Raw genomic sequence first — 72,089 nt, forward strand, 5'->3', positions numbered from 1 at the left:
ATGATAAAACCCTGTAGAAAGTAGGCATAGAGGGAACTTTCCTCAACATAATAAAGGCCATATATGACAAGCCCACAGCAAACATCATCCTCAATGGTGAAAAACTGAAAGCATTTGCACTAAGATCAGGAACAAGACAAGGTTGCCCACTCTCACCACTCTTATTCAACATAGTTTTGGAAGTTTTAGCCACAGCAATCAGAGAAGAAAAGGAAATAAAAGGAATCCAAATTGGAAAAGAAGTAAAGCTGTCACTGTTTGCAGATGACATGGTACTATACATAGAGAATCCTAAAGATTCTACCAGGAAACTACTAGAGCTAATCAATGAATTTGGTAAAGTAGCACGATACAAAATTAATGCACAGAAATCGCTGGCATTCCTATACACTAATAATGAAAAACCTGAAAGTGAAATCAAGAAAACACTCCCATTTACCATTGCAACAAAAAGAATAAAATATCTAGGAATAAACCTACCTAAGGAGACAAAACACCTGTATGCAGAAAATTATGACACAGATGAAAGGAATTAAAGATGATACAAATAGATGGAGAGATATACCATGTTCTTGGATTGGAAGAATCAACATCATGAAAATGACTCTACTACCCAAAGCAATCTACAGATTCAATGCAATCCCTATCAAACTACCACTGGCATTTTTCACAGAACTAGAACAAAGAATTTCACAATTTGTGTGGAAACACAAAAGACCCCGAATAGCCAAAGCAATCTTGAGAACAATAAACGGACCTGGAGGAATCAGGCTCCCTGAATTCAGACTATTCTACAAAGCTACAGTAATCAAAACAGTATGGTACTGGCACAAAAATGGAAAGATATATCAATGGAACAGGATAGAAAGCCCAGAGATAAACCCACGCACATATGGTCACCTTATCTTTGATAAAGGAGGCAGGAATGTACAGCGGAGAAGGGACAGCCTCTTCAATAAGTGGTGCTGGGAAAACTGGACAGGTACATGTAAAAGTATGAGATTAGATCACTCCCTAACACCATACACAAAAATAAGCTCAAAATGGATTAAAGACCTAAATGTAAAGCCAGAAACTATCAATCTCCTAGAGGAAAACATAGGCAGAACACTCTATGACATAAATCACAGCAAGATCCTTTTTGACCCACCTCCTAGAGAAATGGAAATAAAAACAAAAATAAACAAATGGGACCTAATGAAACGTAAAAGCTTTTGCACAGCAAAGGAAACCATAAACAAGACCAAAAGACAACCCTCAGAATGGGAGAAAATAGTTGCAAATGAAGCAACTGACAAACGATTAATCTCCAAAATTTATAAGCAGCTCATGCAGCTCAATAACAAGAAAACAAAAAACCCAATCCAAAAATGGGCCGAAGACCTAAATAGACATTTCTCCAAAGAAGATATACAGAATGCCAACAAACACATGAAAGAATGCTCAACATCATTAATCATTAGAGAAATGCAAATCAAAACTACAGTGAGATATCATCTCACACCAGTCAGAATGGCCATCATGAAAAAATCTAGAAACAATAAATGCTGGAGAGGGTGTGGAGAAAAGGGAACACTCTGGCACTGCTGGTGGGAATGTGAATTGGTACAGCCACTATGGAGAAAAGTATGGAGGTTCCTTAAAAATCGACAAATAGAACTACCATATGACCCAGCAATCCCACTACTGGGCATATGCCCTGAGAAAACCATAATTCAAAAAGAGTCATGTACCAAAATGTTCATTGCAGCTCTATTTACAATAGCCTGGAGATGGAAACAATCTAAGTGTCCATCATCAGATGAATGGATAAAGAAGATGTGGCACATATATACAATGGAATATTACTCAGCCATAAAAAGAAACAAAATTGAGCTATTTGTAATGAGGTGGATGGACCTAGAGTCTGTCATACAGAGTGAAGTAAGTCAGAAAGGAAAAGACAAATAGCGTATGCTAACACATATATATGGAATCTAAGAAAAAAAAATGTCATGAAGAACCTAGGAGTAAGACAGGAATAAAGACACAGACCTACTGGAGAATGGACTTGAGGATATGGGGAGGGGGAAGGGTAAGCTGTGACAAAGCGAGAGAGTGGCATGGACGTATATACACTACCAGACGTAAGATAGGTAGCTAGTAGGAAGCAGCCGCATAGCACAGGGAGATCAGCTGGGTGCTTTTTGACCACCTAGAGGGGTGGGATAGGGAGGGTGTGAGGGAGGGAGACGCAAGAGGGAAGAGATATGGGAACATATGTATATGCATAACTGATTCACTTTGTTATAAAGCAGAAACTAACACACAATTGTAAAGCAATTATACTCCAATAAAGATGTAAAAATAAATAAAAATAAAAATCTAAAAACCAGACATTGAAGTAAATAACAGCAGAAAAATTACCTTTTATCACAGATCATTCCTAAATGTCATTAGTTGTGATTTCCTTTATGTCTTTTTCTACCTTTTTTTTTTTTTTGCGGTAAGTGGGCCTCTCACTGTTGTGGCCTCCCCCGTTGTGGAGCACAGGCTCTGGACGCGCAGGCTCAGCGGCCATGGCTCATGGGCCTAGCCGCTCCGCGGCATGTGGGATCTTCCGGAATGGGAGCACAAACCCGCGTCCCCTGCATCGGCAGGCGGAGTCTCAACCACTGTGTCACCAGGGAAGCCCCTTTTTCTACTTTTATATGCACATTCCCATATATAATTATATACCTTAGTTTTTTTATTAGAGTACCTGTAACATACACCATTGATTCAGAAACACTTTTTTGAGAAAAAAAACAAAACCCATCACATAAAATCTACACATATATTTTATGACGTATCCCAATGTGAGAGATGTTGAAGATTTTTTTTAAATTGATGTTAGCATAGAGTAAGACAATTTAGGTCATATGATATATGCGTTGCTAGGATCTCTGGCCTTTTCATGTATTTTCTTATAGCCTGTTTCTAGGCATGTTTGTATTCAATGTAATTGTGTTTCCACTATGCTACCAGTGGTTTTCAGGTGTTAATGTGCATTAGAGCCTCTCAGGGGAACATGATAATAATGTATGTTTTGGGGCCCAGTTGGAAGTGTGTTTGATTCATGAAATCTGGAGAGAGATGCCAAAGTCTACATTATTAGCAAGAGAGGCAGAAGATTCTGAAGCAGGTAGTCTTTGTGGAATGCTTCAAAAAATCACTGATACATATAGACAAGGACTCCCTCTTAGACCAAAACTTTTCTCAGGCTCCTCTGGCCTTCTTTTCAATGAGGTCTTGTCCTTGGTTCTGGCCTTGGCCTGGTAAGCCCAGTTTTAGCAAGAAATTCTGGTTAGGCAATTTATCAAGAATTCCCCCAACCTTGATATCTAATCAAGCTTGATACATAACCAAGTTTCTCTTCATAATTTTCCATCCTCTCCCTCACCCTTCCCATTGGCCATAAATCCCTAGCTGTCCGTGTTGTATTTGGAGTTGAGTTCAATTTCTCTCCCTTATTGCAATAGTTTTGATCCTTATTGCAGTAGTCTTGAGTAAAGTATTTCTTGCTGTTTTTAATAAGTAATAGTGTTCAAGAAGCTGGAGGAAAGACTGAAGGTAGTTAGTGGAGACATGGAATACAACAAATATAAAAAAGACCCAAATTGAACATCTAGAGATAAAAACTACAATGTCTAAAATGAAAAATATGTTAGATGGGGTTAATGGCAGATTAGATGTTGCAGAAGATTAGTGAACCTGAAGACACAGCAATTGAAACAATTCAAAATGAAATACAGAAAGAAAAAAGACAAATAAATCAACAGATCTCTTAATCCCATACCCCTATTTTATAGCACAGGGTATTATATCCATTATCTTATAATAACTTTGAATGGAGTATAATCTGTAAAAATACTGAGTCACTATTCTGTACATCTGAAACTAATATAATATTGTAATTCAACTGTACTTCAATTAAAAAATGAACAAGCATTACTGAGTTGTGGGACAACCATACTGATAATCATTTTAAATGGAAATGGTCTAAGCTCTCTAAGACATGACAGAGATTGTCAGAGTGGATAAAAGACTCAGCCCCTAATATCTGAATGTTATGGAGAAGAGAGACCTGGCTGCACACACAAAAAATCATATACACGTGCTGAGAAAAAGATCTTTTCGCTAAAAATATACATACCACGGTCCAAGCGTCATTAAGATAGTACTCACGTAAGCTAGTACAATTCTAAGTCAGGTAGAGGATAAAAATGCACACCTCTATAGGAGACAAACTGGGACACTGAGGTGTTTAGAGAAATCTGTAATGATGGAGGGTGGAGGTGGCTCACCACAGCACAGGAATGGAGTGGGCTTGTGACAGTTTGGATGCTACTTCCAACAACTGAGGGGAATCTGAGGGACTTGGGTCCTGCAAGTGCAGGTGAACATAAGAAGTAGGTAAACATAGCTCACACTCTCTTTACCTATTTTAGTTCTCTAGGCAGCCCTGGAAATTATCTCCATTTTACCAATGAACAGAGTAAAATAACTGAGGCACTGTCATGGTAACAACCACCGTTTATATTACTAGCTAAATGATTCAGAAGTAATTTGAAATTCATTATTCTCGTTTGTTGTTGCTTTTTAATCAAGTTTTCATCAAGTTCTTCACTGTCTTTAAGTTGATTGACACATTTAGTTTGCTTTTTTTTTTTTTTTTTTGGCCGTGCAGCATGCAGGATCTTAGTTCCTGACCAGGGATCGAACCTGGGCCCTCTGCAGTGGAAGTGTGAAGTCCTAACCACTGGACTGTCAGGGAATTCCTGCTTCCTCTTTTAAAAATCAAACTTTAATATAATTAGAGAGTAATACTTGTTGATTTAGGAAAAATAGATAAAAACTTTAAAATTCATCTACGCACGTGTGATCTTAGTAAAGGAAACAGGGTGTTGAAAGTAAGATTTAAAATTTTTCTTCTTAATACATTTTCTCTCTGTTCCAAAGCAACAACAAAACCACTTTAGGATGCATATTTTACAGTCAGAAACACAATAAAGCTCTTTCCATTTGTGGGAAAATGATTTTTTTAAATTGGCATACATCTGAAGATTTCTCTCTTCATATGAAATTCACCAAAGTTTATTTTTACTAAATGGAAAATATTTTCCATCTGCTACAAGGAAAAGAGTAAATTTCTAAACAGGCTAATTGTAACTTTTAAAACAATGTTTGGGGGAAAATTAAATATACAAATAAACGTTAAGATTTTAAAAGTTATAGGTATGCCTTATTTATTTGGTTATGTATGTTTATATTACTCAGAAAGCACTTCGACTGGTTACACAAGATAGCAACTACATTACATGCCATATGCTTGAAAATTTTAAAATGGGATCTTTCTAAACAAAATCCACGTTTATGACATGAAATATGTGATATCAGGGAAGAAGACAGTGAATAGACATAGGATTTTGTCCATTTCATTCATGTAATCCAGTCCTTTTCCTACTCTCAGGACAACTTTTAAGTTTCATTATATAAATAGCTCCGTTCTATTAAGTAAATGTATTCACTTAATGTTCCCAAAGTTGCCAACTGAGAGTGGACCTGCTGAAACATGACTGTTATTTTCACAGTTTTGAAAAACAGGAACTAACTGAAAGTTGGTCAAATGTGATCCAACTAGCTTTAAGGAGAGGAGAGAAGACATAAAAAATAAACATAGCAAGTTAAACATGTCTCCTTGGCAGGGGCTTTGAAAGAAGCAGTATTCCTCTTAAGAGGCTCTGAGCCTTGTTTAATCATGACTAAATATAGGATGATGATAGAAAATTTTACAAGTACTTTCTTTGGATGATTGGATTATGGTTTTGTTTATATTTTTCCTTATATTTTCTGCATAATCCAAATGTCTAATGACCTTGTATTACACAAATAATTATAAAAAGTATTTCATTTAGAAATGTTCCTCATAGGAATTTTTAAACATGAGAGTGTAAAGAAATAAACAACTCACAAAGACTCAATGTTAATTTTTGTTATATGTTATTTTAGATAAATTATAATTGCTGGGGCTTCCCTGGTGGCGCAGTGGTTGAGAATCCGCCTGCCGATGCAGGAGACACGGGTTCGTGCCCCAGTCCGGGAAGATCCCACATGCCGCAGAGCGGCTGGGCCCGTGGGCCATGGCCGCTAAGCCTGCGCGTCTGGAGCCTGTGCTCCGCAGCGGGAGAGGCCACAACAGTGAGAGGCCCGCATACCGCAAAAAAAAAAAAAAAATTATAATTGCTAAACCCTTTAATAATAAAAGTTAAATGCATTATTATATTATTAAATATCTACTACATCAGACACTGCTGAAAATTGAGCTCCAGGGTGATTAAGACAAAATAATTGTTGTAAAAGGGCACAGGCTTGCATAGAAAAGATAATGCCTAATTTATTTAATAATTATATAATTATACATTTATTATTAATAATAGATTCATAATAATGCATTAATTTAACAGGATATTTGGAAAGATTAAAAAACAGTGCTGGTTTAGCAACAAAGTCGTACTGTATAGCACAGGGAACTACATTCAATATCCTGTGATAAACCATAATGGAAAAGAATATTTAAAAAGTATGTATAAAAATAAGGTACTGGTTTAAATATAGACATACATTGATTGTTGAATGCAATCCAATTTTAGAAATATTAAAATTTGGAAAGGTATATTCCTTGTGAAATCAAACAAGTAAGGTAATTTAGATCACAAGGTTTGTAGAACGGTGTAATCAGTCAGTGTTTCCCCATGCCTATGCTGGCAAAACTGAGATGCATTAGAATCACCTGAGGAATTTTCAAAACAGTAGTTACTGATCAGGTGATTCAAGGATGACAATGGGAGGTGGGAGTGGGAAGGGCACCCACGTGTCAGCATTTTTAACATTTCCCTCAGGTGATTATGATGGAAGTAAGGGGTCTGCTTAAACACTGGCACATACAAGGTTTTTAAAACAAGATTGAAGATCTTGGGTTAGAGACCTTCCTTGCTATGTTCCTTTGGAAATTAAAAGTAATACTTTACAGGTAAATAGTTACTTGCTTAGGCCACTTAATTAAGAACAGTCAGGAACAGTATTGAGCTTGGTTCTGAACTCCATTATAGTTAATCAATTAAAATAATAATTAAATATCTACTATGTTAGACAACACACTAGAAACTGATCTCCAGGATTAAGAAAAAATCATTGTCTTCATAGGGGCACACAATCACATAAAAATGATAAAGCCAGACATTCAAAACAGTTTTTAATAACTTACAAAGCAGTTTCATGTTTCATGTATGGAAGGGATAGAAATGGGAAAGGAGTGCATTTCAGCTTTAAAATGTGTTCCTCTAACATAATTTACATGGCTTGTGGGTCTGTTAAACTGGTTGGGCAGGCCTACCCAGACTCTTTTCTGAGAAAAATCCCCCACATAGGGTAGAAACACAGGCAAAACAAAGCTTTCAGCCTGTTTGTGTTTTGGAGGTTTGAGGTAGTACAATTCTGGGCATCTAGATGTGTCTCCTGAGCTGCGCCCCAGTGCATTCATGTCTGAGTTTTCAAAAGGAGGAGCATAAAAATAAAACCAAAAGGGCTGTTTTGTTCAGAACCAACATAAGAACAAGAACCATGGGAATGGTACTCTCGGGAATATAACTCCAAAGTGAGGATAAAAGCCTTCTCCACACTTTTATAGAGGTCAAAGGGGGGATTTATCTCACCAGGGACTGCAGAGAGATCAGTGGGGTTTTGTTACCTTGTGGACTCTAGCACATCAGCAACAGGAACAGAAACAGGAGCCAGCAAAAGGGAAAGTATACCCAACTGATATGGCAATAATCAGGTGAGTAAGGGTACTGCAAATATGATCAGAATGACAAGGTGGAACCCACCTATTTTGCCCTCTGGACTTGAGCCTGGGTGAAAACTCCCTTTAGTACTTCCCAAGTATCTGATGAGGGCCAGGGTCCTGCTAAATGCTGGGGAGTTGCCTAGGAGGCAGCCCAACACAGTTCCACACCTCATATATTCCATTCAGCAGCCCTGTAAGGCAAGCATTATTCCCCATTTCACATAAGAGAAGACTGACTCTTTACAGGAATGTATCTGTAATAAAGGGAGGGTTTACTTCCAGTTAAGACTGGAAGATGCTTAAAGTTCACTTTTCTTTAAGTTTGCTGAACCAGTAATTATTAGCCTCCAATTATTTGTGAATTATTTATTCACAGACCCATTGAAAAACCGTTTTCATTGCTTCTAAAACTCCAGATAATTAAAGGGAAAAAAGTCACATATTATCCAACCATAGAGAAATGTGCTCCAATTAACATCCTGCGATATCTGATTTCAGATTTTTGGAGGGTTCATATAATATATATTTTTTTCAATGAGACAATAATAAATGTATAGATTGATTTTAATTGCTTTATTAACTTTACATTTTTCCATGCAAATGGGTGAAACTCTACTGTTGACAGAAACTTAGATTGCGTGACAAGGCAATCTCCAATTAGAAGCTGGTAACACAAGAACCCACCTGACACATGGAAATTACATAAGGTTCACAGCAAACGGATCAGTAAAGGCATATCAGGAAAACGCAAGGAAAAGGAGAACAACAGTGGGAATCACAGTATTAATCTCATGGAAAATGGCAGGAGTCAAGGCATAAGGCAAAATTCATCATGATGGTCATGGTGATTAGAGAGCTCCCCCATAAGGATACGCAGACAATTCCTCAATTGCAGCTCCCTAAGTTTTCTCCTGATTTCTCTCATCTCCTCCATGAACATTTCCATATCATCTCCATCTCCACCCATCCCATCGTTGACCTGCCTATTGGGTAGGGCCCATCGGAAGTTAGGGGCAAGTCGGCGAGCCTGTCCCCGTCTATTATTTCCTGCTGGCTGGTGGCCTTCGCCCCCTCCCAAAGGGCGGTCTTCCTCTCCATTCTGCACAGGCTGCTCCATTTCTTCGTTTTCCTGGTGGATATTTGCCATGATGAGATTTTTTTCCCCTGGTTAGTTTTCTTTGAACAACATGTAAGACAAAAGGCAAGGAAAGAGACTGAATGCTTGGTGCACTAACCAGCAGGATTCAAAGCCCTGATATCAAAGACTTTTAAATTTTATTTTTTCCCACCTCAGGAGCCTCGTGAGCCTTCTAGGGAGCCTCCAATTTGAGCCCCTTCCCCAGCTCTCTTCTTTTCTCTCCCTCCCCCAAACCCAAAGCCCACCATTTTTCTTTTCCCAGTATTCTTTCCCAGAGCGCAGCAGGCACCAAAATGGAGGACGAGGGATAGGGCCTGGGGGAGTTAGGAAGGTGTCTCAGACTGGCTTTGCACCAGCACCCGCCGCACCGACCTGGGCCTATCCTCGCTGTCTCCTCCTCCTGATTCTCGCCACGAGTGCGCCGCCGCGACGCCTAGTCCCGCAGACCTGCAAAGGGGCGAGGTGGGAGCAGGGGGCTGCTGCTGCCGGGCGCTCGGCCCCTTCCCGGCCCCACGCCCCCGGCCCCACGCCCCCGCCAACCCCTTCCTCCCCGCGTCCTCCGCCCCCACCCTCAGCCGCTCCCATCCCCGCCCCGCTCCCGGGTTCACCATTGCCCTGCAGGAACTCAGGAATGATTTCCCATCGCTCTTAGTTGCTCTGCTGCCCTCCCTGGAACCCGGCCGTCCCTGCACCCCCACCCAAGGGGGCCCCCATTTCTGTTCCCAAGAAAGCCGAGGCGCGGAGATAGCTCGCCGGGACCCGGCGCGCTGAACTCCTGCGCCGGCCTCTGGGGTTGGCGGGCCGCTGCAGCCCTGGCGTCAGCGCGCGGGCCCCGGGGGCCCTTACCTGCTCAGCTTCCCCCGGGCCCGATGCCAGCCCGCCGTGCGCAGGGCAGCGGGGAGCTGGTACCCAGACACGAGTGACGACTGCACCAAAGGCTGCGTCGCTCTGCAGCTCGCGGTCACGTGAGGGCTGCGCGTCACCGCCGAGCTCTCCCCCAAGTCCTGTGGCCGGTGCAGCAGGAGCGCCCCCCTCCAGCCTAGTGCACACACACAGACAGCCCCCTCCGCCTGTTCGTGCGCAGGGCCACAGCGAGCACCGCTCTGTCACTCATCTTGCTCCTCTCCAATATGAGAGCCCACAAGTGGCATCATCTCCCTGCGGTTGGAGTTTGCCCTTCTCTGGTTACCAGGGAGGGCCTGCAACACCCTCCACCTCTCCCACTCCCACCCCAGGCTTTGGCGCTGGCTTTTTCTGCTCTGTCTTCTCGCTAACCGCGGGGTCCCCGCCCCCACTCCCTTGCCACACACAGGCTGGATGTACACAGCCACCATTGCCCACCATGTCCCCTGAATTCATACCCTTCTAGGAAATTTAGATTGAGGGCTGGGGTGAGGAGGGAGCAAGGGGCTTGTCAGAGAGGCGAGGAGAAGTGGGCTGTATAATATATATCCTTACTAATAATTTCTCTTTATTTCCTTTTTAAGAAAATCAGCACGCCATCAAAAAATTAAAAATTATGAGGTTTCATTTTTGAAAGAAATCTTGAAAGAATTTTGAAAGAATCTTGCAGGATGAAAAAGCCTCATTGTTTGATTACATTCACCTATACCACCCAGAAAATATTTTCTCTGGGCTCCACACATCAACAACAATATTTTTTTTTTTTTTTTTTTGCGGTACGCGGGCCTCTCACTGTCGTGGCCTCTCCCGTTGCGGAGCACAGGCTCCGGACGCGCAGGCTCAGCGGCCATGACTCACGGGCCCAGGCGCTCCGCGGCATGTGGGATCTTCCCGGACTGGGGCATGAACCTGTGTCCCCTGCATCGGCAGGCGGACTCTCAACCACTGCGCCACCAGGGAAGCCTCAACGATACTTTTGAAACATTTTATTTTATTTTGAAAAAATACAAGCATCTTCCTGAATACAGTTGGTATTTTCAAAATGATCTGTAAAGTAAATCTTCAGATAGAAGTCCAGTTGTCAGACCTTGGCCATTTTATGTAAATGTAATGTGATATTTTTGATACCACAGTCTTTGGAGAAAAGGAGCCTTTTTATTTTCTGCTTTCCTTTCCAAACCTTCCAAACCACTCCTACACATATCTCCTTAGAATGATCTCAGAAGTTAAGTATAAAATAGGTAAAAGTTCCAAAGACATTTGCTTTTTAATGTGAATGTTTCCAAAAAATATTAGAAATGAATCATGGAGTATGAGAAGCAATTAAACTTGAAACTCGAGTGTAACTGTTCCTTTTTTCAACTTGAAATAACTGAAAACTTTTTAAAATCACGGTTAGAAAATAGAGATGTCTTTAGGAAAGTGGCATTATTATAAAAAAATATTAAAAAGTGTTGGTTGTGTTAAAGGAACCGAAAGAGTTATATGTACTGAGTCAAGACAGGCCAGGCAAATTCTTACTGCCTCTAGTTTTGGCTCCAAACTACTATGTAATCTCCTACCCTGCTAAACTAGCTGGGACATTGAATAAAGAAAGAGTATATGCCTACTGCATATGTAGTTTGAAATATATAAAATTATATATATGCGATATATAGAAATATTGACATATAGCTCCAAAAGCTCAAATTACAAAATAATTGTCTTTTAAAGGAATGCTAGTGATTCCTGGATTCTGTCTCACTGTTAGCAACTCTTCGTATAGGTAGCTCTATTAATGATATCCACTGGAAGGATGCTGATTAGAGGCATGAGCTGTAGTATCAGACATGTCTGGCTTTAAATCCTGTTTCTGCTACTTACTTGATGTATGACTTTGGGTCAATTACTTATCAAGGTCTCTGTGCTTCCTCTGTGAAACAGGGATTGTTAGAAGAAATAAATCACATATTTCAAGTATGTACCACAGACCCTAAAGAACCATCAATGAAAGTTGATTCATTACATTTTTTTACTATTATTAGATGGTTTCTAACAAGATTTGAAGAGTAGGCAAAGCATAGTTCTGTCCTTAGCTAGATCCACTTGTCTTTAAAATCTGTGAGAGCCCAAAACACATCTGCTGTCTTCTACTTTGCAAAGCCAGTGACTTATAGAATTCCTTGCACCAAGTAGGTGATTGGTAAATATTTGTTGACTAATACATCCACTACTAAGGCTAATAGGTTGCTTTTCATTCAGAGGACTGTATTTAGAGCAATATGGAAAAGCTTTCATGAAAATTAGGAATTACCTAGAAAGAATCCCCTGAAAGTAGACAAACCACTATGACATAACCATTGAATACAAAGTTTAAGAAGTGGATTTTTAGTTCTCTCAGTGGCTAAATGTTTTGCTATTATCTTTTTGACCCATCTTGGATAAGTCTTTTGCTTGAAACCACCAAATTTTCTTGGATGGAAAACATGCATCTGTATATTTTTCCAGATTAGATGTTATGCTACATAGGAGATTAGTTGTAATGAAGTGCTGTTTCAAAGATAGGTGAAAATTGTCCTGAAAATGATGTTATCTTCACTAAAATGCTGTGAGGTATTGATTGAGATCTTTTCTTGTCCTTGGTGTTTTCTGAGGAGTTGAAGATAACAACCTATTGAGAACAAAATTTTTTAAATTTCTAAAGCTGAGTTACAAGGACACAAGAGTCTTAGTTTGGGACTCATGTGCCCTAAAGGACAGAGAGAGGGTGAACTGGTTTGATGGCTTTTACCCTAAAATAACAGAAGAGTAGTGTAATACTGGGAAGGAGGAGACTGGGTTCACATTTGGGGAAATGCAGTATTCGTGAAAAGAACCTATTTCCTCTCCTTATCTCCTGTAATTATAGTGGATGGTGGCACTTGATTGGTTTCCTTCCCCAAAGCCAAGGGAGTGGGATCCCAAAAGAACTGTACATAAAGTTTAGGGATATCTACAAAACGTTAAGGTTCACTTATTCCTTTGCTGGATATCTGCATTACCATTGGGATTTTGAGCTAACCAGTTGCTATAGGAGACTGGAAAGAACATTTTGGAGAGATGATGTGGTGGTGTGGCCAGGTAGAGAAAGGGCTAAGATTGACCTCCTACCAAAGTTCCCAATTCTGGAGAAGCATGAAAAATAAATCCTACCATGCCTACAGGTTCCAGAGTTGGGGAGCGGGGAGTTATTGAGATACAGATTTACCAGTAACTGATACAGAGTAGGGCAAAGAGACCTATGAATCATAGGAATGCCATGTGAGGGTTATTAAGAGTCACATGCAAGATATGGCCCAGTCTTCCAAGAAGACACTTGGAAGGGAACTGCTTGGATGTGAGTCCTTATCAGCAGGTTCTCTAGAAATCAGACTTGAACTTCAGTGACGATTAATCACGTGGGGATAGCAATCTTACCCTAGGTATTCACATAAAGAGTTGTCTTTTTATCCGTCTTCAAACTCTCAAGTCATCTGAGTAAACACAGGGAAGGAGGGTGTGACTGTTAATTTTATGTGTCCACTAAGCCATTGGATGCCCAAATATGTGGTTAAATAATATTTCTGGGTGTGTCTGTGAAGGTGTTTCTGGAAGAATTTAGCATTTAAATTGGTGAACCAAGTAAACCAGATGGCCCTCCCCAATGTAAGTGGGCATCATCTAATACCATTGAGGGCCTGAATAGAACAGAAAGGCAGAAGAAGGTTGAATTCATTCTCTGCCTGATTGCTTGAGCTGGGACTTTGATCTCCTGCCCTTGGTGTTCCTGGTTCTCAGGACTTCTGATTCAGACTGGCACCTGCATGTCAGCTTTCCAGCTCTCAGGTCTTTGAAGTACACCATTGGCTTTGCTGGCTCTCCAGCTTGTAGACAGCATACAATGGGACTTCCCAGTCTACATAATCATGTGAACTTGTAATCAATCAGTCTATAAACCTTATAATCAATAAACCTATCTATCTATCTAGAGTCTATCTAAATGATAGATAGACTCTAGGTAGATAGACTCAGATAGATGATAGATAGATAGATAGATAGATAGATAGATAGATAGATAGACTCTAGATAGAAAGATAAACCTCATAGAGGGATGAGGAGGACTCTGAACCAAAAGTGATATTGGTGTTTTAAAATACATAGAACCAAGAAGAAAACTTCTATATATAGAAAGGTTAAACAACAAGGTCCTTGAGGTGGATGGACCTAGAGTCTGTTATACAGAGTGAAGTAAGTCAGAAAGAGAAAAACAAATACAGTATGCTAACACATATATATGGAATCTAAGAAAAAAAAATGTCATGAGGAACCTAGGGGTAAGACAGGAATAAAGACACAGACCTACTAGAGAATGGACTTGAGGATATGGGGGGGGGAAGGGTAAGCTGTGACAAAGCGAGAGAGTGTCATGGACATATATACACTACCAAACGTACTGTAGATAGCTAGTGGGAAGTAGCCGCATAGCACAGGAAGATCAGCTAGGTGGTTTGTGACCACATAGAGGGGTGGGATAGGGAGGGTGGGAGGGAGGGAGACGCAAGAGGAAAGAGATATGGGAACATATGTATATGTATAACTGATTCACTTTGTTATAAAGCAGAAACTAACACACCATTGTAAAGCAATTATACTCCAATAAAGATGTTAAAAAAAAGAAATTAGAAACTAAAAAGTAAAAAAAACCCAAAAAACAAGGTCCTGCTGTAGAGCACAAGGAACTATATTCAATATCCTGTGATAAATCATAATGGAAAAGAATGTATATATATATATATGTATAACTGAGTCACTTTGCTGTACAGCAGTAATTAACATAACATTGTAATTCAACTACAATAAAAAATAAATTTAAAAAAAGACATAGAGCCAAATCTTTAACAGTTTAACTGAACCTATTTTAATAAGCAAAAGTGACTGAAAAGTTGGGGAAGGACTGAGATACAGTTAAAGAAGCCCATTATCCAGTAGAAAGTGGTGGGTGGGGATGATAGAGCACTACTGAGGCAGCTATTGGAAAAATAAGACTGTTTTGTAATTTTACCTCAACTAGTTATCCCTCAATCAAATTGATATCAGGTTAATATTCCAACAGAGGAAGCTCATTTTTGCTGAGATCTTTTTGCATGTTGCCATGACATATATTGTAGCTCACATGTATTTGGCTGGAAATGCACCCAGTTGGACTGTAGTTATTGTCCTATTTTCCTCTCATTATACTCTCCTGGGTGCTAGGCTTGGGAGAAGATAGTCTGGCGCATGGTGGGCTCTGTGGGTGTGGATATCTCTGTTCCTGCCTAGAATGGTTCTCTATGTGTCGTCCTGATGCTTCATTGCTGCAGTCTTATTGTACTTCTCTTTTTTTTTTTTTACTACATTTAAGCACCTATTAACAAATTGAAACTAAGTATTAAAAATCTAGGAAATTATGCCTACCCTAGCTTCCCTATAAGCTATGGCCATTATAACTTTGATGCCAAGACCTTTGAAGAATTGAGAACAGACCTGATAAAGTTTTAAGGGTGTTACTCTAAGAGTTTGAAACATTTGAAAGATAATGTATTTCATTCAAGAGATCTAGTCTTAAATAATAACAAAGCTATAAGGCTAAGACGTCTGAGTATGAAATCAACAAATATTCAGGACCTCACTATCTATTAGACAGCTGATGGTTGTTATTTTATTTTAGAGACTGCAGATGCTGTCTTGAGACACCAGAGACCCATGGCCACTCTTTCCCGTAGTTTAGGACTCTGGTGAAAAAGAAGTTCTGTCCTGTATAGTCTCTAACTGATTAATTGAGCTACACTATGTATGGGCCAAGAGAACTCCTTTGACCCTTCTAGCTACAGGCCTAGGCTAGCCTCATTCTTACTTTCCCCTGGATTTTGGGATGAACTTAGAAGAGTATCAGGAAACTTAGCATAAATGTTTACCTTGCCTTACTGTTGCTAGTCCCATGTAAGTTCCATTACTGATACAGTTTTAACACCTAGCAAGGTCCTAGTACCCAATAGGCCCTATTAGTTCAGGGGTTGCAATTCATATGGCCACAGGTGACATATATTGAGTGAAGCCAGCTGAGCAGGAATCTGGTTAACTAGGGAGCATGTGCTCTATCAAAATGAGATAGCCTCTGCCAATTATTGTCATGAGACAATTCAGGCCCTATGTTGCCAAATATTCCTTTTTTTCCCTCAAGAGATATCAGAAATATAAAAGTTTATGTGAAATTGCCCCCTCTCCACAAATGAGCTGCTAATTTAAAATTCTGCATTCATTTTCTCACCTTTTCTCACACTTAACTATTTGGCAGACTTGATAAAACATTGGCTTCATACTATTGTGTACCTATAGCTATTGCCTGCAGCATGACACAGGACTCTTCCAGTTATCTATTGGTAAGTAGCAAACCATCCCAAAATTCACTGGTGTAAACTATAACTGATATTTATGTGCACAGACATTGTGAATCAGAGGTTCAGAAAGTACACAGTGGAGGCTACTCTGCTCTAGGATGTCTGAGGCCTCAGCTAGGATGGCTTGGCTGAGGGTAACTTGAAAGGCTGTAGATGACTCAAACAGCTGGGTCCTGAAACAACTGAGACTGAAATGGCTGCAGGACAGGCTTATGTAGGAGTATCAACCAGAGCTCCCACAAGTAGCCAGTCCAGCATGGCTATCTCAGGACGTTAAAAGCAAATGTTCCCTGCAAACAAGGTGGAAGCTGTATGCTCTTTTATGACCTAGCCTTGGAAGTCACATAGATCAGTACTACCGACTCCATTGGTTGAAAGAGTCGTAAGTCCTCTTCCAAGATTGAAGGGGAGGGACTATAGACTTCAACTCTTGATGGGAGGAGTGCCAAATAATTTATAGCCATGTTGTAAAACCATCACACACATTACTGGTGTGTGCTTCTTACAATCCTTTTCTTACCCTCCAGCAAGACAAGGCAGTCAATATGTTATTGACACTTGCTTGATTACAATCGTTAAGTACAAAATAATTTTTTAATAAGACCTAAAATGGAATTCCCACAGCTTAGTTCCACTCATACTTTTCCTACCTTAAGGATTTCTAAGAAATTAATTTTTACTAGAAAAATATTTAGCATATTTATATATTTGTCCACAATTATCCACCTGTGTACTGATTGGGTACTGATGTGCATAGTTATCAGAAAGGATTGGAAATAGGAGATCAAAATAAACTGTGAGGCCAAAAGAATGGATTAGGAGGGTTATAGAAAATTGGATTTTATAGTCATGTTTTCTGTGCTTTTGCCTAATTTTGGATTTATAGGGTAGGACTTATGATCTCACTTGCAGTCCCAAGCTTTCACAGATCATGTATTGTCGAAACTGGAACGACCTTAGAATTATTTTAGTCCAAGAGCCTATTTTACAACTTGGGAAACCAAGATAGAACAATTAAGAGGCTTGGCTAGGTTACCAAATAAGATAGTGGCAGAACTAGAAACAGAACCACCTATGCTTTCTTGGATAATACTACCTATCTATCTATCCATCTATCTATCTATCTATTTGCCTTGTAGGTCTATACATATTTTATATAAAATCAAAGGAAATACACTAACATTTTGTTTATAATTGCTTTTGGCTCTTGTGGTGATGGTTGATAGGCTAAAATCATAAATCCAATTTATGATTTTCCACATTTTCTAAATATTCTACAATAAATTAGGTAGATATAAGAATAAGCAAAAAATTATACTTAAAGACTAGTGAAACTGATAATTTTATGTGTTTTTAGTACAGATGAGTTTATCTATCTCTAACTAAAGAGTAAACTAACACCCTCTCTCTCTCTCTCTCACACACACACACACACACACACACACACACACACTTCTCCCCTTCCTCCCTTCCTCCTCTCTTTTCACACCCCTGCCCCAGCTCCTGAGTCAAGGGCTATATTTCCCACCACAAATCTAAGACTTAGGCATTTGTAGCATGACAGTATCTTGTGCCATATTTTACACTTAGAGACCTATGCCTGGTGACTTGGTGACTCCCCACTTCCACTCCTCCCGCAACCCCTCCCATTTAGTTGTCCTCATCTGTGAGATTAAAAATGCATTTCTAATGCTGGACATCAGGTGGTGATTACCTCTATCTTCTAAATTATCTCAAAGGATAATGTATCCTTTTTGTAAATAGGGAAAAATCTTTAATTATTTTTCTTTTAAATTCAGGTTATGTGAATAACCTGAATAGTATGTGCAGAATTATCCTAGTTTCCTTAAACATACATAGTGATGAAAATGAAATAAAACAGCACTTATATAAATGCTGATTATGTAGAGCATTGTTGTATATGTATATTCATTATTGCACTTTATCCTCCCCCAAATCCTATGAGGTAGGTGCTAATGTTATCCCCTATCTTATTTTACAAATAAGAGAATTGCAGGACAGCAAAGCTATGCAACAGATAGGAGGTGGTAGGGCAGGAATTCAGACCCATACAGTCTAGTTCCTAAGTCCATGTTCTTACTCAGTTTCATTAATAAGTCCCAAATCTATAACTCATTCTTTCTTTTATCCATCTATTGTTTGAGACCTTTTCTGTGCTATGCACTGCCTGCCCATTACACATCTCAATCTCAGTACCATATTTAGGAGTTCTGATTCCCCTGACATAGTTCTTTCCACTTAATAAAAATATAAGAAATATACTTTTCATTCAATCAATTTATTGAGCATCTACTATGTCCCAGGCAAGGCCCTGGAGATATAAAAGACAGTAAGACAGATCGTATTCCTACGGAGCTCATGGTTTAGTGGGAGGAAACCAGGAGAGTGTGGTAAGTACTGAAGGGGAGATTGGGGCACTGAGTAAGAGGACTTAAACCAGTTGCCAGTAAAGTCTTCCAGGAAGAAGCAATGTCTAGGAGACCAATTTCTGCTGTGACAGTGTGAGGAGCTCTGTGGAACTGCTTTCCTGTGAAACTCATTAAAAAACCAAACAAAATAATTTAAAGGCTCTAGAAATGGTTTTAGGGGCATATATTAAGTGGAAAAACATCTATTCAAGAAAATCTATAAAAAACTTCATAAGAAATATGAGTCTGTGGTATTTGAACCTAGACCTCTCCCTCCCTCTCACTCCCAGGTCAAGGAGGCATAAACTGCACTCCTAACTGTCAGTCAAGAACACAGGACATCCTCTTCCTGCAGCTTGCAGCCATGGGGATTTTTCCTGGGAAGAGAAGGATATCAGCATTTCTTATCCTGCCCCAACTACTGAGATTGTGAGGTTAAGCTCCAGGTGAGTGCAGTTGAGAGGTGGGGGCTCTTTCCTTCCAACCAGCCCCCGCTGATAGAATGGAGGCTGTCCTATGGGTGTGGCACCACTGAGAATACTGAAGCCCTGATCATTCTTGGTTTGGCTTAAAAGGCATGGTTCCACACTATGAGAAGCAAGGTGAGAGGACATCAGGCTACTGTTTCCTTTCTACCCACATTGAGACACCAGCTCCTAAAGCAGAAGTGTCATTCAAAGATAAGAGTGCCATTGTCCCCACTCCCAGATCCAGAGCCCTGGCTCAGAGATTTTGCCTGGGGAGAGAAGAAAGCCATAAGTAATATAGTTTCTAAAATTTCCCCAATGGGACTTACTTTATTTGCAACAGAGCATGGAGACTGTTCAAGCCAAAGGTGCTCTAAAAACAGTAGTGGTTGTGGTGGAGGCAATTGGGAAGTGATTCTTGGGTTTGGTGAAGATAACAGTTAACTGAAAGCTGGCTAGATTGTTTTAAAAAGCCAGGTAAGAAGATGGCTGTGGGGCGTTCTCTTTCCCTGTTTGGAACAAATATTAAACACTGACCTTTGGAACTATTCCTGCAAGTGAGCCCAAATTTGATTGAATTAGGCTTCAGAGCAATTCCTGCCCAAGGGCATTATGAAAAATAACAGATTAGTCAACTGGTAATTATAGGAGCCTAACAGCTGAGTATGGTTAGGGCTATGACCTTTACAAGTGCTTCTCAGTCCCTCACCTCACTCTCACTTAGTTGGGACAGGATGACTAGAGAGGGGTTGGGATTGGATATTGTCCTTCCTTCAGGTCAGTTAGGCTCATAGGTTAGGCTCTGGTAAAAGAGTTTCTCTTGAGGGAAGGCCTTATTTAAGAAGAGTAGAATGCTCTGGGTGCATTAAAAAATGGCTACTTTTCCTTTCCCTCCACCAGAAGCACAAGGAAATTTTCTCTAATATTCACTGTGAGAACCTCATAGGGCTCTGAGAAGTAAAACTCATAAAAGTGTGGGAGGACTCCTTAAGACTGGGCAGCATGGAACAGGATAGAAAGCCCAGAGATAAACCGACACACCTATGGTCAACTAATCTATGACAAAGGATGCAAGGATGTACAATGGAGAAAAGACAGTCTCTTCAATAAGTGGTGCTGGGAAAACTGGACAGCTACATGTAAAAGAATGAAATTAGAACACTCCCTAACACCATACACAGAAATAAACTCAAAATTGATTAAAGACCTAAATGTAAGACTGGACACTATAAAACTCTTAGAGGAAAACATAGGAAGAACACTCTTTGATATGAATCACAGCAAGATCTTTTTTGACCCACCTCCTAGAGTAATAGAAATAAAAACAAAAATAAACAAATGGGACCTAATGAAACTTAAAAGCTTTTGCACAGCAAAGGAAACTATAAACAAGATGAAAAGACAACCCTCAGAATGGGAGAAAATATTTGCAAATGAATCAATGGACAAAGGATTAATCTCCAAAATATATAAACAGCTCATGCAGCTCAATATTAAAAAAAACAAACAGGGCTTCCCTGGTGGCGCAGTGGTTGAGAGTCCGGCTGCCGATGCAGGGGACACGGGTTCATGCCCCGGTCCGGGAGGATCCCACATGCCGCAGAGTGGCTGGGCCCGTGAGCCATGGCCGCTGAGCCTGCACGTCCGGAGCCTGTGCTCTGCAACAGGAGAGGCCACAACAGTGAGAGGCCTGCGTACCACAAAAAAAAAAACAAAAAACAAAAAAACCCCAACCGACTCAAAAAATGGGCAGAAGACCTAAATAGACATTTCTCCAAGAAGACATACAGATGGCCAAGAGGCACATGCAAAGCTGCTCAACATCACTAATTATTAGAGAAATGCAAATCAAAACTACAATGAGGTATCACCTCACACCAGTTAGAATGGGCATCATCAGAAAATCTACAAACAACAAATGCTGGAGAGGGTGTGGAGAAAAGGGAAGCCTCTTGCACTGTTGGTGGGAATGTAAATTGATACAGCCACTATGGAGAACAGTATGGAGGTTCCTTAAAAAACTAAAAATAGAATTACCATATGACTCAGCAATCCCACTACTGGGCATATACCCAGAGAAAAACATAATTCAAAAAGACACATGCACCCCCATGTTCATTGCAGCACTACTTACAATAGCCAGGTCACGGAAGCAACCTAAATGCCCATCAACAGACGAATGGATAAAGAAGATGTGGTACATATATACAATGGAATACTACTCAGCCATAAAAAGGAATGAAATTGGGTCATTTGTAGAGACATGGATGGACCTAGAGCCTGTCATACAGAATGAAGCAAGTCAGAAAGAGAAAAACAAATATTGTATATTAACGCATATATGTGGAATCTAGACAAATGGTACAGATGAACCGGTTTGCAAGGCAGAAATAGAGACACAGATGTAGAGAACAAATGTATGGACACCAAGGGGGGAAAGTCGGGGGTGGTGGGATGAATTGGGAGATTGGGATTGACATATATACACTAATATGTATAAAATAGACAACTAATAAGAACCTGCTGTATATAAAAAAAAAAAGACTGGGCCTCTCTGGAGTTTTAAATCTCAGACTTGTCCACACTGAACTTCCAGCAATTCATAAATTATAGTTTAGGTTTTCCTACATCAGTACTGATTCCTGGGGAAGTTTCTCTTCACAGGTTTTACTCCAGCAAATTGTGATTCTCTGTATCTGACTGTCTGTCTCTCCTTTTTTGCGGGCAGTGATTTGCTCTGTGACTTCAATTCTCTAATGGATCTAAGAAGAGTTGTTGATTTTCAGTTTGTTCAGCTTTTTACTTATTGTTAGAATGGAGTGATAACTTCTAAGTTCTTTCCATGCCAGACCAAAGCAAGAGGGAATTTAATGATAAAAGAGCTAATCCATAAGGAGTATATAACAATTATAAATATATATGCACCTAAAAACAGAGCACCAAAATATATGAAGCAAAAACTGACAAAAATGAAGGGAGAAATAGATAATTCAACAATAATAGTTGGAGACTTTAATACCCCGCTTTTTTTAAAACATCTTTATTGGAATATAATTGCTTTACAATGGTGTGTTAGTTTCTGCTTTATAACAAAGTGTGTTAGTTTCTGCTTTATAACAAAGTGAATCAGTTATACATATACATATGTTCCCATATCTCTTCCCTCTTGCATCTCCCTCCCTCCCACCCTCCCTATCTCACCCCTCTAGGTGGTCACAAACCACCAAGCTGATCTCCCTCTGCTATGTGGCTGCTTCCCACTAGCTATCTATTTTACATTTGGTAGTGTATATATATGTCCATGCCACTCTCTCACTTTGTCCCAGCTTACCCTTCACCACTTTTAATAATAAATAGACCAAATGGGCAGAAGATCAACCAGGAAGTAGAAGACATGAGAACACCACACACCAACTAGACCTAACAGACATATAGAATATGCCACCCAACAACAGCAGAATGCACATTCTTCTCAAGTGCACATGGAACATTCTTCATGGTAGACCATGAAGGCCATAAAACAAGCCTTAATAAATTTAATGGGTTATAAGTAATACAAGATATGTTCTCTGACCACAGTGCAATAAAATTTTGTATAAACAACATAAAAAAATTAGGAAAGTCACAAATATCTAGAAATGAAGCAAAACACTCCTAAACAGCCAATGCATCAAAGAACAAATCAAAATGGATATCAGAAAATACTCTGAGATTAATGAAACATGACGTACAGCATACCAGAACTTATGGGGATGGAACTTTGGTATGTAGAAACACAATGTACTCAAAACAATGGGATGGAGCTAAGCTTATGCTTAGAGGGAAATATATAGCTGTATATATAGCTGTAAATGCCTATATTAAAAAGAAGAAAGATCTCAAATCAAGATCTTAACTTTCCACCTTAAGATGCTGGGAAAGAAGAGCAAACTAAGCATAAATGAGAGCAGAAATTAGAGTAATGGAGTATAGAAAGAGAATAGAGAAAATTAGTGAAACCAAACTGGTTCTTTGAAAAGATCAACAATATTGACAAATCTCCAGCTAGATTGATGAGAGAGAGAGAGAGAGAGAGAGAGAGATGTGTGTGTCAAGTTACTAGAATCAGAAATGAAAGAGGGGTCAATATTACTGAACTTATAGATATGAAAAAAGATTATAAATGAATAATATGAAATATTACATGCCATTATGTTATATAACAGACAAAATGGACAAATTCCTAGAAAAATACAAACTACCAAAACTATCTCAATAAGAAATAAACAATTTGAATAGACCTATAACAAGTGAAGAGATTTAATTAGTAATAAATTTTTAAAAACTACCCATAAAGAAAATTCTAGGCCATGTGGCTTCACTGCTGAATTCTATCAAACATTTAAAGAAGAATTCTTCAAAAAATATATAAAAGGAAAGCACACTTCTCCTCTTATTTTAAGAACACTTCTCCTCTTATTCGACCAGTATTATCCTGGTATGAAAACCAAAGATATGACAAGAAAAATCTACAGACCAGTATCTCTTATGCATATGGATGCAAAAAATCCCCCAACAAAATACTAGGAAAACAAGTCTAGAAACATATAAAAACAATTATACATCATGACCAAATGGGATTCATCCCAGAATGCAAGTTTGGTTTAACATCCCCAAGCCAGGAATTCCCTCAACATAATAAAAGGTATTACAAAAAACCCTCAGCTGACATTATACTTAATGTTAAAACACTGAATGCCTTGCCCCTAGTATCAGAAACAAAACAAAGATGTGTGCTCTCACAATTTCTATTCAACGTTACACTGGAGGTTCTAGCCAGGACAGTTAGGCAAGGAAAAGAAATAAAAGGCATCTAGACTGAAAAATAAGAAGTAGAACTATCTCTATTTACAGATGACATAATCTTATATATAGAAAGTCTTATGGAATCCACTGATAAACTAACAAAACTAACAACTTCAGCAAGGTTGCAGGATACAAGATCAATAAACAAAAATCAACTATATTTCTATACACTTGCAATGAACAATCTGAATAAGAAAATTAAGAAAACAATCCTACTTATAATAGTATCGAAAAGAACAAAATATTTAGAAATAAATTTAATAAGGGAAGTACAAAATTGATACGCTGAAAACTGCAAACCATTATTGAAAGAAATTAAAGAAGATGCAATTAAATGGAAAAAAAGATCCCATGTTCATGAATTGAAAATTTTAATATTGTTAAAATGGCAACACTTCCTAAATTGATCTACAGATTCAATACAATCCCTTTCATAACCCCAGCTGATTTCTTTGTACAAATTGACAAGCTGATTCTAAAATTCATATGCATTGCAAGGGACCCTAATAGCCAAAACAATCTTGGAAAATAATAAAGTAGGAGGACTCATGTTTCCTGATTTCAAAATTGCTTCAAAGCAATGGTAATCAAGACAGTGTGATACTGGCACATGATAGACATATAGGTCAATAGGACTGAATTGAGAGTCCAGAAGTAAAACCATGTGTCAGCTGATTTTTGATGAGGGTGCCAAGACCATTCACTGGGAAAAATAAAATAGTCCTTTCACAAACAGTTCTGGACCAACTAGATAGCCACTTGCAAACTAACGAAATGAGACCCTTACCTCACACCATATACAAAAAAATTAACTAGAAATAGATCAGAGACCTAAATGTAAGAGCTAAAATGATAAAACTCAGGGAAAAAACCCATAGGGATAAATCTTCATGAACTTGGATATGGCAAAGGATTCTTAGATATGACACCAAAGTAATGAGCAGAAAATGAAAAAAACATTGAATTTCATCAAAACTAAAATTTTTAGGGCATCAAAGTATACCATCAGGAAAGTTAAAATATAACCCACAGAATGGGAGAAAACATGTACAAATCATGTATCTGATAAGGGACTTGTATCCAGAGTATATACAAACTCTTACAACTCAATAATAAAAAGGCAAATATCCCAATTAAAAAATGGGCAAAGGATTTGAATAGACATTTCTCCAAGTAAGATATACAAGTGGCCAATAAGCACATGAAGAGATGCTCAATATCATTAACAATCAGAGAAATGCAAATCAAAACCACAGTAAGATACCCTTTCACCTCTGCTAAAATGGCTACAGTCAAAAAGTCAGAAAATAAAAAGTGTTGTCAAGGACATGGGGAAATTGGAACCCTTACACACTGCTGATGGAAAGGTATAATGGCCAGTTAGTTTAGAAAATAGTATGGCAGTTCCTGAAACAATTAAGCATAGAGTTACTGTATGACCCAGCAATTCAATTCCTAGATATCTACCCAAGAGAAAAAAGAACATATGTCCTTACAAAACTTGTACACAAATGTTCATAGCAGCATTACCCATAACAAGAAAAAGATGAAAACAGCCCAAATATCCACCAATGGACTAATGAATAAACAAATGTGGCATATCCATACAATAGAATGTTGTTCTGCCATAAAAAGAAATGAATACTTGGTACACAATGGGCGAACCTTGAAAACATAAGCTAAGTGAAAAAAGCCAGTAACAAAAGACCACACTTTATGAGTACATTCTGATGAAATGTCCAGGGATAAGGAAATCTATAGAGACAGAAAGTAGATTAATGTTTACTTAGGGCTGGGGGGATAGAGGTGTAGGGGGTGGGGTCATAGGTAAGGTATGGTGTTTCTTTTTGACTTGAAAATGTTCTAAAATTGACTGTGGTGATAGCTGCACATAACTGTGAATATATTAAAACCATTGAATTTTACACTTTAGGTGGGTGAATTGTATGGTATGTGAATTATATCTCAATAAAGCTGTTAAAAAAAAAAAAGAAGTAACATGTATTCTGGGATAAATGAGTAGGAGTTATCCAGGCTAAGTGCATGAGGAGTGGTTGAGAGAAAGTTTCAGGCAGGAAAAACTATGGGAACAAAGACCAGGACTTGAAAGTGCATGGAGCTTTAAGGAAATGATGGGAATCCATTTAGCACAGTGTTGCTGTTGTTGTTAATATTTATTAAATACCAACTGTTGCAGAGCAGAGATTAGGAATGAGGGCTTTGACCATAGGCAGGCATTCCATTTAACAGCTGGGTGACCTTGGCTTGAGACATGTAATCTCTCTAAGCCTCACTTCCTTTTCTATTAAATAATAGGTTAATGATATAACACCTGGAAAAGGACTCAGAATTCATGCAAGGGGAGAAGGACTTTGTATAACTCCAAGAAACTATTTTGACAGTTACAATGCAAGGATAATAGAATTATCTATTAGGAGAAATTTTTTTTTAAAATAATCATTTCTTAAACAATCAGATAGCAGGAGGCCTGGTGAGATATCAAAATGTCACTTGAAAAGACATAATCCCTCCCTTCAGTGAGCTAATGGGCTTTATCTTGGTATTTGTGGATATGTGTATCTATGTGTGTGTATATATTATACTGTACCTCCTGTCCTTCATTTTTCTTTTAATAATGCATGGTGAACATGTGGTACGTATGGATCTACCTCACTTTTTTTTTTTTTTCTTTTGCGGTACGCGGGCCTCTCACTGTTGTGGCCTCTCCCGTTGCGGAGCACAGGCTCCAGGCGCGCAGGCTCAGTGGCCATGGCTCACGGGCCCAGCCGCTCCGCGGCATGTGGGATCTTCCTGGACCGGGGCACGAACCCGTGTCCCCTGCACCGGCAGGCGGACTCTCAACCACTGCGCCACCAGGGAAGCCCCTACCTCATTCTTTTAAATAGATTCTTTACCCACACTATATTGAAAATATTAAGGGGGGTGTTTAGGTAAAATATTTGAATAGACATTTCTCAAAGTAAGATGTATAAATGGCCAATAGTACATGAAAAGATGCTCCATACCCAACTAAATTATGCAGCTGTTTTTGCTAAGGCTCTTGCAAAACGTTGGTGTCAAAATATCAAATAATTGCTTTTGGATACCATTATGTGTCAAAGGTTCCCCCTCTCTCAAAACTTTCCCTGTAGAGGGGACAGACCAGCTTTCCTCTTAGCTCTTGGCTTTTCCTTTTATAGAGGCAGTGGCGATTACATGTATATGGGATCTGAGGTTGCCTTACAAACACACACAATCCTGTCAGTTTTTCAGTGAAAAATTTCACATAAGACTACTCCTGTCATTAGCACCTTGATAAATCCATTGGTTTTGCTCCTCTACTTCTTTAATTTTGTGTGTCATGGTAGCTATGTCTTTAAAGTTCCTCATAGATTAGTTACTTTTAGTTTCTTCGTTGTTCTTTTCATTGAGTTAATTAGGATTCATTCAAAATCCTATGTATTTAAGCAAAAACTAGAAAGAGTTACAAATTCCCTGTTTACAGTCTACAGTACAATGAATTATCTGCTTTAACTTGGAATTATAAATCAAAATTTGTGATATTAGGAAAGGCTTACCATTCACATTAAGATTTACTGCACAGAGAAAAGTGTTACTGGGAGAGGCAATCCACCTTGGGTCCTGAGCATCCCTGCATGTTCTTATTGGGTACACCAAGAATGTAAGGCCCTGACCACTCTTTATGCAGGCAGTCCATTTCGCAGAGTTGTCTTTGCAGAAAGCAACTTTGAGGGATGAGGTAACGTCTTTCCCTGGACACAGAGCAGGCTTGCTTTTGCTTACTATGAAAGCAGTGAATTCCCCAAACTCAGGTATCTTTCCTAAAACACAGTGCACTGCATGTGTAGGCATCCAAGGGACTTGAGGATAATCGGGAACTGATATAAACCAATATGAAGCCGTTGCTACTGCTTTTACCATGAGTAATAATGTCCTTAGTCTCTGATCAGGATTCTAGTGTCTTCTGACATAGCAAAAGCAGGTTAAACAGTAGCAGGTTAATGTTAACTTGTTAATTTGTAAGTAGGGTAAAATCTCAGACTGCACACTTCTTGACAGGTGTTTCCAGATGTTATTCCCTAAATCAATTATGCTAGGGCAATGTTTCCCACTAGGATGATTTTTGCCATATCTATATACCACCTTTGCTGTTAACATTGTGTTCTACTTCATGTTTGTCTTCAAACAGACTCATTTAATTTGAATATTTTTGAGAAGGAAATTTGAGTACTTTTTTGAAAAGGAAACTTTATAACACCACCCTAAATCTAAACTATCATTTGCCTTAAAGAGAGTATTCATTAATACACATTCAAATAAATATCAATACATGAATATTACAACTTAAAATATTTGTGTATTACCTGAAATCATCTCCACCTACCACCAGGCCCTTCTACTTTAATCCCAAGTTATCTGATTGCATCTAGAGTAGTCATGGCTGGGACAAAAACTATCACAACTAATGTTTTTAGTTAGTGACTTTTGAAATCTTTTCTTTAAAAGTTATATTCTTTCCTTTAAAAGTTCCCATCAAGCCCCCTTGTGAAGGAAAAAAGGGGTAAAGGAAGTCCAGTGCTCTGACCTGCAATGGGGACAGTCCTTGTCCTCCAGGTATGTATGTCCAGGACAGCCTGGCCTTCAGCCTAGAAGAGTCTGGTGCCTGCTGCAGGCTGGAACACAGAAACCAAAGTCAGACAACCCTGGAGAGGGGTGTGCCTTGGGGGAGCCCTTCCACATCCTGCCCCAGCTCCACCCGTCAGAGTGCCAGGGGGTTGGATTCATACCATCCTATAAAAGTGGCACAGTAGGTCTTTGGACCCCCATCTCACTTCAGCCAGAATCCAGACCAACCAGCATCCATCAGACTGTTGCAACCTTGAAGAATAGTCTGGAGAGATTAATTGCCCCAAAAAGAGCATCACAGAGGAAAAATAATATACAACTGGCACAACTGTGAGCCACATATACATATATAGATACATATATAGTTATGAAGATTTGGATGCAGATATACATACACAGTAAGTCTTACACAGCACTTCATACATTTCCAAGTAAGCATGGGAATATCCCGAAATCTTACTTGAACCTCCCTTTAAAAATTTACACAGGTCTAAGGGTATCTTTTGAGCTGGTGAGGAGGGCCTGCCACCAGTCTTTTGGGAGAGATTGCTCACCCTAAGGAAATAAGAGTCAGGAAGATAAAACCAATCTTTAGGCTCATAAGCAACTCTGACTAAAGCATAATGTCTGTTACTCAGTCTTATCTTCTGGTCCCACCCCCAAAGAGACCCATTGTGTCCGAATCTTATGCGGAAGAGGGGGTCTGTGATTAAAATCCCAAAGTTGCCAAGGTATCAATAAGATATCACAGCCCAAGTGGCCCTGCATAAATGTCTATCTAAATTTAAGAGATGGGTGTTTCCCCTACTTCTGTAGAGGTCAGACTGGAGAGTCAGTCCATTGGGGGTTCCAAAGAAATATGTTGGGCTTCACTATTTGAGATTTCTAACACATCAGCAGTGTTAGGGGCCTGAGAAGTACAGAACCTGAATGAAGGGGCAGAAATACCCAATACACATGGTAGTATCAAGGGGAGGAGGATGGAAGGTTAGGCAGGCACAGCAGGAGAGAAACACAAACGTAGTGCCCACCTAACAGTTGTCTGGATTTGTTCTTAAGCACAGGTGAGGACTACTTTCTCCCTCCAAAATACCTGAAATAAATCTCTTAGGAGTTGGGATCCTGCATGAGCAGATGGGAACAAAAGCTTGTCAAATACAGTTCACAGTCACTACCTTGTTTGGTCCTCATAAGATCCCTGAAAGTTCTTTATTATCTCTATTTTGCAGATGAGAAAAGATGTAAAATTTATTCTCCTAGCTAAGTGGTCTGGTGGTAATTTGGAGTTTACATTTGCTTCTAAAACTCTGCCATTAAATATTGTGTCCCAATGCCTTTAGAAATATACTCAGTACTGTTGTTTACTCCTTTTTTTAAATAAAGCTTTTATTATTTTTAACAATAATGTGTGTACATTCTAGGAATAAGGAAAAATACAAATAAGCTGAATAAAAAAATCACTCATAATTCTACCACTGACTGTACTTTGTCTTTCATCCTTCACATGTTCTTCTGTGCATATATGTGATATATAAGTGTACTCTTCCCTTTCAAAAATATGATATTCACATATTACTTAGTAACTTTTTTCATTTTATATCCTGCCAGGAACCTCTTTTTGTACAAATGAGTAAAGTTCTCTTATTAAAAGGCAAAGACTTGTAGATTGCTTTGAAGTAAAATAAACAATGAGATGCATCTAAAACCACTAATAGCAACAAGTTAAAAGTAGAAAGATGGACAAAGGTGTATTGGGAAAATTCAAATCAAAAGAAAGTAATGTTAACATCAGAAAAAATAAAAATCAAGGTAAACTACATTAAATAGGGGTAAGGATGGTTTCGATTAACCTTCCAACGCATCACTATAAGTTTGTTTCTTACTCTCCTTATCTCGTCTAATTCATTCACTTCTCTAAACATATCTTCCTTGCTTAAATGCCTGTTGTGTATATCTTCTTTAAATTCCTGGAGAGACTGAATCAGCCTTTCTCTAAAAGTTCCTTCTGTTTTTTCCTCCTCCTCTGGCTCTTCCTCCTCCTCTGGCTTTTCCTCAGGCTTTGGCTCTTCCTCAAGTTTTGGTTCACTCTCATTTTCTGGTTTTCCTTCAATCTTTTGACAGGGTGTCATCTTGTATCTGTCTCTCTTCCTCCTGTTCCCTCTTCCTTTCTTTTTTTCTGCTTATTCTTCTTTGAAAACAACTACTTCTAGGAAATAAGAAGGCGACATTAAGTCAAAAGTTTGGTGAACGGACCAGTGCTCTGGACACAGGTCTCTGTATTTGCTTTTTGTGATTCAGAGCTATCACCAAATATTTTCCACTTGGGAGACTCAGTCTGCCATCTGGGTTTCCCCAAGCCTGCTGCTCCTACCCCCACTTTCCACCTCCTCACCTCCCTCGTCCCTCCCTCCAGCCTTTTCCAAGGCTCTCCTCAACCATTTCTCCCGTCACAAGGCATAACGCAAGACCCTCCTAGAACAGAGTAGGCTGGGAGAAGGGGGTGCGGGGAAGAACAGGGGCCGACAACCTCAGTCCCTCCTTTGCCCACCTCCACCCCAGGGGTCTTTATATTTCCTTCACCTACCCGTACCGATTCGGTCAGTTTCTTCCTCGCCTTTTCTAGCCCTGCGTACTGCTATGAACAACAGACCTGCAGACCTGCGGACAAACGGGAAACGGGAGGGGGAGGGGGGAGGGGGGAAGGGGGGGTGGGGCGAGCGCTCAGTGGGCCGACCAGCACCACGCACTTTTCTCATTAAGGTTCTCGGTTATGGAAACTTTCCCACCTTCTTATTCCCGCATTTGTCCCCCTCTCCACAGTGCAAGTTAAGTCGAATTTTCCATCAGACAGGGAGTAGGAAAAGCAGATTATTTCCAAACTATCTTTAAGACTGAGGGGGGCGGTTGGGGGGTGGGTAGGTGTTGGGAAAGCGGTCTGAGGTGGCAGAGGATGATTATTTTCAAACTCTCACAGGTCTCCCTGTCCTTCTCCCGGGACCCCTAGTCCCTTTCCCAAGGGTCACCATTTCCTGCAGACCTGGAGGTGGGAGGTGGAGAGATGGAATTGACCAGGGCTCCCTCAAGTCTCTACTCTAGGCCACCACACCCTAGAAATTCCCAGACAGCACCTATTTTGCCACCAACCTGCAAAATTCCGGCAAGCTGACTCCTTCTCCTTCTCCTAGCCTCAGGCCCCACCGGCTGCGCTGCTGAAGCAAGCTGGTACCCAGACGGGAACAAGGACCAGACTAGCAGGACTTCTGCACACGTCGACTCCTGGTCACGTGATATCTACGTCACCGGTGAGCTCGGGTCCCCAATTTCCACTCCCACCAAAAGCGCGGCAGAAGTGGGCCGGCCCTCTGCCCCCTACCCCCTTATACATTTGGCCCTTTCCATCCCAGAGGGGGAAAATGTTATTTGCCTTTCTCTGATTTCTAGGGAGGGGCTGCATCCTTTTCTGGAGCTACTAAACTTTTCTACTTTTTTCAAGAATTGTCTTTTCCTGCCTTCTGCTCCCAGGATTAAGAACTCCAACCTACATCCATCGCCCCTCCCCCAGCCTCCATTTCATCTGCAATCTAGTCCTTGGCTGTTGTGGAGCAGGGTTGGTTTGGCAGCAGGTTGTTTAAAAAAAAAAAAGGATGGTGGGGGAAGCCTGGGACAGGAGTAAGATTTTTAATGTAGTTTTTTACTTTATTCTTAATACTTTTCTATATTTTTTGAAAAGTAACTGAAAAAAACACAATTCAGCTGAGTAAATGTGAAGAGCTAATTGGCTTTATACAGCAATTCATGAACAGGGCAGCAACCCATCCAGCAGCTAGAAGGGCGCTCCCACGGGTTGTACAAAATGGAGGGTTTTTATAGGCAGGAGAGTGGGGAAAGGGAGCTATTAGCAAAATAAAAGAAAGGATTATTTTTAGGCCAGGACAACTTTTTGGGGGGCGAGGGGAGAGGAAGGGAGCAGCAAGGGTTTTATCATGCAGATTGCTTCTTCCTTCTCTGGGAGATGGAGGAGCCTATGCCACAGATTACCTTACTGTTGCTTGACCAGAAAATTCCAGACTGGTTGATTTAAGATTACATTTCTGTGAGAGGTTGAAATTGCAATTAGGTCAGGTATTAAATCTAGGTTTGGTATCATAGGCTTTAGCACAAGAGATGTGGTTTGGGGCCTGTGGTTTTCTTTTTAACAAATTTTTATCTTTTTATAGTCAGAAAAGACAAAGACAGAATTACTTTAGTTAAGTGAGGCAGTATGTGTACAGTCCTGAGAATAGTGCCTGGCATATGGTAAGTGCTTTAAAAGTACAAACTATTATTATAATTGTATTAGGATTTCGTTTGGGGAGAAGGATTCAAAATGACAAAAAGTAATGTCTGACTCCAGAGTCTTGGTGGTGGTATTTGCCAAGAAGTAATTGGTTTGGTCCTCTAGATGCCCTCTTCCCCAGGTAGTGAAGAGTCGATGGGGCAAGAAGATGTGATTACTTGGAAACTTCACTTCTATCCTTCTAAACCACATTCTAGATACCTAGGACCCTAGAATATCCTGCCCAAAGCACCTGGAGCCCAAATGCAAGACTTGCTCATGCCTCTTCTCCAGATCTATCCTCCTGATAGTGACCCACATCCCCTTTGGGTTCACGCTAGGGTTGGAGTAGATGATACAGCTGTAAAGGCAGAACCCCCTTCATATGAGGCCATTTGGAGAAAGGGCTAAAGGAAAGGGTGTACTGCCAGGCCAATAGGAGCTCAGAGAAGGCAAAGGCCAATTAGCCCAAAATAGCCAGAGGAAGCCTCATGGAGGTAAAAGACCTTGACCTGGGCCTCACAGGCTGGGTAAGACCTAGATAGAGGGGGGAAGGAAAGAGGAGACCAGTCTGACTGAACCTAGGCCCTGTGGCCTTACCATTACCCTGGCCTGTCTCATGCTGCCTTGCTGGGTCAAGTCCACTCGTTCCTCCTTAAGGGTTATTTGTCTCTTGATGGTGGCTATTGTCTGAAAGCAGGTTCAGTGCAAGCACTTTTTGACAAGCTCTGCACTACCCCCAAGGACTTTCTCCCTTATTTCCAGGTTACAGAATCTGAATTGGTCAACCTTTATGGATAGTTCTTAGGCAGTTGCTAAATACTTAAATATGCATTCCCTTTGAGCCTGTAAATCCATTCTTAGGCATTCACCCTGAGGAAATATTTAACAGTAGTCACAATGATTTACAACAACATGGTTAGTTTGTAGACCTGAATTCCTGGCATCAATCCTTTGAGTTGGACCTGAATATGCAAAGAGAAGCCACAGGTGAAAGGCAGCAATGAAGGAAAGAGAATTATTCTAGGAAATGACATGTGCCCAAGCATGTACATATGCACCTGCACATTCACACGTGTGTATGCATTCTCATAAACCAACGATTCTCCCAGATGATTTTGCTACAAGTTAAAGAAGGCAAACTTCATAATTCTGTTAAAACAATTCGAACTGCACCAACAGTATGTACCATTTAGAAATGGAGAATGACTATTAGGATATTCACATGCACTTTTGAGAATATAAAATAATATATGAATGTGAACTAAACTTATTGTGGTGATCATTTCGCAATATATACAAATATTGAATCACTGTGTTGTACACCTGAAACTAATATAGTGTTGTCTGTCATTTATACCTCAATTTAAAAAGTAAAAGTACAAGCAAGATGCAAAAATAATAAAAGATAGAATAAAATAGTGCATTTCTGGAGGTCATTTTGGCAATATTTAACCTTAAAATATATGTGCTTTTGGACACATCACTTCCTCTTCTAGTGTTTTATCATGCTGAAATACTCCCATGCCAAATATGGTCAATGTTGTAGTTGTGGTAATAGATTTTTTTAAAGGAAAAAACTAAATATTCCTAAAAGGAGATTGGTTTAAGAAAAGTTTGATAATTCACTAATGCAATACTATGCAGTGATGAAAAATAATAATGTGGAGTTATATTTACTCACATGAAAAAATGTCCAACATATATTGTTAAGAAAGAAGAAAAATTGAAGGTTAATATATGTGGTAGTACATGTTTGTCACAGCATACATATATTTATTTTTGTGTATTTGAAATATAAGTAAATAAAGAAATTCTACCATAGCATGATTAGTAAAGTCCACAAAATTCATTCCTGTAAAATTCTGGGTTATATTATTGAGAGATGAATGAAATTACTGATGTGAGCCTATTTGGTTAGCTCGCTACACAACCCAAGTCCATTAGAGACTCGCTGTGTTTTGATGGCACCTCATAACAGTTGTTTACTCAGCACTCAAGCTTAAACATCATCCTTACGTTTTCCCCTTTCCCCATGCCCATCGCCAATCATGTTATATCCAGTGTCAACTTGCTGTGGAGTCTTCCTGTGTTTCTCTATCATATTAGAAATTTGAATGAATATATACTGAACTATTCCGATAGGATATATTTGAAATGAGTAGTCAATATAAAAGGAACTTTTCCTTTCTAAGTGTTGCATTTATATATTAAAAATTTATCTTTAATAGGCATGCATTAATTAATAACATTCAAAAAATGATTGAGATAAAACTTTGAAAACATGCAGAAGAAATAAAATATCTGAGAAATATAAGATAGTCATGTATATATATAGAAATGAAAGTGTTTTATAATATATTGGTAGGTGAAAAAAACAGATTATAAATGGTAAACTGCAGAAGGTCCCATTAAAAAATAATATATATGAGTAGATATTTATATGTATACACCAAAATATTAGAAGTGGGTATGATTGGGTGATCGGTGGGCATATAGGTGATTTATATATTATTTTATATACTTCTTTGTAGATTCTTCTACATTTTCTCAGTGGGTATGTGTAAATTCTATAATAAAGAATAGTCTGCAAACAGTATGACCTTATCTTATGACACACATTTCGCATATGTACTTCTCTGTAGCGGAGCAGAATTTGATTCAAGGCCTCCACTACCTGTTTGAGGTGTAGGGTCCTTGCAATGGTTGGATGCCTCACATTTGCTTCCCTTGCCCCATTAGTGACTAGTATCCATTAAAACAAGGCTCTCCTCCCCATGCTCTGACTATGCCTCCCTCCAATTCAAGTTTGAGATAATCAAGCTGTAGTACTAGTCATACATTAGACAGGAGGTATCTCTTTCCAAATTTTACCCTGTGAGAAATCATTTCTGTAGGAATTTTTTTTGCTAAAAGTAATATTGTTGGCACTAATATAATATTTTAAGCAGATTATAAAATAGTCTTAGTTACCAATTCAATGCTTTTAAAAATATATATGAATAGAGCAAGAAAGGATTGTATTTCTGGCTCTGCTCGACAAATGGCATTTATGTATAGTTCCTTGACTTTTTTTCAGTGAAAATGTTTTACTTTTGCAAATAAAGGCAACAAATACTATTTAAAAGCAGGTTATAAAACAATGTGTATAAAATTATTCCAGTTATATTTAAAAACACACACAGAAGGAAAGAAAACCCTCAAAATCTACACTCAATTTCATTTATTTCATGACTCTCAAACATACATTATTCCCTAAGGAAATATTTCTAAAAGTGAAATTGCTAGGTCTAAAAGTCTGAAAAATCTTATGATTTTTTTTATGTGTATTGCCTAAAGGGCCAGCAAGATAATTCAACAAATTTACACGTGTACTTACAGCCCATGTGGATGTTCTCATATAAAATGGATGGTGTTTTTTCTTTTTTAAAATTCCGCAATTTGACAAGGGAATAAGAATACCTTGAAGTTTTAATTTGTATATATATTTTTTAAGAAGTAAAACTTTCTTATTCATAGATGACATGATTGCCAATTTAGAAAATCCTACAGTCTACAAAAAAGTCACCAGGGGGCTTCCCTGGTGGCGCAGTGGTTGAGAGTCTGCCTGCCGATGCAGGGGACACAGGTTCGTGCCCCGGTCTGGGAAGATCCCACATGCCGCGGAGCAGCTAGGCCCGTGAGTCATGGCCGCTGAGCCTGCGCATCCGGAGCCTGTGCCTCTCCCACAGCAGTGGGAGGCCTGCGTACAGCAAAAAAAAAAAAAAAAAAAAGTCACCAGAACTAATGAGTACAGTAGACCTGTAGATAGGATATCAATTATATTTCTAAATACTGAAGCTGAATAACTTACACTTATTTTCCAGATAGATGTCTTCTTTGGTCAATACCCTACTGATGTCTTTTCACCAGTTCTCAGGCAGTGATAACTACTGTTGTTTTGTTGATTTTTTAGGAACATTTTATTACAGATAGATAACTATTGTTTCAGTTAGTCTCATTGGTTGTAAGGAATAGAGACTTAGGCCAGCTCAGCTGAGGCAGATCCATGGTGAGAATTTATGAGATAGTAAAGAAGACTACGATCTTGAGGAAATCTGAGAATTAACAGCCAGTTTCGAATGGACCTCTAGAAGTTAGGGCCTGAGCATTTTTAATGTTCTGCCATTAACTTGGTTCAGCTGTGGACCCAGTCTCTTCTCCCTTCCTCTCACATCCCCTACTTCTCCTTTGTCTTGTCTCTGTTTCATAGCTTCAGCTTCCCCATAACGTTGCCCTGCTCATGTATCAGGCTTTCTCAGGTTCCTAAGGTACAAACCCTCTTCCCACAAAAGTGCACGTACCCCACTAACCCCAAACTTGGACAAATTTGCATAGAATCTCAGGTGGTCCACAGACTTCCCTAGTTGAGAACACCTGGTCCAGGTTAATTAATATTGTCAGCTGGTGAGAGTTCCTTGGACACTGGCCTAAGCCTGGCTGAGGGGCCATCAGTATGGGGATGGACTGGCAGGCAGCAACCCTGCTGCAGGGCTAGACTCCTCCTGGGTTTCCTGGAGGTAAAGAGGCCAGAGGTGAGAGGCCTAGCAGGCTGCATCCCTCTAACAGAACATAACTGAACTAATTAGTATTTATGAAGGTTAAAAACTCCTCAAAGTGGAAGAGATAGATTATTTTTCTAAAATGACAAAAATAAGACACTTACTAAGGCTCTACAGGGATTAATTTCTTAACATGTAAAATGTTGATTTGTTTTCGAAAAATTTAGGTTTAAAATTTTCAAAATAATTAGCCTGTTTTTTTAAAGCTATTCGGGAAGTATCACTAGAAGCATTCTGTAAATGATAAATATAAACATGACCAAATTATGAAGGATTTCCTATTTAGTAGAAAATCTTATATTTTATTGTAAATTACTTTTCTCCCCAAAGAGTATGTCTTAAAGATTGTGAACAATTAACATGTTTTTAAAAATTGCTCTTTCCTTTGTAGCTGATGGAAAATATTTTCTTTTTTTTAAATTATTTTGTGTCCCTCATGACTTTTAAAGAGGGCTCTTTTTTAAATTTTTATTTATTTATTTTTGGCTGCATTGGGTCTTCGTTGCTGTGCGCAGGCTTTCTCTAATTGTGGTGAGTGGGGGCTACTCTTCGTTGCTGCACGGGCTTCTCATTGCAGTGGCTTCTCTTTTTGAGGAGCATGGGCTCTAGGCACGTGGGCTTCAGTAGTTGTGGCACATGGGCTCAGTAGTTGTGGCTCGAGGGCTCTAGAGCGTAGGCTCAGTAGTTGAGGCGCATGGGCTTACCTGCTCCGCGGCATGTGGGATCTTCCCGGACCAGGGCTCGAACCCGTGTCCCCTGCCTTAGCAGGCAGATTCTTAACCACTGCACCACCAGGGAAGCCTGATGGAAAATATTTTCTATTTGATATATGTTAAGTTAGCCAAATAACAAAGCACTCCAACGAAAAGAGAAGTCTTAGGATGAATACCCATACTCTTCCTCCCCACATGTAAGTATCGTATTTCTGAAATGTAAAAACAAAACATTTTAAATTAAAAAATTGGAACATAAAAGTACATAGAAGAAAGATAATGTTCCACTTTCCACTCCCAGCCTCCTTTCCTGATACCTAGCTTTCTGGCCACTTAGGTGCAGGTAAGGGCTTCAGGGGAAAAATAATAATGACTACCAGGAGAGGAGGTTCTGGGAAGGAGCAGGTTGCGGAGCAGTTAGAACAAGGGAAAGGGCTAATCCCACAAGAAGATTAAGTGGACAATAACTCCAAGAGAAAATGCTGCCTCTCTCTTACACTATATCTGACCTCCTGAAATGCCAAGATGGAAAAAGAGACATTCCAAATCCAGGGTGACAAGAGGAGGAGGGGTTGAGTGTTCCCGCTGCCTTGCTTGGGTGGGAGGCAGGATCAGGAACCTGAACTCCTTTAGTGTCCCTTGATGAGAGTCTACCTGGGCCCAAATCCCTTTCTTCCTGTCTTTTGTATCCTCTGAGTAATGATTCCTGTTGCAGAGGAGGAAAAACTTCTGGTCAAAGAATGCGGGGAAAAGCAACGGTCCAGTCCAGGAATGCTGTAAGTCTGTGTTCCGACTGAAGAGGCTTGGGGTAACCCTGGCACCAGGATGGCTGGGGACTGAGGGCAGAATCCTCAAGTGGGTCAGAGTCTGTTTTCTGGTCACACCTTCCTTACCCAAAGTCCATTTTTAGTGGTCCTGGGGGCAAGCAGTTTATGAATATGGACACAGGTATATGCTGGAAAGCTTTCCACTCAGCCCCTGCTCCCAGTGTCCCACACCCATTTTGGTGCCAAACATTTTGGTAGTAGGAGTGTGGAAACTAATCATCGGAGGAGGAAACAAAGAGACACAGAGAGTGAAAGTTTTACTTTAAATAGTCACCCCTCGTCCAACATTGTGGGTATTTAAAAGAGGAGGAGTACCAAAGGCTGAGGATGGCTATGGATAAAGGAGGGACAAAGCTGGGATATATAGTTTTGGGAGACGCCGGGCGGGTCCGGGAAGGGCCGGGCGGCTGCAGGTCCGCACAGAGTTCTTACTGCAGCAGCCCCCGCTTCCCCGACCCCAACCATCCGCTGGTCTGATGTTCGCCGGGTCAGGCGAAAATGCGGCGGCGGCGGAGGAGACAGCAAGGAAAGGTGCAGTCGATGCGAGGGACAGTGGTGGGGGGAGGGAACAGAGCCCAGCCTGAAGCTCCCCTCCAGATCCTTCCCTTTTTGTGCTTGCATACGCCTGGGGAAGTATCTACGTACAGGAAAAAATGGTGAGTTTTAAAGGAGGAAGGAGAGAGAAGCGAGCGGGAAGACGGAGCTCCGTCTGGAGGCCCCCTGGAGGGCGCACGAGTCCCTCTTAGGTGGGAAAAATAGAATTTCAGAAACCATTAAAATCTGAATCTTGAAAGGTGCATAGTAGGGCCTCTGTCCTCGGTGCTGATTTTCCCGTCAAGCATTCAGTCCTTTCGCTTGCCTCTTGTCTCCTACGAGTAATGGAGTCCAAAGTGGAATAAGCAGGGGGATAAAAATCTCAACATGGAAAATGTTCCCCAGGAAAAAAAGGAAAAGGAAAAAGAAGGAGGAGATCCTGCCCCTGTGGAGAATGGAGAGGAAGCTCGCCCTGTGGGAGGGAATGAAAGCTAGAAGCCTGAAGGCAATATTAGAAGGGGTTGGGCTCTGCTTTCCCAGGATTTTAGGCTTGTCAATAATATTAATGTGATAGACATAGACGGAGATGCAGATGATACCGAAAGTTTCACGGAAAAGATGAGAGAGTTAAACTCAGGGCAATGAAGTTAAGGTATAGTTTATCTGGCCTTGGTAGGACCACCCTCATCATTGCCACCATGAGGAATTTTTCCTTATGCCTTGAAAACTGAGGTTTTCTCTGAGGTTAATACTTTTCAACCTTGTTTTCTGTTTATTTGCCTTTTCTTGGTGTAATTTTACTCATTCAATTGCTTCAAAACTTTCAGTATTGTCAGCATCTATTTGAATATTGAATTCAGACCAAATCCACAAGTTTTTCTTTGTCAGCAGAGGTGTTTCACCCATTCGAATAGAAAGATGTTCATTGTCTGTTTCAAAAGTGAAAAAAAAGTTAGAAAGCAGTGTGTAAATTTATCGTTGCTTCATTTTAGAGCATATATATTTATGTATTATATATATTAACAATGAGTCTTAAAGTATATATACTAAAATGTGGGTGTTTATCTTTAGATGGCATAATTTTTAATGATTTAATTTCTTTCTCTTTGATAACTGTATTTTCCCAAAATTTGTATTTATTACTTATACCCTTAAATGTAATAAAAGTAATAAAAGTCATGTGTCAATCAGCTTTTTAAACAAGTGTCATTTAATAAAAACTTGTTAAAAGAACAAAACATGCATTTCAAGGTTATTTTTTAGAATTTCTTTTTTAGCAATATAACCCTAGTATTTATCACCCTGACATTCTTTTAAAGGGTCACCCTTGTCATTCGTGAAAAGAGAATACTATTTACCTCCCAGGGCTGCTGAGCGGATCAGATGAGGTACCCTATGTGTGAACTTTGTTGACTTGGACCCTACCTGACTCCCCTGCCCTTTCAGAACCCCCACTGCAGTGATACTTAGGGAGGACTGAGGGATATCTAACCTATGCCCAGGAACAATTTCAGGCAACTGAGAAATAGGTGCCACCCTCCTCTGGATACTGCCATGTCTTCCAGACTCTACTGTCATTTCTCCTTAATCTTATTCCTTCTGCTGACAGAGGTTTTGGAGTCCTCAAGGTGACAAAGCCTTCCTGATTTCTGTGAGATCATTGTTACACTTATGAAGGTGCGTACTACACAAAAGTGCCTCAGCAAATAATATCTTAGCCAAGGTCTTAGTAAAAACAGGAATTTCTTATTTTACTTATAGGTCCTCTGCTCTCTAGGGACTCAGACATGATTCCATTTGGGTGGAGAGTGCTGGGTCAAGACATGAATAAAACAAAATGATGACTTGAACAGTTGGAGTCAGCCACTTATTACCTTAATTATAATATAAATTATAATAAAGCCTATATTTCTTTTCTGCTAGTAAAAATTTACAAGAATAATCTCCAGATGGTGACAACATTGACTCTTTCTGCCTGCCATGTTATTTCCAGAGGTGACTTCTCTCTCAGGACACTCTACACTCTCTCATACAAAAAATTCTTGGCAGACCCACTCACTAGGGCAACAGACACACATGAAGTATATAAGTTACAGAGATATTCACTTTCTTTAATCAAAACTGAGTAACATTAGCCAAATCTGATATTATCCCTACATGAAAGACTTTAAAATATTTTGTGAGATAAAAAAAAATTCCTAAATGTGTTAGCAATTACTCCTCTGCAGAACTGTGCCATTCTCACAGCATGTACTCTTTATCAACCTTATACTCCTAGTGTCTATTACAATGTTTGACATATTGTAAATGTTGAATAAATGTTTAATATGGCCATTTTGACTCTGTGGGGATCCTCAAGTCCTTTACCTGGTTCTACTCTTGACTAAAGAACAGCAGGTAAGTCATTTCATTTCTCTAGAGGCAAAGACATGCATTTCCTAGGGAGCGCAGTAGAGGCCAGATGACACGCTAAATTAAAACACGAATAAAATTTAGCGAGATTTTCATAGTGTGTCACACAGACTGCCTGATTTAGAATCTCCTATTGTAACAGAGAAGAACAAACCTGACTCCATATTGGATCTACTTCTTTAGCTCTAACATTTGTGCTCTGTTGCCTGTGCTTAGTTATGCTGGCTCTGTACCTTTGTAAAGGAATGTTGCCTGTAGCCTGAAATATACATAATAGCCCCTTTCTCAAGGCTCTGCCTCCCAGGCTTGACCTTTCCATATAGAGATAAAAGTTGTAGAACAGAGAATAACACTTGTCTTGTTGGAGGTTTACAGGAACATCGTGACCAGACCTACCTGGATAGCTGCAAGAACAAAGGATTATCACGTCCCCTCCGGGGTCTGGTGGGCACCAAGAAGTTTGTAACAATCAGCCACACCCTCTCCTCTTTTTGTATAAAGGAAGCCTGAATTCTAACTGTGGTAAGACGGTTCTTTGGGACACTAGTCTGCCATCTTCTCGGTCTGTTGGCTTACAAATAAAGTCGATATTCCTTGCCCCAACACCTTGTCTCTTAATTTATTGGCCTTGTCTGTGGCGAACAGTAGGAGCTTGGACTTGGTAACACTCTCTATTGCTAATAATGTAGACTTTGGCACCCTTCTCTGGATTACATGAATTAATCATACTTCCAACTGGGCCACAGAACATGTATTATTAACTTGCTTCCCTGAGAGATTCTGATGTGTACTAACACTGGATAACCACTGGTGGTACAGTGGAAACAGTTATATTAAGTACTGCCTTAGTTCATTTGGGCTGTGATAACAAAAATACCATGGATTGGATGGCTTAAATAACAGAAGTTTATTTTTCCCTGTTCTAGGGGTAGGAAGTCCAAGATCAAGGCACTGGCAGATTTGGTTTTTGGAAAGGGCCTGCTTCCTGATTCGTAGACTGCAATCTCCTTTCTGTGCCCTCATACTGTGGAAAAAGCAAGGGAGGCTGCTGGGGTATCATTTATAGTGGCACTAATCCCATTCATGAGGGCTCCATCCTCAAGACTTAATCACATTTTAAAGGCCCAAACTCCAATTACCATCACAGTGGGGATTAGGTTTCAACATATGAATTTCAGGGGGACACAACAAATAGGCCTAGAAAAAGACTGCAAGGAAATACATCAAAATGTCAGAGATTCCAGCGATGCATATATCACATGACCTAAATTGTCTTATTCTATGTTAGGATCAATTTTTTAGAATCTTTCAGCATTTCTCACATTGAAATATATCATAAAATACATGTGTAGATTTTATGTGATAGTTTTATTTTTTCTTAAAAAAGGTGTTACTGAATCAATGGTGTATGTCGCTGATGCTGTAATCTAATAATCAAGAAAGTAAGGTGCATAAATATATATGGGAATGTATATACACAAATAGAAAAAGACATAAAGGAATTCACCTTTGAAGACATGTGGGAATTGATGTGTGGTAAAATGTAATTTTTCTGCTGTTATTTACTTCAATGTCTGGGTTTAGATTTTATTTTTGTACAGTTATAATCTTATTGCCATTAAAACAATTCTGAATATATATATGTCATCATGTTAGTTTGGACTATGCAGAAAAATGGTAATAATAACAATATTCATAACATACTTTTAGCGTGTGCCATGTTAGAGACAGTGTTCTCAGCTATTTACAGGTACTAATCAATCCATTCCTCAGAAGAAATCTGTGAGGGCTATACTATCAATGTACCCATTTTACGTAGGAGGAAATTGAGGCACATACAGATGAAGCAAATTATCTGTAGTTGTATAGCTAGTAAGTTTTAAAGCCAGGATATAGCCCAAACTATTGGGTCCAGAATCATTGCTCTCAGCCTTTCAATAAAACAAATACCTAATCCATTAAAGCAATGATTGGAACAGCCACCTATTTTCTTAAATATAATTTTAAAATTTTGTTGTTTTGAAACATATTTTAGTAACAGCAAATCCTAATCCCACTGTTTCTTCTAAGAGGAATTGTATTTTCTCTCACATTGAATAAAACTGGGCATAGTAGAGATAATCAGGCAATCGATGTTGGGAAGCAAAAAGGAAAACAATGGGAATCTCTGACTGGAGAGGTAATCATGTTAAGTCCAACTTGTGAGGAAGATGAAATTAGGGGAGAGCAGAAACTATGAAGAAGTAGAAGCAAGGACACAGAGAAAAGCTTTCCAGGAGAAAATTAAGTCACCTGTCAGCAATGCGTGAAGATAGGCATTTGTTGTACGAACGCATATTTTGTGGGAAAGAACGTGCCAAGTAGACTTTGTCAATCTCTTTGATTCATATACATTTTCAAAACTGAATAGGTACTGTGGGGTAGATAATATCTCCTAACTTGTTTTTAAAAATAATGACAGATTTATTTTTCTCTTTTAGCAAAACTTGGATGTCTATTGAAGAAACTTAAAAAGTAAAGGGTCGGGGGGACCTTGAAGATGGCGGAAGAGTAAGACGCGGAGATCGCCTTCCTCCCCACGGATACACCAGAAATACATCTACACGTGGAACAACTCCTACAGAACACCTACTGAAGGCTGGCAGAAGACCTCAGACCTCCCAAAAGGCAAGAAACTCCCCACGTACCTGGGTAGGGCAAAAGAAAAAAAGAAAAAACAGAGACAAAAGAATAAGGACGGCACCTGCACCAGTGGGAGGGAGCTGTGAAGGAGGAAAAGTTTCCACACACTAGGAAGCCCCTCCGCGGGCGGAGACTGCGGGAGGCGGAGGGGGGAGCTTCGGGACCGCAGAGTAGTGCACAGCGACGGGTGCGGAGGGCAAAGCGGGGAGATTCCTGCACAGAGGATCGGTGCCGACCGGCACTCACCAGCCCGAGAGGCTTGTCTGCTCACCCGCCGGGGCGGGCGGGGCTGCGAGCTGAGGCTCGGGTTTCGGTTTTGGACGGAGCGCAGGGAGAGGACTGGGGTTGGCGGCTTGAACATAGCCTGAAGGGGTTAGTGCACCACGACTAGCCGGGAGGGAGTTCGGGGAAAAGCCTGCACCTGCCGAAGAGGCAAGAGACTTCTTCTTCCCTCTTTGTTTCCTGGTGTGCGAGGAGAGGGGTTTAAGAGCGCTGCTTAAAGGAACTCCAGAGAAGGGCACGAGCCGCAGCTAAAAGCGCGAACCCCAGAGACGGGCGCGAGCCGCGGCTAAAAGCGCGGACCCCAGAGACGGGCGGGAGATGCTAAGGCTGCTGCTGCCGCCACCAAGGGGCCTGTGTGCGAGCACAGGTCACTCTCCACACCCCTCTTCCACGGAGCCTGTGCAGCCCGCCACTGCCAGGTTCCCGGGATCCAGGGACAACTTCCCCGGGAGAACGCACGGCGGGCCTCAGGCTGGTGCAACGTCACGCCGGCCTCTGCCGCAACGTCACGCCGCCTCTGCTGCCGCAGGCCCGCCCCGCACGCAGTGCCCCTCCTTCTCCCCCCCACCCCTGGCCTGAGTGAGCCGGAGCCCCCGAATCAGCGGCTCCTTTAACCCCGTCCTGTCCGAGCAAAAAACAGACGCCCTCCAGCGACCTACACACAGAGGCAGGGCCAAATCCAAAGCTGAGCTCCTGTGAGCTGTGAGAACAAAGAAGAGAAAGGGAAATCTCTCCCAGCAGCCTCAGAAGCAGCGGATTAAAGCTCCACAATCAACTTGATATACCCTGCATCTGTGGAATACCTGAATAGACAAGGAATGATCCCAAATTGAAGAAGTGGAATTTAGGAGCGAGAGCTATGATTTTTTTCCCTTTTCCTCTTTTTGTGAATGTGTACGTGTATGCTTCTGTGTGAGATCTTGTCTGTATACTCTTGCTTCCACCATTTGTCCTAGGGCTCTATCCGTCCATGGTTTTTTTAAAAAAATTTTTTTCTTAATAATTAATTTTAATTGTAATAACTTTATTATACTTTACCTTCGTTCTTTCTTTCTTTCCTTCCTTCCTTCCCTCCTTTAGACAACAAATCACCCCCAATTGAGGAGGTGGTCTCTGAGAGCAAGATTTATGATTTTTCCCCCTTTACCTCTTTTTGTGAAGGTGTATGTGTACGCTTCTGTGTAAGATTTTCTCTGTATAGCTTTGCTTCCAACATTTGTCCTAAGGTTCTATCCGTCCCTTTTTTTTTCTAAATATATTTTAATTCAATAACTATATTATACTTTATTTTATTTTTACTGTATCTTCTTTCTTTCTGTCTTTTTTCCTTCTTTCCCTCCTTCCTTCCTTCCTCCCTCCCTCCCTCCCTCCTTTCTTTCCTTCTTTGCTTCTTTCTTCCTTCCTTCCTTTCCTCCTTTCCTTCTTTCTTTCCTCATACTTCTACTAATTCTCTCTACTTTTTCTCCCTTTTATTCTGAGCCGTGTGGATGAAAGACTCTTGGTGCTCCAGCCAGGAGTCAGGGTTCTGCCTCTGAGGTAGGAGAGCCAACTTCAGGACACTGGTCAACAAGAGACCTCCCAGCTCCACATAATATTAAACGGCGGAAATCTCCCAGAGACCTCCATCTTAACACCAGCACCCAGCTTGACTCAACGACCAGCAAGCCACAGTGCTGGACAACCTATGCCAAACAACTAGCAAAACAGGAACACAACCCCACCCATTAGCAGAGAGGCTGCCTAAGATCATAATAAGGCCACAGACACCCCAAAACACACCACCAGACGTGAACCTGCCCACTAGAGAGACAAGATCCAGCCTCATCCACCACAACACAGGCACTAGTCCCCTCCACCAGGAAGCCTACACAACCCACTGAAACAACCTTAGCCACTGGAGACAGACATCAAAAACAACGGGAACTACGAACGTGCAGCCTGCAAAAAGGAGACCCCAAACACAGTAAGATAAGCAAAATGAGAAGACAGAAAATCACACAGCAGATGAAGGAGCAAGATAAAAATGCACCAGACCTAACAAATGAAGAGGAAATAGGCAGTCTACGTGAAAAAGAATTCAGAATAATGATAGTAAGGATGATCCGAAATCTTGGAAGTAGAATGGACAAAATGCAAGAAACAGTTAACAAGGACCTAGAAGAAATAAAGATGAAAGAAGCAACGATGAACAACGCAATAAATGAAATTAAAAGTACTCTAGATGGGATCAATAGCAGAATAACTGAGGCAGAAGAACGGATAAGTGACCTGGAAGATAAAATAGTGGAAATAACTACTGCAGAGCAGAATAAAGAAAAAAGAATGAAAAGAACTGAGGACAGTCTCAGAGACCTCTGGGACAACATTAAACGCACCAACATTTGAATTATAGGGGTTCCAGAAGAAGAAGAGAAAAAGAAACGGACTGAGAAAATATTTGAAGAGATTATAGTTGAAAACTTCCCTAATATGGGAAAGGAAAGAGTTAATCAAGTCCAGGAAGCACAGAGAGTCCCGTACAGGATAAATCCAAGGAGAAATACGCCAAGACACATATTAATCAAACTGTCAAAAATTAAATACAAAGAAAGCATATTAAAAGCAGCAAGGGAAAAACAACAAATAACACACAAGGGAATCCCCATAAGGTTAACAGCTGATCTCTCAGCAGAAACCCTACAAGCCAGAAGGGAGTGGCAGGACATACTGAAAGTGATGAAGGAGAAAAACCTGCAACCAAGACTACTCTACCCAGCAAGGATCTCATTCAGATTTGATGGAGAAATTAAAACCTTTACAGACAAGCAAAAGCTGAGAGAGTTCAGCACCACCAAACCAGCTTTACAACAAATGCTAAAGGAACTTCTCTAGACAAGAAACACAAGAGAAGGAAAAGACCTATAATAACGAACCCAAAACAATATAGAAAATGGGAATAGGAACATACATATCGATAATTACCTTAAATGTAAATGGACTAAATGCTCCCACCAAAAGACACAGATTGGCTGAATGGATACAAAAACAAGACCCTTATATATGCTGTCTACAAGAGACCCACTTCAGACCTAGAGACACATACAGACTGAAAGTAAGGGGATGGAAAAAGATATTCCATGCAAATGGAAACCAAAAGAAAGCTGGAGTAGCAATTCTCATATCAGACAAAATAGACTTTAAAATAAGGACTATTAAAAGAGACAAAGAAGGACACTACATAATGATCAAGGGATTGATCCAAGAAGAAGATATAACAATTGTAAATATTTATGCACCCAACATAGGAGCACCTCAATACATAAGGCAAATACTAACAGCCATAAAAGGGGAGATCGACAGTAACACATTCATAGTAGGGGACTTTAACACCCCACTTTCACCAATGGACAGATCATCCAAAATGAAAATAAATAAGGAAACACAAGCTTTAAATGATACATTAAACAAGATGGACTTAATTGATATTTATAGGACACTCCACCCAAAAACAACAGAATACACATTTTTCTCAAGTGCTCATGGAACATTCTCCAGGATAGGTCATATCTTGGGTCACAAATCAAGCCTTGGTAAATTTAAGAAAATTGAAATTTTATCAAGTATCTTTTCTGACCACAACGCAATGAGACTAGATATCAATTACAGGAAAAGATCTGTAAAAATTACAAACACATGGAGGCTAAACTATACACTACTTAATAATGAAGTGATCACTGAAGAAATCAAAGAGGAAATAAAAAAATACCTAGAAACAAATGACAATGGAGACACAACGACCCAAAACCTATGGGATGCAGCAAAAGCAGTTCTAAGGGGGAAGTTTATAGCAATACAAGCCCACCTTAAGAAGCAGGAAACATCTCGAATAAACAACCTAACATTGCACCTCAAGCAATTAGAGAAAGAAGAACAAAAAAGCCCCAAAGCTAGCAGAAGGAAAGAAATCATAAAAATCAGATCAGAAATAAATGAAAAAGAAATGAAGGAAACAATAGCAAAGATCAATAAAATGAGTTATACAATACAATGTCCCATATGTCTTCCCTCTTGCGCCCTCCCACTCTCCTACCCACCCCCCAGGCTGTCACAAAGCACCGAGCTAATATCCCTGTGCCTTGCGGCTGCTTCCCCCTAGCTATCTACCTTACTACGTTTGTTAGTGTGTATATGTCCATGACTCTCTCTCACCCTGTCAAAGCTCACCCTTCCCCCTCCCCATATCCTCAAGTCCGTTCTCCAGTAGGTCTGCGTCTTTATTCCTGTCTTACCCCTAGGTTCTTCATGACATTTTTTTTCCCCTTAAATTCCATATATATGCGTTAGCATACGGTATTTGTCTTTTTCTTTCTGACTTACTTCACTCTGTATGACAGACTCTTAAAAGCTGGTTCTTTGAGAAGATAAACAAAATAGATAAACCACTAGCCAGACTCATCAAGAAAAAAAGGGAGAAGACTCAAATCAATAGAATTAGAAATGAAAAAGGAGAAGTAACAACTGACACTGCAGAAATAAAAAAAATCATGAGAGATTACTACAAGCAACTCTATGCTAATAAAATGGACAATCTGGAAGAAATGCACAAATTCTTAGAAATGCACAACCTGCCAAGACTGAATCAGGAAGAAATAGAAAATATGAAGAGACCAATCACAAGCACTGAAATTGAAACTGTGATTAAAAATCTTCCAACAAACAAAAGCCCAGGACCAGATGGCTTCACAGGTGAATTCTATCAAATATTTAGAGAAGAGCTAATACCTATCCTTCTCGAACTCTTCCGAAATATAGCTGAAGGAGGAACACTCCCAAATTCCTTCTACGAGGCCACCATCACCTTGATACCAAAACCAAGGATGTCACAAAGAAAGAAAACTACAGGCCAATATCTCTGATGAACATAGATGCAAAAATCCTCAACAAAATACTAGCAAACAGAATCCAACAGCACATTAAAAGGATCATACACCATGATCAAGTGGGGTGTATTCCAGGAATGCAAGGATTCTTCAATATACGCAAATCTATCAATGTGATAAACCATATTAACAAATTGAAGGAGAAAAACCATATGATCATCTCAATAGATGCAGAGAAAGCTTTCGACAAAATTCAACACCCATTTATGATAAAAACCCTGCAGAAAGTAGGCATAGAGGGAACTTTCCTCAACATAATAAAGGCCATATATGACAAGCCCACAGCAAACATCATCCTCAATGGTGAAAAACTGAAAGCATTTCCACTAAGATCAGGAACAAGACAAGGTTGCCCACTCTCACCACTCTTATTCAACATAGTTTTGGAAGTTTTAGCCACGGCAATCAGAGAAGAAAAGGAAATAAAAGGAATCCAAATCGGAAAAGAAGAAGTAAAGCTGCCACTGTTTGCAGATGACATGATACTATACATAGAGAATCCTAAAGATGCTACCAGAAAACTACTAGAGCTAATCAATGAATTTGGTAAAGTAGCAGGATACAAAATGAATGCACAGAAATCTCTGGCATTCCTATATACTAATGATGAAAAATCTGAAAGTGAAATCAAGAAAACACTCCCATTTACCATTGCAACAAAAAGAATAAAATATCTAGGAATAAACCTACCCAAGGAGACGAAAGACCTGTATGCAGAAAATTATAAGACACTGATGAAAGAAATTAAAGATGATACAGATAGATGGAGAGATATACCATGTTCTTGGATTGGAAGAATCAACATTGTGAAAATGACTCTACTACCCAAAGCAATCTACAGATTCAATGCAATCCCTATCAAACTACCACTGGCATTTTTCACAGAACTAGAACAAAAAATTTCACAATTTGTATGGAAACACAAAAGACCCCGAATAGCCAAAGCAATCTTGAGAACGAAAAAAGGAGCTGGAAGAATCAGGCTCCCTGACTTCAGACTATACTACAAAGCTACAGTAATCAAGACAGTATGGTACTGGCACAAAAACAGAAAGATAGATCAATGGAACAGGATAGAAAGCCCAGAGATAAACCCACGCACATATGGACACCTTATCTTTGATAAAGGTGGCAGGAAAGTACAGTGGAGAAAGAACAGCCTCTTCAATAAATGGTGCTGGGAAAACTGGACAGGTACATGTAAAAGTATGAGATTAGATCACTCTCTAACACCATACACAAAAATAAGCTCAAAGTGGATTAAAGACCTAAATGTAAGGCCAGAAACTATCAAACTCTTAGAGGAAAACATAGGCAGAACACTCTATGACATAAATCACAGCAAGATCCTTTCTGACCCACCTCCTAGAGTAATGGAAATAAAAACAAAAATAAACAAATGGGACCTAATGAAACTTCAAAGCTTTTGCACAGCAAAGGAAACCATAATCAAGACCAAAAGACAACCCTCAGAATGGGAGAAAATATTTGCAAATGAAGCAACTGACAAAGGATTAATCTCCAAAATTTACAAGCAGCTCATGCAGCTCAATAACAAAAAAACAAACAACCCAATCCAAAAATGGGCAGAAGACCTAAATAGACATTTCTCCAAAGAAGATATACAGAATGCCAACAAACACATGAAAGAATGCTCAACATCATTAATCATTAGAGAAATGCAAATCAAAACTGCAATGAGATATCATCTCACACCAGTCAGAATGGCCATCATCAAAAAATCTAGAAACAATAAATGCTGGAGAGGGTGTGGAGAAAAGGGAACACTCTGGCACTGCTGGTGGGAATGTGAATTGGTTCAGCCACTATGGAGAACAGTATGGAGGTTCCTTAAAAAACTACAAATAGAATTACCATATGACCCAGCAATCCCACTACTGGGCATATACCCTGAGAAAACCAAAATTCAAAAAGAGTCATGTACCAAAATGTTCATTGCAGCTCTATTTACAATAGCCTGGAGATGGAAACAACCTAAGCGCCCATCATCGGATGAATGGATAAAGAAGATGTGGCACATATATACAATGGAATATTACTCAGCCTTAAAAAGAAATGAAATTGAGCTATTTGTAATGAGATGGATAGACCTAGAGTCTGTCATACAGAGTGAAGTAAGTCAGAAAGAAAAAGACAAATACCGTATGCTAACACATATATATGGAATTTAAGGGGAAAAAAATGTCATGAAGAACCTAGGGGTAAGACAGGAATAAAGACGCAGACCTACTGGAGAACGGACTTGAGGATATGGGGAGGGGGAAGGGTGAGCTTTGACAGGGCGAGAGAGAGTCATGGACATATACACACTAACAAACGTAGTAAGGTAGATAGCTAGGGGGAAGCAGCCGCAAGGCACAGGGATATTAGCTCGGTGCTTTGTGACAGCCTGGAGGGGTGGGATAGGGAGAGTGGGAGGGAGGGAGACGCAAGAGGGAAGACATATGGGAACATATGTATATGTATAACTGATTCACTTTGTTATAAAGCAGAAACTAACACACCATTGTAAAGCAATTATACCCCAATAAAAATGTTTTAAAAAAAAAAAAAAGTAAAGGGTCACCTTTGTGACTAGAGCCAGCATTGCACCTTGAACATCACTGAGCTGGAAGCCTGGGACAGAGAAACAGTGTTAATCTTGATTAATGGTGGAACAAATTTTGGACCTGTTGAGACTGAGGTAAGTTTGGGACATTCAGGAGGAAAGTTCCACTAGAGAATTGAATACAAGTCTGTAGGGCCAAAGAGTAGTTTGGGCTAGACATGTGGAATTGTAGTGACAACTGCAGAAGTGAATGGGATCAGCCAAGGAGAGCATGGAGACCAAGAAGAGAGAGGACTTGCAATATTCAGGGAAGCAATACAGCTCAGGCTCTAAGAGTCCAGGTGTTGGAACTTGTCACTTCTAATTGGGTCTAAATCTCCACTCGGCCCCTCAGTATTCCAGTAAAATAAAACTACGAGATGGTTATATAAGATTCATGTTGAATATAAGAACAGAGAAAGGGTGGAACCAAGAGAATGTTGAAAGGTATATTATGCAAATTGTATCTGTAAGAATTCTGGTACCACTTTTAAAATATCAAACAAGGTAGAATTCAAGGCAATGGACACTCACTTGTATAGATAAAGAGGGACATTTAATAAAGAGAAAAGATCAATCCACCAGATGGTATCCTAATCCTTTATTTATATGCACCTAAAGGCATAAAGCAAAAAATATAAATCAGAATACCAGGACAAGTAGAAAAATTCATAATTATAGTAAGAAGGAATAATGTAAGTTTCTAGGTAACTAATAGTATGGTGGTGCAGTGGTTAAGAATCCACTTGCCAACTCAGGGGACATGGGTTTGATCCCTGGTCTGGGAAGATCCCACATGCCACAGAGCAACTAAGCCCGTGTGCCACAACTACAGAGCCGGTGCTCTAAAGCCCACGAGCCACAACTACTGAGCCCACGCAATGCACCTACTGAAGCCCGCATGCTCTAGGGCCCACGTGTCGCAACTACTGAGCCCGTGTGCTGCAACTACTGAAGCCCACGCACCTAGAGCCCGTGCTCCGCAACAAGAGAAGCCACCACAATGAGAAGCCCGCACACCACAACAAAGAGTAGCCCCTGCTCACCGCAACTAGAGAAAGCCCACATGCAGCAACGAAGACCCAACACAGCCAAAATTAATTAATTTTAAAAAAACAAATAAGTACACATCCCCAGAAATTCCATTCACAGGAATTTTTAAAAAAATAATAATACATGTAAAAAAGTATCCAACAAGGTAGGCCTTAAGGAAAGAAATATTACTAGGGATAGAGATATATTTTATAATGGTAACATAGTCAATATAATGTGAAGGTACTAAAATTCTAAATCTGTATGCTTATAGTAACATTGCTTCAAAATATACAATACAAAAAGTATCAGAAATAAAAGGAGAAGTAGAAAAATCTAAAGTCAGTGTGGGACATGTAAATATACCTCAGTATATTTACAGAAGAATCAGAAAATAATATCAGTAGAAGTATTGAAGATTTAAGCAATGAGAATAACAAATTTGGCCTAATCTACATACATAGACCAATACAACCTACAATTGCAGAATATAAATTTTTTTCAAGGCAAATGGGACATTTGCTAAAATTGACCTTCTACTAGGTCCATTAACCAAGTATCAATGAATTTCAAAGTATTAGAATAGTTCAGAATATGTTCTCTGATGACAGATGAATAATAAAGCTAAGAATTAATAACAAATAGATAACAACAAGAAAATCTCAAAGTGTTTGGAAATTAATCAGTACATTTCTCATGAGTAAAAACAGAGACTCAAATTTAGCATTATTTTTAATTGAGTGATAATGAAAACACAGCATATGAAAACCTGTGGGATGCAGCTATCTGTGCTTAGTAAGAAATTCTATATCCTTAAATGCATATATTAGAAAAGAAGAAAGGCTGAAAAATATCGATGATCTAAGTTTGCTTGTCAATACATTTTGGAGAAAACACCAACAAAAATCTTAAGGCACAATTCTTAAGGCAGGAAATAAGAATAGAAACTAATGAAAGAGAAATGAAACACACAAAAGAAAGAAACAGACAAAATTTTAGTCTATGTACATACTAATAAAATCAAAACCCTCTAATAAAATTGATCAAGATAAAAAGAGAAGACACAAAGTAAATGTCAGGGTTAAAAGAACAATAGTACATATTCTACAGATTTTAAAAAAGAGAATAAAAGGATAATATGAACAATTTCATACCATTAAATTTAAGAATTTAGATTAAGTGCATGAATTTATTAAAAAACAACTTACCAAAAGGGAAAAAAGAAGATATAGAAAATCTGAACAGTCCCATATCTATTAAATGAATTGAATTGCAAATGAAAATAATGCAATATATCCACTTTGGTGATGACAGCGGGAGGACCTATGAAGACCCACTTGAGAGCTAAATGAACAGAGCAGGAAAAAACTATAAAAACATTTAATGTCTCTAGAAATTGTCCTAAGGGAAAACAGCAAATGAAGAAACATTTATTTCAAAAAATCTACTAAAACTTGATAAAAATAGCAAGGATCTGGCATTTGAATCAGGACCTTCTCCCTCCTTCCTTTCCATCCCTAGCTCAGCTTAAAGGAAACTCTACCCGGGACAGGCATGGCCAGGAAGGCAGGATTCCCTTTCCCCTCAGCTCCCAATCGAGGCTTATGATATCTTCACTGAGAGAGCAGGCCACCAGCATTTCTCATTCCCTACAAATCAGAGTTGAAAGGTTAAGTTCTTGGTGAGTATGGCCAAGAGGTCATGGATTCCCTTCTTCTAACCAGTCACTACCCTTAGGGCAAAGGCTCTACCCAACAGTGGCAGACCAAGAATATAGTGGCCCTGATTGCTCTCACTCCAGCTTACTCTTAGAGCAGAGGTTCCAAGCTAGGAGAAACGAGCCAAAAAACCGAAGAGCCTACTGCCCTGCCTAGAGTAGCAGCTCAGAGTCTTCGCCCAGAGAAGGAAGCAGTCCTTAAAAACAGAGAGCTCCTAAGTTCTCCCCAAAAGGACTGGCTTAATGTGAAACATAGTCTGGGGAAGATCAAGCTTAAAGGTACTCTAGAAAACAATAGCTTCCCTTAATTAAGAACAACAAGTTAAATCATAGGCCAGCTGGTACACCAGAGAGAATCAGGGAAAGAGTTAGTAAAGAAGAATCTGCTGGGGGTCAGAATAAATGTCAAAGACTGGCCTCAAAAACTACTCCTGACTGAATTTAATTTGATCAGACTATTGAACATATTATGCCCCAAGGCTTTGTTTAAAACAACAGAGCACTCAGTCTATAATTAGTGGAGCTTAACAGGCCAAGTGTAATACCAAATGAAGCAGACAGTTTAATACCAAGATTAAAGAAATAGACAGTCAAAAAGAGTGTTGGTAAAAACCAATTGTAATCCTAGGATACCTGTGCATGTCCCCAAGTTTGCAACATCTGAGGAGTGACACCAGAAGGTTCACATAGTAGGGAAAATGGGCCAAGTCACAAGACAAATGAGTAAACAACAACCAAAGCAAGGAGTAGGAAAAAGGGGGAGGTGAATCAGTATCCAAAGATGCAAAAATAAATTAAACTATACAGATTTCAACAAAAATTACAAAATATGCTGTCAAAGAAAAATTGCACTGGACAGAGTTAAATATCAAAGGAAGATGTTTTCCTTGAGATTGAACTCAGCTATAAATACAACAATGACAGCAGGGCACTTATAATCAAAAGGTAGGGAGAGGGAGTCACTAGATTAAAAATTACCAAAAGTAACTTGATTAGATATCAAGAGTGAGGGGAAGAGGAACTTAATTGAATTTCAAGTATGGGAGGATTCTTGCTAAACTGGCTTAGCAGGATTCTTGCTAGAACTGGGCTCAGATGGATTCTTTACTAAAACTGTTCTTGACAGCCCAGTCAAGAAAACTCAAAGGAGCCCTATTAGACGCAAGAGGGAGGGGATATGGGGATATATGTATACGTATAGCTGATTCACTTTGTGATACAGCAGAAACTAACACACCATTGTAAAGCAATTATACTCAAATAAAGATGTTAGAAAAAAAGAAGGGAGTCCTTGTCAGTACAAAGAAACAGACATATGAGACCCACACACAGGAAAGAGGGCCAAAAAAGGTATAACACATACAGAATGAAATGGTAGAAGCCCTTCCTTATCAGTAATTACTTGAAAGGTAAATGGATTAAACTCTCTAATCAAAGAGCAGAGATTGGCAGGATGGATAAAAACCAAGATCTAACTATATGCTGTCTACAAGAGACTCACTTTAGATTCAAAGACATATATAGATTGAAAAGATAGTAAAACATATTTCATGCAAATAATAACCAAAAGATAGCTGTATATCTATAGGATTATTAAACAAAATAGACTTTAAGATAAAAAAAGTTACAAGAGACAAAGGACATTATATATTGATAAAAAGTTAAATTCATCAATAAGATGTAAAAATTATAGGCATATATGTATGAAACAGAAGACCAGAATATATGGAGCAAACATGACAGAATTGAAGGGAGAAATAGGCAGTTCTAGACTAATACGTGCAGACTTCAACATCCCAGTTTCAGTAATGGATATCACATCTAGATAAAAGACCAATAAGGTTAGAGGTCTTAAACAACTCTATAACTCTGTCAACTAACTAGACCTAGCAAACATGTAGAACATGACACACAACAACAGCAGAATAAACATTCTTCTTAAGTGCACACGGAACATACTCGAGGATAGGACATCATTTAGACCACAAAACAAGTCTCAATACATTTGAAAAGATTAGGGTAATACAAAGTATCTTTTCTGGCCACAATTCAATGTAAAAAGAACTCCTACAACTCAACAAGAAAACAAGCAAATTAAGAATGGTGAAAGGACTTGAATCTCCAAAGAAGATATAATAACGAGTGACCAATAAGCACATGAAAAGGTATTCAACATCATTTAACACAGCAAAATGCAAAGTAAAAGTACAGTGAGATACCACTTCACACCCACTAGGATATCTATAATAAAAAAAAAAGGAAAATAACAAGTCTTGGCAAGGATGTGGAGAATTGGAACACTTGAGCATTGCTGGTGGGAATGTAAAATAGTGAAGCTGCTATGGAAAACCTTTGGCAGTTCCTCAAAAAGTTAAACATAGAATTACCATATGACTCAGTAATTCCATTCTTAGGTATATCCCTAAGAAAATTGAAAACAAGGACACAAACATATACTTGTTCATGAATGTTTGTTGCAGCATTATTCACAACAGGTAAAAGGTGGAAACAATTCAAGTTCCCACCAAGAGATGAATGTGTAAACAAAATGTAGTATATGCATACTATTGAATATTATTCATCCATAAAATGAAGCTCTGAAGCATGCTAACAACATGGATGAATTTTCAAAACATCATACTAAATGCAATAAGCCAGACACAAAAGGACAATATTGTATGATTCCACAAATATAAAATATTCTAAAATAGACAAGTTAGTAGAGCTGGACGGTAGATTGGGGGTTACCAGGGATGGGGGGAAGGAGGGAGATGGGGAGTTATTGCTTAATGGGTACAGAGTTTCTGCTTTAATTGATGCAGTAGTTTTAGAAATAGATAGGAGTGATGGTGGCACAACATTGTAAATGTAATTAATGCCACTGATTTGTACACTTAAAATGGTTTAAATGAAAAGTTTTATTTGGTATATATTTTACCAAAATAAAACCCCCAAACTACAGGGATGACATGATCTGAAAATCCATTGTTACTATGTTGCTTCTCTCAGTATTCAACATGTTGATTGAATTCTTATTGGGATTCACTTTCAGCCATTAGCTCTCTTAGTTGCTTTATTTAATTTGTGTTTATTTCTTAGAGAAGACTGAAGTAAACAGTGAACGTCAGTTTTAAATGAGAATAGAATAAGATTTTACTTGAAACAAAAATCAATTCTATTTCTATTTCGCATCAATGAGCACACTGAAAATAAAATTAAGAAAAAATCCATTTAAAATAGCATCAAAAAGAATAAAATATGTTGGAATAAATTTGAAAAAAGTGCAAACTCATACTCTGAAAACTACAAAATATTTTTGAAAGAAATTTCAATACAATTTTTATCAAAATCCTACTACCATTTTGTATAAGTTGATAAACGATCCTAAAATTCATATGGAGATTAACGGGATCCCAGTTAACGAAAACAGTCTTGAAAAAGACCAAAGCAGGAGAACTCACACTTTGTGATTTCAAAACTCTCTACAAAGCTACATAATCAAGACAGTGTGATACTAGCATAAGGATAGACATAAAGATCTATGGGACAGAATTGAAGATCCAAACATAAACCCATATATCGATGGTCAATTGATTTTAGATAAGAGTGCCAGAGTGCCAAGACTATTCAGTGGGGGGGCGGGTGGGACAGTGTTGACAGTGTTTTGTTTTGTTTTTTTTTGAGGTTTATTTATTTATTTTTGACGGATGGATGTCCAGTTGTTCTAACACCATTTGCTGAAAGGACTATTCTTTCTTCATTCGCACCTTTGTCAAAAATCAATTGATCATATTTGTGTGGGACTATTTCTGGACTCTTTATTCTGTTGCAGTGATCTATTATCTTTCTCTTACCAATATCACAAAATTGCATAGTGTGATTTCTCCAACTTTTTTTCATAATTGTTTTGGCTATTCTAGTTCCTTTACCTTTCCATTTAAATTTTAGAATCAACTTGTCTATTTTTATTTAAAAAGTTCTTCTGGCATTTCGATTGGATTTGCATTTAATTTATAGATCAATTTAGAGAGAACTGACATCTTTACAATGTTTAGTCTTCCAACCTATGAATATAGTATGGGAACGGTCTTTTTAACAAACAGTGCTTGAAGAACAGATATCCAGAAGAATGAAGCTGGATACTTACCTCACACCATATATAAAATTTAGCTCAAAATAGACCAAAGACCTAAATGTAAAAGCTGAAACAATAAAGCTCCTAGAAGAAAACAAAGGTGTACATCTTTGTGACCTTGGACTAGGCAATGGTTCTTTAGATATGATCTCTAAAGCACAAGGATCAAATGAAAAAATAGGCAAACAGGACATGATCAAAATGAAACTTTCGTGTTTCAAAGACAATCAGAAAGTGAGTAAACAACCCACTCATTTATAATAAAAAAACCCTCCTAATCAACTGAAAACAGTAGGTAACTTCCTTAATGTGATAAATAGAACCTTAAATAATAATTAATAAACCTTCAACAACCCTGATACTTTAATGGTACAAAATGGAGGGTTTACCCCTTGATAGCATGGTGGAGACAAAGATTCCCTTCATCACTTCTAAAAAAATGTGTTGTAAATCATAGCCTATACAGTAAGGTAAGAAAAAAGTTTAAGAATTGGAAAGGAAGAAATAAAGCTGTCATTATTTGCAAGCAACATGATTGTTATATACAAAATCCAAAAGAATCTACAGACATAATATGTATATTAATAAGTAAATTTAGCAAGTAGCTGGGTGCAATGTCAATATTCAACATTGAATTGTATTTCTATGTATCATTAACAAACAATTAAAAAAGAAACAAAAATTTACCATTTACAATTGTGTAAGAGAATATTAAATATTTGGGAGTAAATCTAACAAAGATGTTCAAGACCTCTACACAGTAAACTACAAAATATTATTGAGAGAACTTAATGAGTACTTATATAAATTAATACATAAATGTATAAATAGACAAAAGGTGACAAACTCCTCAAATTGATGTATCCCAATGGAAATAACAATATTTACAAAACATCCAGCTATATCAAAAATAAAAAATAATCAAAGAAAACTTTGATTCTCATTCCTAATCTATTTTTCATCTCTTATCACAAGTAGCTGAGTTTGTCCATATTTCCTCAATTTGAATTTTTGAAAACAAAAATTTTATTTCACCAGCTTATCCCCAACCACACTTTCAAAAAATGTTAGTCATTTTTATGTTTATTTTACTCATTTAAAAATATTTTATATTTCCTTGAACCAAAAACATCCTCAATTGTAAGCTGCATCACTTAATTTCAATACTATTTTCAGGATAAACAATATAAGGGTAAACATTCCATGTAAAATACATTCCAATTTCAGAAATGCTAAAATATGAAAAACCTGCAAGCCTTAGAACTCATAAACAGAAGTTAATTATGTTCATTCTTTGAATACAATGTTCAAACAACAGTGAATATTTTGATTTGTTTCTCTGTACCCTTTCTGTGTATTGTTATAATTAATATTTTTGACATTATCTATAGGGTTTCACAACACTTATTTGCTCTTTCCATTCCTTTTCTTGTCTCCAGGACAACAGGTAACTAGTACCTGAAAGACTTTATGGGACTAGAAATACTTCAACACAATTCAGTTGTTCATTATAGGAGGGCTATGTCACCAGTGAATGCCAGTCACTAATTTCCCCTCACTCTATCCCTGCCCTCTTATTTCACTCTCCCCGCATCATCACATCACACATTTTTGTCTTTGCCAATCTGAGAGGTAAAAAGTGTTCTTTTCTCCTTGTGGCATTCATTTCCCTTTCTCTGTTTAACAGAAAGGGACTACAGTTTCCCTTGCAGCTACTGGCCATTGGCACAAGTTTTCTGACATATTTTCTTTCTTTCCTTTGCTCCCCAGGCATAGATCTCCTAAGTCCACTTCTTTCCTCAACATTCACTGATATTCATTTTTCCTGTGTTTTGAAAATGCATGAAATTAATACAGAGCAGGCTGTCAAGATGGGATGAATAGACTTTAAGGAGGGATTTTTCTTTTTAATATTTTTTCTTTCTTTCCCCTTTTCCCATAAACTTCTCTTATTCTGATAATCAGAAAAGTTAATAAACGTTTTTTATCTGATGAAAGAAAACATTCAAGGTAGGAAAAAAATACGTTTCTTAAAGAAAATTATTTGTTTCAGTAGAAATACAACATTACCTTTATTGCACTAATTTGTACCAAGTACAAAGTGTGTTTGTTTGGCTACATACATAGTAAAAGTTTTCAGCGTTTTAAAATAGATGCTTCTGATCTGGAGCATGAGTATACTGTCCCCTTCACCCACACCCCACCCTAGTTCATTGGACCTTTCAACCATCCTCCTATTCAAGGGGCCACAAAGACCAGAGTTTACCATTCTCTGATTGCCAGGAAGGCTCTGTACTACCACCTCTATTCCCACTAGGCCTGCCTGTTCTCTGCCTTTATTCACAGTGCCCAGGTGGAAGCTGCCCTGGACCCTGTCTACTCTATCCCACATGGATTATGTGGTGCAGTCTGCTGCACCTTTCACCCCCAAATTACCATTTCTAGAGCCCTGGGAGGAGCCTAGGCTTACTGAAGTGTTGCTTCCTACCGGACCATCTTCCCAGTGGCCTCTCAACCAGACAGGTCAGTTTCCAAGGAACTCTTCCCTTCTGACCAGATTGATTAACCTAGACTGGGTACTCTCACTGGAGAAGTCTGTAGACTACCCAAAATTGCATCCAAGTTCCCTCTGAGTGTGTGTGTGTGTGTGTGCGCACACGTGTGCACACATGTTATAAGCAGGGTTATATGCACTTTTGTAGGGAGGTCGTTCTAGTCAAAATATGTCTGTATGAGGTCCATGGGGGTTATATAACATGCTTAAGTTCACACAGTTAAATGAAGAGTCAGATCTGGTATTTATATCCAGGTTGTTGGACTACATGGCATGTGGTCCTAGACATTAAGTTCTGTTGCCTCCCAAATGGTGTTTCTTAAGATCCTGTTATATTTTCACTTCTCTGTTTACAGTGTATCAAACAGTACCATATGGATATCCCATAGACACCTCAAACTCAATCTATCCAAATATGATCTTGCCATCTTCCCCTTGCCCTTATAACTTTCCTTACCTGATTCCTCCTCCTTTTCTCATGAACCCTATGGTGATTGGTGCCAACATACAAACAATACCTTCTCTCTTATCCCATACAATCAATCAATCCACAAGTCCTGGAGAATGTAACATTTGGGTGGATATGATTCCATTTGTGTATAATTTTTTTAAAGTAATATTAAAAAGCATTTTTTAAAAGAAAAATTTTAGTTCACAACAAAATTGAGAGGAAGGTACAGAGATTTCCCATATACCCTTTGAATAGCCCCCATCTTTATCAACATTACTCAACAGAATGGTATATTTGTTACAATTCATGAACCTAAATCAACACGTCAAAATTACCCAAAGCCCATAGTTTATCTTAGGGTTCACTCTTGGTGTTGTGCATTTTATGGGTTCAGAAAAGTGTACGACATCTATCATTAGAGTATCATACAGAGTATTTTCACTGCCCTAGAAATCCTCTGTGCTTCACCTGTTCGTACCCACCCCCAGCCCTTGGCAACCACTGATTTTTTTACTGTCTCCATAGTTTTGTCTTTTCCAAAATGTCATGTATATAGTTGGAATCATATAGTATGTAGTCTTTTCAGTTTGGCTTTCTTTCACCTAGTAATATGCATTTAAGTTTCCTCCATGTCTTCATGGCTTGATAGCTCATTCCTTTTCAGTGCTTAAAAATATTCCACTGTCTGGATGTACCACAGTTTATTTATCCATTCATCTAGTAAAAGTCATCTTGGTTGCTTCCAGGTTTTGGCAATTATGAAAAAAACTTCTACAAACATCTGTGTGCAGGTTTTTGTGTGGACATAAGTTTTCAACTCCTTTGGGTACATATTAAAGGAGCATGATTGCTGGATCATATGGTAAGAGGATGTTTACTTTTGTAAGAAATTGCCAGTCTTCCAAAGTGGTTAAACCACTTTTCAGCCCCACCAGCAATGAATGAGAGTTCCTGTTGCTCCACTTCCTTGCCAGCATTTGGTGTTGTCAGTGTTCTGGATTTTGATCATTCTAATAAATGTGTAGTGTATCTCATTGTTGTTTTAATTTGCATTTCCATGATGACATATGATGTGGAGCATCTTTTCATATGCTTACTTCCCATCTGTATCTCTTCTTTGGTGAGGTATCTGTTAAAGTCTTTGGCCCATTTTTTAATCAGGTTTTTTGTTTTCTTATTGTTGAATTTTAAGGGTTCTTTGTATATTTTGGATAATGGTCCCTTCTCAGATGTGTCTTCTGCAAATGTTCTCTCCCAGTCTGTGGCTTGTCTTCTCATTCCCTTGAATTGTTTTTTGCAGAGCAGAAGATTTTCATCTTACTTAACTCCATCTAGTCAAGTATTTCTTCCATGTATCATGGTTTTGATGTCATATCTAAAAAGTCATCGCCATGCCCAAGGTCACCTAGGTTTTCTCCTATGTAACCTTCTAGTAGTTTGATAATTTTGCATTTTACATTTAGGTCTGTGATCCATTTTGAGTTAATTTTTATGAAGGGTGTAAGGTCTGTGTCTACAGTCATTCGTTTGCATGTAGATGTCCAGTTGTCCCAGCACCATTTATTGAAAAGACCATCTTTGCTCTATTGTATTGCCTTTGCTCCTTTCTCAAAGGTCAGTTGACTCTATTTATGTGGGTCTATTTCTGAGCTCTCTATTCTGTTCCATTGATCTATTCTTCTATTCTTTTGCAAATATCACACTATCACTATTACTGTAGATTTATGGTAAGTCTTGCATTTGGGTTGTAGTGCCAGTCCTCTAATTTCATTGCTCTTCAATATTGTGGTGGCTATTCTGGGTCTTTTACCTCTCCATATAAACCTTAGAATATTTTGTGATGTCCACCAAATAACTTGCTGGGATTTTGATTGGGATCTAACTTTTTGCTGTACGTGGGCCTCTCACTGTTGTGGCCTCTCCCGTTGCGGAGCACAGGCTCCAGACGCGCAGGCTCAGCGGCCATGGCTCACGGGACCAGCCGCTCCGTGGCATGTGAGATCCTCCCGGACCGGGACACGAACCCGTGTCCCCTGCATTGGCAGGCGGACTCTCAACCACTGCGCCACCAGGGAAGCCCTGGGATCTAACTTTTTAATATGCGTCTAGAACTAGTTTTTCTATCCAGCTCTTCTACCACTACACACATTTAAGCTACCACCATGTTTCCCGTCTAAATAAATAATGCCAACATACTTTGAACGTGGGTATTCAGAAACGTGGGTATTATCCTTTCCTTTTATTCCCTCACTTCCCTCAATCTCATCAATTCCTTGAGAATTCAACCTTCTAATTATCTTTCGCCTCTGCCTACTTTTTCCCAAACCTACTGCCTGTTATTGCCATGGTTCAGGTTCAAGATACCCAGTTATATTTTTCCTGGAATACCGTGAAAGTTTACTTGCTGGCATTCCTACATCATATATTGTTCCTGTTTAATGGATTCATTTTTTTCAAGTATGAAATCTTATAAAATCACTGCTATTTAGTATCTTATTTCTTCTTCCTCCCATAGTCCTGTGAGATAGGTACTTTTGGAGAAATGTTCTTTAAGAGGATGATGTAGTGGGGTAGAAACCACTACCTTCTCCAGGTAAAAAGGAACTTTGAGTTACTTATTTACATATAAGTTCTTAGCAGCTCGCAGCCTTGTTACCATGGAACGCTGAGAGGATAGGCAATAAGTGCACATTTGGATTATTTAGAAGATAGGAGTCCAAGATCTTATGTGGGACAACTACTGTGAAAAATGAAAATTATGCATAAATTCCTTTATATAAATTAATTTCAATTTCAATTCAAATTACAAGGAATCTGTTTTGGAACTTGAAAATGTTGCTCAAAAATTCCTCTGAATTATAAATACACATACACAAATTACAAATACACATACAAATATACAAATTGATGAAAACAAATAATAAAAGCAAACTGTACTGCCAGATAAATTAACAATAAATTTTTAAAAGTGACTGCCCAAGAATAAAGAAAATAGCTAAGGAATAGCATTTGAAAGTTGACACAGATCTAGAAACAACTTGGCTTTTAGAATGTAATAAAGATAGCCTTTCAAATACATATGGTCCTCAGTCCCAGACTTCTCAGCCTGAAGAACAGAAGTTCACTGCCATTCTTATCCTCATCAGGGGGTGTCATTAAGTGAACCTACATATATGCATTATATAGTATGGCCATTAAAATGTGAATGTGTAGAAGCTGATAAACTGGTCTCATCAATTCATAAGAAGGACACATGGAATGATAAGTAGATTGGGAGCTAGAATCCCAGCCTTGACACACTCCAGTGTTAAAAAGTATTACATAAAAATTTTGAACCTCAGTTTCTTTATCTGTAAAATTAGCATAATATCTATAACATAGTTTTAAGTCCATGGATCTAAATGTAGAAAACACTAACGCAAAGCACTTTATTTCTAACATTGAGACAGGTTTAAGAGGACACAAGTGACCTGTTGGAAATGGTGTTCTGGCTAAGTAGGTAAAACCCATTGACATGAGCATATTTAGAGAATGATTATGGACTAAAATGTGAAGGTCAAAAACAGCTTAGAGAAAGTGGCAGTCTTCAAGAGCTGGGGTAGTCTGAGAAGACTACAGATCAAAAAGGTTTTTAACACAGTCCTGGTGATGTGAGGGGAATAGACAGTCTTATGCATTGCTGATGCTACTGTAAATTGGTACAAACTCTTAGGAGCAAAATTTGGAAATATTTCTAATAATTAAAATGCATATAATTTTGTATTGAAGTGAAATTCACATAAAATAAAATTAACTATTTTAAGTGTACAATTCAGTGGCATTTAGTATACTCACAAAGTTGTACAACTGTTACTTCTATCTAGTTCCCAAACATTTTCATTACTCCCAAAGGACACCCTGTACCCATTAAACAGCTACTCCCCATTCTGCCCTGTCCCCAGCCCTGGCAACAACTAATTTGTTTTTTGTCTTTATGTATTTACATATTTTGACATTTCATACAAATGGCATCATACAATATGTGACCTTTTATGTTTGGCTTCTTTCACTTGGCATATTGTTTTCAAGATTCATCCACGTTGTAGAATGTATCAGTACTTCATTCCTTTTTAGGACTGAGTAATAGTCCATTGTATGGGCATAACACATTTTGTTTATCAACTCATCATTTGATGGATATCTGGGTTGTTTCCACCTTTAGGCTATTGTGAATAGTGTTGCTATGAACATTTCTGTACAGCAGTTTGAGTATCTATTTTAAATTCTTTGGGGTTCATTTCTAGGAGTGGAATTATTGGATCATACAGTAATTCTGTTTAACTTTTTGAAGAACTGGCAAACTTTTTTTCTACAGGGGCTGTAACATTTTACATTCCCACCTGCAATCTATAAGGATTACAATTTCTTCATGTCCTTACCAACACTTGTTATTTTCAGTTTTACAGATTAGAGCCATCCTAGTGGGTGTAAGTGGTATCTCATTGTGGTTTTGATTTCCATTTCCCTAATGACTAATAATGTTGAACATATTTTAATGTTACTTTTGATCAACTGTATATCTTTTTTGGAGAAAAGTCTACATTAAAGTCCTTTGCTAATTTTTTAATTGAGTTGTTTGTCTTTTTGTTGTTGAGTTGCAGGAGTTCTTTATATATTCTAGATACTAGACCCTTATCAGATATATGATTTATAAATATTTCTTGCATTCTGTAAGTTGCCTTTTCACTTTCTTTGTAGTGTCCTTTGATGCACAAATGTTTTTAATTTTGATGATGTCCAATTTATCTATATATTTTTTTTGCTCATGCTTTTGGTGTAATTTTTAAGAATCCATTGCCAAATACAAGGTTATGAAGATTTGCTCCTATGTTTTGTTCCAAAAGTTTTATGATTTTAACTCCTATATTTAGGTCTGTAATCCAGTTTGAGTTTACTTTTTGGATATAATGTGAGTTGGGGTCTAACTTCCCTCTTGTGCATATGGATATTCAGTTGTTTCATCACCACTTGTGGAACAGCTTATTCTTTCTCCAATTGAATGGACTTATCACCCTTGTCAAAAATCAATTGACCATAGACATATTTCTGGACTCTCAGTTCTATTCCATTTATCTATATATTTATCCTTATGACAGTACTATACTCTTCTGATTACTATAAATTTGTAGGGTTTTGAAATAAGAAAGTGTGAGTCTTTTTACTTTGTTTTTGTGCCCAAGGTTTCTTTTTTACCTATTTGGGATTTCTTGCGATTCCATATGAATTTTACCATTAGCTTTTCCATTTCTGGAAAATCCATTTCTGGATTGTTCTTGTTTTGATAGGAATCACATTGAATCTGTAGATTGCTTTGGGAATTATTGCCACCTTAACAATATTAGGTCTTCTAATTCATGAGCATGGGGTATCTTTCCATTTACTTAGGTCTTATTTAATTACTTTCAGTAGTTTTTAAATTTTCAGTGTACATATATTGAACTTCCTTGGTTAAATTTATTCCTAAGTATTCTGGTCTTTTTCATGCTTTTGTACATAGAATTGTTCTCTTAATTTCATTTTTGGATTGCTCATTGCTAGTATATAGAAATACAACAGAATTTGGATGGCTGATCTTGTGTCTTGCAATTTGACAAGTTCATTTATTAGCTCCAGTAGCCTTCTTGTATATTCTTTTGGATTTACTATATATAGTATCACACCACCTGCAAATAAAGATACTTCTTTTTCAATTTGGATTTGATTAATGTCTTTTTCTTGCTTAATTTCTCTGGCTAGAACTTTCAGTACAATATTGATGAAAGCAGGCATCCTTGTCTTATTCCTGATCTTACATGGAAAGATTTTAATCTTTCACTGTTGAGTATTATTTAGCATTGAGTTTCTAATAAATGCCCTTTATCATGTAAGACAATCCTCTTATATTCTTAGTTTGTTGAGTGTTTCTATTATGAAACAGTGTTGGAGTTTGTCAAATGCTTTCTTTTGCATAACTTGAGATGACGTTTTCTCCTTTCTTATATTAATGTAATATATATTACATTAATTGATTTTCATATATTGAATCACCCTTTCATTTTGTGCATAAATCCCAATTCATCATGATGTAAAATCCTTTCAATATTCTGCTGGCTTAGTTTGTCAGCATTTTGTTGAGGATTTTTGCATCAATATTCATCAGGACTTTTGAGGTGAGGTATATGTTTCTGGCATACACTATGGTAAATAAACAAACAAGTAAAATTATGCACATACCATATGACCCAGCACTTCCACTGCTTTGATTTACCTAGATATATATACACACATGCTCAGAAATGCATAGATGGATTTTTATTGTGGAACTGTTTGTAAGGGTCAAAATGTTGGAAATAGCCCAAGTCATCAAAAGGGAAAGGTCAAATAAACTATCCTCAAAGAAAACTGCATAGTCATTAAAAAGAATGAGATTCTTTATTGAAGCATCTCCAGGAATATTGTTAAGTAAAAAACAGTAGGACAGTAAATGTAATTTTATAACTTTTAGTTAAAATGTATAACAGAAATATATAAATTTCTATATGGATAGCTGTCAAGCTGTTAAGTGTTTAATTGTGGGGAGGGGTTTGAAATTGTGTTAAGGTGTAGTTAAAGCAGTATATTAAGATGAACTAGGCTATCTCAGTGACTTTAAAATGGTTTATTACTCCTTCATGTCAGTTCAGTGAGAGTTATTGGCTCTACAGCATGGCTCTGCTCCATGGATTATTTGGGTATCTAGCCTGCATTCATCTCACAGTTATGTGTTCCAGATGGCACACATGGTTTCCAAGGTTACTGAAAGGAGTGTGGAGAGGTCACCCCGCAGTGTTTATAAGCCTTAGATGTGTCTTATATTACATTTGATGGCCCCAACATATGTGCAAGGGAGGCTGGGAAATGTAAAAGGACACGAAATTTTTGTTTTTTTGGCCCCGCTGCCCAACTTGCTGGATCTTAGTTCCCTGACCAGGGATTTAACCCACGCCCTCTGCAGTGAAAGTGCAGAGTCCTAACCACTGGACAGCCAGGGAATTCCCAGAACACGTACTTTTTGATCAAGCAATCTTACTTTCCAGAATCTATTCTATAGAAATAAAAGCACTAGTAAATTGAATATCTGTACAAGCATGCCCATTGCAGACAGCAATTCTTTTAGTGGGCAAAATATAGAAATAGTTTGAACGTTAATTAACAGGGGAATGGTTTGAATAACATAAGTTATAGTCATACTAGAGAAAGTAGATTCATTTACGTTTGTATTTACTGACCTTTGGAAAGTCCTATAAGACTTCCAAGCTGAAATAAAGAGACACAAGGTAAATGCGTAACTCAAAGTCATATGAAGACATAAACAACAATGGTAAAGGTAGTTACATAGCTAAATTAAAAAGCAAGCAGTTTTGCATATTTGGTTTATAACTCCTCTTTTTCTTCTATATGACTTAAAAGACAAATGCATAAAACAATAATTGTAAAGTTATGTTAATATGCGCACTCACCATAGACCCTGTTTCAGGTGAGCTGTGCAGAAGGAGTCTTCTTATAATCAGAGAGCCTACTGGTTTATAATTCATAATTAAGAGCTGCTGAAAGTCATAATGTAACATCATAATATTTAGTTAAAATGCAAAACAGAAATATATAAATTTCTAGATGGATATCCATAAAACTGATAAGTGTTTAATTGTGGGAAGGAGGTTGAAATTGGATGTGTGGTTAAAGCAGTATATTAAGATGAACTAGGTAATTCATTATTTGTGACAATAGCAACATAAAGATATATAATGTCTTTATTTAACAATTATTCCTGGAGAGGCTTCAATATAAGAATCTCATTTTTTTTAACTACCATGTAGTTTTCTTGGTATAGCTAGACCACAGTTTATTTGACCTTTCCCTTTTGATGACTTAGGCTATTTCCAATATTTTGGCTCTTACAATGTCACAATAAACATCCATCTAGGCATTCTGTGCACATGTGTACGTATATCTCTATTGTAATACAAAGCAGTGGAATTCTGGTTAATATGGTATGTGCATATTTTTTGGGTTTGTTTATGTTTTTCCTTTCCCTTTGTAAAAGCTATTGAGGTATTAGAGATATTTTCCTGTTATCTGTTATGATATTGCAAATATTTTTTTCCCAGGCTATTTCTTGTTTTGGGATATTTAATATTTTTTTCCTTTACAACTTCTGGATTTTCTTTCATGTTTAAGAAGATAATCACATTACAAGACTATATAGTTTTTCTCCTAATTTTCATTGCAATATTTTATTTCTGTTTTACACATTTTCATCTTTAATCCACCTGGGATGTATTTTTGTGTATGTGGCTAGTAGGAATCTATGTTCATTTTCTTCTGATTGGATAGTCCATGTACTTGATTCTTAGGTTAAAAAACCTCCTTAAAATTTGTAAAATCTTTAAATAAAAATGCTTATAGCTAAATATTTGCTCACTGCTGTGATTATTTCCTTAGGACAAAGTTCAAGCAGTAGAATTTGGGAGTCATGGAGTATGCAGAGTATAGAGCTTTTGGTATTTATTGTGAATAGAAGCAAAAAAATGAATATAGCAATTTACTCTTTCATTGAGTATGAAAATGCCTACATCCTCAATAAAACTGAGTATTGTAAGTAAACATTTGTCTATTTGATAGGTAGATAACAACTTGTTTTATTTTATTCATTTTTCATTTGTCTTTTTGCCTTCTACTAAGGTTGAATAATGCTTATTCTCCACATAGATTTACTTGATGAGTACCCTCAATTTTCAGGCTATGGTACCAACCATTTTGACTTTCAGGAGCCCTTAATTATGAATTGTAAACAATTAGGCTCTTTGGTTATAAGAAGACTCCTTCTGCACTGCTCAGCTGAAACAGGGTCTATAATGAGGATTTTTGAAGCAGTTTTGAAGAACATAATTTCATGGGAACCCCAAAATGAAGATTCCAAGGCCATATGCACAGAAATTCTGACTTTGTAAGAGTATGTGTGTGTATGGGGAGCTATTTGTCATAAATTTGTATTTGTAATAAGCACTCTAGAAGATTATAATGTCAGGAGCTGACTTTTTGAGAGACATCAATTAATTATACAAGGTTATATATAATAGTTTTATAGACTGAATTTAGGGAATAATCCCTTTCTTATTGGGTTCTTTTTGAAAATGTAAGTTACAGTTTCTAGAGAAATAGATTATTTCCAATTTTATGCAATCAGAAGTAAAACTGGGCCAAGAACACTAGAATTCTAATTAAGTAAACATTTATTAAGTACCCACTATGCATAAGTCACAGCAGTAATCAATAGAAATATAATGAAATGATAAAATATAATGAAATATTATAGTCTTTACTTTCAAATGGAAAATGCAAAAAGTCCAGTTAAGAAATAATGCTTAAGTACACATATATACATATACATAAAATGATATATGTACATATATACACTAAAAGGTATAAATACATATATCTCTATATATGTGTATATGTTTATATATATAATATGTGTTATATGAGTCTTACAAAGAATTCTTACATATGTTTCAGGATTGGA

At 38.5% G+C, this 72,089-nt stretch overlaps 2 protein-coding genes and 1 pseudogene across 3 annotated transcripts; 1 reads left to right on the top strand and 2 right to left on the bottom strand.

Annotated features, from left to right (window-relative positions):
- Positions 1-8,422: 8,422 nt before the first annotated feature.
- Positions 8,423-9,923, bottom strand: BEX3 (brain expressed X-linked 3). 2 transcript variants are annotated; one of them, XM_022566469.2, is made up of 3 exons: positions 9,849-9,923; positions 9,375-9,449; positions 8,423-8,993 (listed from the first exon to the last, which is right to left on the bottom strand). In XM_022566469.2, exon 3 carries the CDS (start codon positions 8,979-8,981, stop codon positions 8,673-8,675), a length of 309 nt encoding a protein of 102 aa, XP_022422177.1. In that variant the 5' UTR covers positions 8,982-8,993; positions 9,375-9,449; positions 9,849-9,923; the 3' UTR covers positions 8,423-8,672. The 2 variants fall into 2 exon arrangements, with proteins under 2 accessions (XP_022422177.1, XP_022422176.1); XM_022566468.2 differs by having other exon boundaries at positions 8,423-9,040.
- A 20,236-nt stretch (positions 9,924-30,159) lies between these two features.
- TCEAL9 (transcription elongation factor A like 9) lies at positions 30,160-31,257 on the bottom strand. The gene has a single exon (XM_089903856.1). The coding sequence runs from the start codon at positions 30,854-30,856 to the stop codon at positions 30,542-30,544; it is 315 nt and encodes a 104-aa protein (XP_089759982.1). The 5' UTR covers positions 30,857-31,257; the 3' UTR covers positions 30,160-30,541.
- An 8,422-nt stretch (positions 31,258-39,679) lies between these two features.
- On the top strand, positions 39,680-40,441 carry LOC149744226 (protein BEX5 pseudogene; annotated as a pseudogene).
- The last annotated feature ends 31,648 nt before the right edge of the window (positions 40,442-72,089 follow it).

This window comes from Delphinapterus leucas, chromosome X, assembly GCF_059928025.1.
Source record: "Delphinapterus leucas isolate spDelLeu-1000000601 "Yukka" chromosome X, BTC_Dleu_Yukka2, whole genome shotgun sequence".
Taxonomy (NCBI): Eukaryota; Metazoa; Chordata; class Mammalia; order Artiodactyla; family Monodontidae; genus Delphinapterus; species Delphinapterus leucas.

Coding starts and splice junctions, on each gene's coding strand:
- BEX3 (XM_022566468.2), bottom strand. CDS start 9,011: ATGGCAAATATCCACCAGGAAAACGAAGAAATGGAGCAGCCTGTGCAG.
- TCEAL9 (XM_089903856.1), bottom strand. CDS start 30,856: ATGACACCCTGTCAAAAGATTGAAGGAAAACCAGAAAATGAGAGTGAA.